The sequence below is a fragment of the Camelus bactrianus genome, chromosome 11 (genome assembly GCF_048773025.1).
Source record: "Camelus bactrianus isolate YW-2024 breed Bactrian camel chromosome 11, ASM4877302v1, whole genome shotgun sequence".
In the NCBI taxonomy this organism is placed as follows: Eukaryota; Metazoa; Chordata; class Mammalia; order Artiodactyla; family Camelidae; genus Camelus; species Camelus bactrianus.
The window spans coordinates 61,840,180-61,912,268 of record NC_133549.1 but is presented as its reverse complement, the minus strand read 5'-3'; the positions used below and the strand labels follow the sequence as shown (position 1 = coordinate 61,912,268).

General features: G+C 38.8%; 1 pseudogene; it reads left to right on the top strand.

The window, feature by feature from the left end:
• Nucleotides 1-21,096: 21,096 nt before the first annotated feature.
• LOC141579142 (serine/arginine repetitive matrix protein 1 pseudogene) lies at nt 21,097-30,454 on the top strand (annotated as a pseudogene).
• The last annotated feature ends 41,635 nt before the right edge of the window (nt 30,455-72,089 follow it).

Genomic DNA, 72,089 nt, shown 5'->3' with positions numbered 1-72,089 from the left:
GCAAATAACCAAAAAATGACCATTTAGTAACATAACCTGAAAGGGATTTCTGCCCTAGCTTCCCTTGAAAGAGCAAAGGAAGGCCACTTGATAAAATGCTTGCCCAGGAATTGACATTCATACGAGCAGACTTCGGAAATGGAATTTTTTTCTGAGGTCCAGTAGTCTAGTCCAAAAATTAAACAGGCAAAAAAAAATTTGGAAATTGAAGCTTGAAGGAAACACTCAAAAAACACTAATACAGGATCTCCTGCCAAAAGAGTGGCCTGCAAGTTAATTCCTGGAAGTTTAGCTCCTGTCAAGTTTTGGGATATGAATCCCTCAAACTGATAATAATACTTATCAGAAAAGCATTTTTACAGTAGACTTATCAATCCAGGCAATTCAGACTGAGGACACTGTTTCTGATTTGGAATGGGCTAAAAATGGACAAATGTCTGTTCAATCCTGCATAGGATCGGGCCTATTGATATAATTTTAACAGAGAATGGTCACAGACAGTATCTTATAAAATACATTGTAATAATCTCTCTAATGAATTATTTTAATAATTCTCTTTTCATTTGGCCCATTGCTAACTAAAAAGAAAAATCTATAATGTCTCTTTTACCTTCCTTTTTTTAAGGTTTGATAATGCTATTATAGTTATGCATTTTTTTTTCCTGGGGACACCATTTAATGTCTTGAAGCAACAACAACAACAAAAAAAAAAAACAGGTAAAACTTATGCTTTTTTAAAGAAGAGTATTTTTTTGAGCAGTTTTAGGTTTACAATAAAATTGAGGGTAAGATACAAAAATGACCCATATGGTCCTTATGCACACACATGCATAGCCTCCTCCATTATAAACATCACTCACCAGAGTGGTACATTTTTCACCAAGGATGAACCTACAGTGACATAATCATCATCACCCAAAGTCCATACTTTACCTTAGAGTTCACTTTTGGTGTTGTACATTCTATGGGTTTAGACAAATGTATAATGACATGTATCCATCATTATAATATATGGATTATTTTCACTGCCCTCAAAATTCTCTACGACCTGACTATTCACCTCCCTACCACCTGACTCACCCCTGGCAACCACCAATCTTATTATTCTCTCTATAGTTTTGCTTTTTCCAGAATGTCATATAGTTGGACTCATACAATATGTAGCCTTCTCATATTGGCTTCTTTCACTTAATAACATGCATTTAAATTACCTCCATGTTTTTTATGGCTTGATTGCGTGTTACTTTTTAGTACTGAATAACGTTCCATTGTCTAGATGTACCACAGTTTGTTTATTCATTTACCTAGTAAAAAACCATCTAAAGTATCCATGAGCAGATTTTTGTGTGGACATAAGTTTTTAACTCCTCTGGGTAAATACCAAGGAGTCTGATTGCTGGATCATATGGTAGTATGTTTACTTGTTTTATTTTTTGGAGGGTGTTGATTATGTTTATTTATTTTTTAATGGAGGTACTGAGGATTGAACCAGGGCCTCATGCATGCTAAGCCAGCACTCTACTAAATAAGCTGTACCCTCCCCACTAAGAGTGTGTTTGGTTTTGTCTTCTTTTCTTCAGCTTTTCCAATTTTTTTTTTATTATTAAGGAGGCATGATATCTTTGATGCTGGTTTTAGATAGCTCCAAAGAACAAATATATTACACTAATAAAGTAAGAGTAAATTTAATTTTCCCTAGTAATTACTTTTCCGTTTTAAGAGCAGCAATAAATGCCAGCAATTGAAGTATGTAGTAAGCACTGATTTAGATTAGAAAATAATAAAGAATTAGGTTAGTATTCCCACTTTTCTCCATATCACCTCTTTCTACTCATCCCACCTCTCAACCCTGGCCAAAATCCTAACTGTTTTCAAGAACCCAATGTGTTTACTGCAAGCATTGTTACAAAGGAAATGGAAAAGGGAGAAGATGACTATTGTATTTCCTTGAAGCTGTGTAACTGGGAGGATCCAAAGTTCTGTCCCTACTTTAAAACCCATGGGACTAAGGAATGGATCTCCCATTGCTACTGACTTGAAACACAGCAAATAAAATAAAGTACATTTTATTTTATGACATTTTATCTTTGAATTTATAGTCACATCCACTTTCTAAGTAGGGAGACATTAAATTGAAGGTCCTTTTCTTCTGTAGCACACTGAGTTGAGTTTAGGTGAAACTGCCCAGGAGCAGACGTTAGGAATAGGAGTAAAGGAGAACTGAAAAGATCTTGGAGTGCCTGGGAGTGATCCATGAACAGGAGCTGACAGGGCTGAGGCAGATGAGAAGAATACAGATGAGATCTCAACTAAGCAGAGTGAGAAACCAGGAGAAGTGTATTCTTGGGGACAGTCAAAAGCACTTAAAAATCTGAGTGGCTAAGGTTTACTTTGAAATCACTCTTTTTCTGTCTCACAAACACAACCTTCATGAGTACCACCACACTTTTGCTAAAGCACACCGCCTCCATGCATAGGGGTGTGTGTGTGTGTGTGTACATGCATGTGATGAAGAAGGGGCTAAGTTTCACGTCTGGGAATACAGAGGGCAGATAAATGCAAACAATTGAGAAGTAAAAGCCCAGAAGTAGAGGGGACATGGGGATATAAGCAGCTAGGCAGTTTACAAAATCTTGGAGAGTACTTTGAACTTTGAAACAAGGATCGAGATTCTTGGACAGCTCACACCAAAAAAGAAAAAAAAAAAAGTTCATTTAATGAAACAGGTTAAATGCAATTTCTAGTCTGACATACTGAGCTTTTATCACCCCAAAGCACCAGACTCCTTTTTATTTTTGGAGGACAATAGATGGAGCAGGAAACTGTCACAAAACTAGGTAGCTCGTATTGTTCTCCTTTTGCACCACTTGAAGCACAATTACTTCCTTTCCTTAAAAACTTGGCATCTTTAAGAAACTTATTTTTCTTGCAGCTGGGTATTTTAAAGGAGTTCTTAACAGAACTTACGAAAATTTTAATTAAAAGTGTCTTATACTTTTTTGTTTTGCATCTTGTTCATACTCTCCTGTATTTGAAAAAAATTAAACAATTCAAGTATTTATTTCTGTTTTGTTTTATCCATGCAGATAATTCTTTTTCCTTGGAAATGCTTTACATATTTCCTCTATCTCAATGGAACTGAAGTTCCATCTTTCTTCCCTTTTGATTTTTGAAAATTTGTCTTTAAAAGATAGATTACCGTTCCCCCTGAACTGAAGGAAAAAAATAGTTCTTTTCATTAGGTTATTATTCACCCTTTATGTTTGCCTTTTCTTCTCTCCTGTCAGTACATTCCATTAAAAAATCTTGTTCAATAACTAGCTGGCTGTGTTCATTTTCACGTAAATTTATTCATATCACAGCAGCTACTTGGCAAAGAAGTCTACAACATTCACTGACCTTGAAAGCCAGATAGTTGTGAGGGATGCTCTAACTCTATATACCAAATGGAGGAATATTTACAACGTGACGGTTCTTAGATATTGGAAGTTTCGGTCTGCAAAACAGTACCATAACTGTTCATTAAGAGCACCAACTGTATTCCCTTTCGACCATGGACTTATTATCATGATGACAACATGCCAGTATACTCATTTGTTGTAAGACTGGTATATGTTGCCCGGTAACATGGGCAGAGGTTACTGAACAGACTGCCTCAGTCATTATGATCCATATGGCCAAACACAAATAAATGGGTGAAGAAGGAGTGGATCTTATTCTACATCACAGAGTCACTCAGCCTGTCCAAATGAAAGAGACCAGGAGAGTGCCTTATCATGTGACGTTTTAAGAGCATTTCCATTTTCTTCACCTGATGATTCTTTCAATGCCACTTTTTCAGATCTCTTCTAAGCACTTATCCTGTGTATCGCACTTCTAATCTTCAAGATGATTTTAAAGAAAAAGAAATATATAAATCAGAAACAAAGTGGAGGAGATTCAGAAACCTTGTGGTCAAGCTAATTCATGAATCCAACATAAAAGAAACAATACTATCTTTATCATTTCTGTGCTCCTCATGGGAGCCGCCACTATCATGAGAAAAACAGTAACTACTCTTTATCCTGCAGAAATGTAGATGAAAAAAGTTCACCTGAAATTTTATGACCCTGCAATTATCACTATATTTTAGTGATTATCTTTATATACACCTCCGTGGGTATAAACCCATAATTTTACTTTTTTAAATCAATGTTCTAAGATATAATTTTATTTTTAATTGACAGGTAGTCAGTTTACAATGCTGTGTCAATTTCTGGTGTACAGCATAATGTTTGATTCATACATATATATATATTCCTTTTCATATTCTTTTCATCATAGGTTACTATAAGAAATCATATATGGTTCCCTACAGTATAAATTTGCTGTTTATTTATTTTATATATAGTAGTTAGTATCTGCAAATCTCGAACTCCCTATTTATCCCTTTCCACCTCCTTTCCCCTCTGGTAACCATAAGTTTATTTTCTATGACTGTGAGTCTGTCTGTTTTGTAAATAAGTTCATTTTTGTCCTTTTTTTTTAGGACATTCCACATAAGAGTGATTTTATATGGTATTTTTCTTTCTCTTTCTGGCTTACTCCACTTTAAATGATGATCTCCAGATCCATCCATGTTGCTGCAAATGACATTATTTTATTCTTTTTTTTATCACTGAGTAGTATTTCACTGTGTGTGTGTGTGTGTGTGTGTGTGTGTGTGTGTGTGTGTGTGTGCGCGCGCGCGCACACACATCCTCTTTATCCAGTCATTTGTCAATGGACATTTAGGTTGTTTCCATGTCTTGGCTATTGTATACAGTACCGCTATGAACATTGGCGTGCATGTATCTTTTCAAATTAGAATTCCCTCCAGATATATGCGCAGGAGTGGGACTGCTGGATCGTATGGTAAGTCTATTTTTAGTTTTTTGAGGAATCTCCATACTGTTTTCCAAATGGCTGCACTAAACTACATTACCACCAGCAGTGTAGGAGGGCTCCCTTTTCTCCACACCCTCTCCAGCATTTATCCAAACCCATAATTTTAACTAAACATGCTGACACCCAACAAAGAGTTCTCATCATGGATAGCTAGGTTTTCTTGTCTCTCTCTCACATACCTCTCTAATCCAACAACCTGATGTGTGTTTTTCTCCATGTACACACGCGCATGATTGACATACACATATGTGGCCCAGTTATAGCTCAGTGAACATGGTGAGGAGAAATTAAGAGTTTAATGGGAGCCAGTACTCATATTCATCCTTGTTAGACACCCTCTCCCCACTGATTCACGTCCAGATTCTTGGGAGTGAGCTCTGGAATTAAAATCCTAAAGTGCCTCCCTAAAAACTCTACCAAGCCCAGGGCTCAGGCAGTGCTACTTCAGAAAGCTGACAAGAGAGTAGGATACAGCACCATGGGAGGCTTTGTCCGCAGCCCACAGTGCAGCTCTGGGCAAGTCAAGGCCACAGTGCCCTATGGGAGACTACAGAGGAAAGGATGTGTGCAGTGCTGCCTGGCAAAGTCAGTTGGAAGAATGTGAAAAGCTCTTAAGAAAAGAAGGTCCTTAACCAGAAAAAAGACAAAAGGCAATTGAGTAAAATGGGTAAAAGCACAGATACCATAGTCAGAGTGCATGGGTTTGAATCACTTACCAGCTGGTTTAATCTCTTAATTCCTCTGTGCGTCAGTTTCCTCAACTGCAAAATGGTAACAATAATACCTCCCTCAGAGTGTATTAATTTGCTAAGGTTGTCATAACAAAGTACCAAAAACTGGATAATGTAAACAACAGGAATGTATTGTCTTGTAGTTCTGGAGGCTGGCAGTCCAAAATAAAGGTGTTGGCAGTGTTGGTTCTTTCTGGGAGCTGTGACAGAGAATCTGTTCTATGCCCCTCCTGGTTTCTGGTGGTTTGCTGGCCATCTTTGACTCAAAGATATGTCCCTCCAATCTTTCCCTTTGTGTTCACAACATCTTCCCTCGGTGTATATCTGTCTCTGTCCAAATCTCCCCCCTTTTATGGAGACACCAGTCATATTGGATTAAAGTCCATTCTAGTGGCCTCATTTTACTTGTTTACTTCTGTAAAAATCCTATTTCCAAATAAGGTCACTGTCTGATGTACTAGGGTTGGGATTTCCACCTACTTTTTTGGAAGGACACAATTCAACCCATAAAACAGTATTTTTGTGAGAAGTGAATAAGCTGATGTGCATAAGTGAGTAACATTTTGCCTGCTATATAATAATCACTACACAACCATTAGCTAGCATGAACAGCAATAGGATGTTTTGTATAAATTAAGAGCCAGTATATTTAGTGAATGTACCTGACAGGAGAAGCTGCTTGGTATATGCCATGCTGTAATGGACTGGATGATTTATAAATTACTTTGACACAGCTAGAAATTTCCTGAAGCCTTAGAGGAAGAAAAGTAGGGGGACTAAAGTCCTGGGTGAGCAAGTGGGAACAAAAGCCAGTGGAGGTCAGTCTAAAGACACACACACAAAATATAAACCATTTATAATTCCCTGAACTGAACTTTACTCACACAAGAAATCAATTCAGCAGCCACTCTAGTGTTTTCTCCACCAGGTACTCCATAAGAATCCCTGTAGAGGCTCCTGGCTCTCTTCCAAATCACAACTTACCCCAGAAAGTCAAGGATCGGCAGGAAATCAAGAATGTGAAATACAGGACTGCCCATGGAGCTTGTAATGTATATAAAGTAGAAAGCCAATGTATTCATTTTAAATTAGAACTATATCCATTGGTTAGCAGCATGTAAATCAATGAAGTTAGAACACTCCCTTACATTACACACAAAAATAAACTCAAAATGGCTTAAAGACTTAAATATAAGACAAGACATGATAAATCTCCTAGAAGAAAACATAGGCAAAACATTCTCTGATATAATTCTTAGCCAATGTTCTCCTAGGGCAGTCTACCCAGGCAATAGAAACAAAAGCAAAAATTAACAAATGGGACCTAATTAAACTTATAAGCTTTTGCATAGCAAAGGAAACCATAAGCAAAACAAAATGACAACCTATAGAATGGGAGAAAATATTTGCAAATGATGCAACGGACAAAGGTTTAATTTTCAGAATATATAAACAGCTCATACAACTTAGTAACAACAAAAACCCAACCCAAAAATGGGCAGAACACCTAAACAAGCAATTCTCCAATGAAGACATACAAATAGCCAATATGCACATGAAAAAATGCTCAATATCACTCATTATCAGAGAAATGCAAATCAAAACTACAATGAAGTTATGACCTCATACCAGTCAGAATGGTCATCATTCAAAAGTCCACAAGTGATAAATGCTGGAGAGGGTGTGGAGGAAGGGGAACCCTCCTACACTGCTGGTGGGAATGTAGTTTGGTGCAGCCATTATGGGAAATGGTATGAAGATATCTCAGAAGATTAAAATAGATTTACCAGATGATCCAGCAAAGCCACTTGTGGGTATATATCTGGAGGGAACTCTAATTTGAAAAGATACATGCACCCCAATGTTCATAGCAGTACTGTATACAATAGCCAAGACATGGAAACAACCTAAATGTCCATTGACAGATGACTGGACAAAGAAGCTGTGGTGTATTTATACAATGGAGTACTACTCAGCCACAAAAAGAATAAAATAATGCTATTTGCATCAACATGGATGGACCCAGAGAACGTCATTCTAAGTAAGCCAGAAAGAGAAAGAAAAATACCATATAATATCACTCATATGTGGAATCTTAAAAGAAAAAAAAAAAAGGAAAGAAAGAAAGAACAAAAAGGACACTATGAACTCATCTACAAAACAGAAAGACTTGCAGACACAGTAAACAATCTTATGGCTACTGAGAAAAGAGGGTGGGAAGGGATACACTTGGGAGTTTGAGATTTTCAAATGTTAGCCACTATATATAAAAATAGATTTAAAAAAACGTTTCTTCTGTATAGCACAGGAAACTATATTCAGTATCTTGTAATAACTTTTAATGAAAAAGAATATACATATGTACATGCATGACTGAGACATTGTGCTGTACACCAGAAATTGACACATTGTAACTGACTGTACTTCAATTTAAAAAAAATTTTTTAAAAGAACCATATCTTTGGTGATGCAAATATTTACACATTTCTGACTGGCTCACTGTCTCCCCGAAAACCAGGCTTGTGGAAAGTGAAGTTGTCTGAAGGTTACCTGTAACAGTAAAAGCAAAATAGGGGGAGTTAGTTCTGTGATTTAAATGGTTATGGGCAGTAGGTTCAGACAGAATGTTGCATCTGTCTCTGTAATGAAGATACAGCTGCTCAGGGACCAGATCATCTTATGGGAGTCCTTCAGATCTTTGTCTTTCTCCTTTGTAGCCCCTCCACAGCCAATACAGACGCTCTCCCTGCCATTTCCACACTGCCCTCCTAGCAACCCACTGACCCACTGTTTACACAAGTGGCAAGACAGTATTTTGGAATGTTAGTATGTGAATTTTCCCCAACATTCTCTGGTATCCCATACTCAAGAACTTAGGTATTCTGCAGTCACTGCCTCTGGGGATGGGAGGACACAGCAGAATACCAAAGGAAAAAGTTTTCTTGATTTTTGAGTTTCAATGGTTCAGGCTCTGTGGGGAGAGAGAAGAATCCTGCCAAGACGATAGATTCGGAAGAATACAGTGCTGTAAGAGCAGGACATCTGTCCCAGACTCCTAGCCTGGCCTGGGGCTAAGAGAGGAGTTAGAACACTAATCCACAAGATATTAGATGCCGGTCTGTCCCCAAAGGTGCCCTGTGCCTGTCCCCATCTCCTTGGCTAACAAGAGGGAGGTAGCTATCTGAACAAATTGAAATTAAGTTTCTACCATTTGGGAGAAATGGGAGCTCAAATCAGAATGCAAACAGACTTACAGGAAAACGATGCCTTGTATCAGCTGCAAACATAAGTTTATAAACAGTCTCTCATGAAACGTTAATAATGTCAATCAAATAATCAGTATCCCTCTGGCCAGAAGCCATTGCACCTCTGTGAGGGGAAGGCATCTCTCTGCTCTGATCCATTAGGTTTCATTTGCAGTTGAAAGCTCAGAAGACAAATTTATTTCCCTTACTTTTTTTCTTAATTTGCAATTGACCACAATATGTTGCCTATGCCATAATCTAGTAAATACTAGTTTGCCTATTGAGACAACTAACCAGAATAGCTGAAACTGGAATAATGTCATATAATACATTGTTTTTCATATTCCATACAAATACAAAACATGACAGAACAACTATTACTTGAATATACACATTTTTAAATTCAGAAATTTGCTCATGGTATTTTGTATATCAATTCATAAATATGTATCTGTAGAGCATTTGTATAACTTTTGTTTGTGATTGTAAATTAACAACCAAAATATTGAATTCCCAGAAGTGTTACATTTAGATGTTTCTAACTTGGCTTCAATGAGGCATCCATTCCGGAAAAAAAAGACTCCTGAGCAATGCATTATCTGGCAGAAAGCTCTCAAAATGAAGGGAGAATATTTAGCATTTATATTCAGTCCCAATTTTGAAATTTTAATCATTTAGTTTAAGCAGGCCACATTTTTTACTAGGTCTCCCCCTCCTGAAATTTTTAGTTCGCTCAGTCATCTTCAACAACCTAAAAATAATTGAGAGGAAAATGCATATTATCTTCCCAGCTGTTACCCCCCACTACTGTCAAACACACACACACACACACACACACACACACACCCCAATTAAGTATGCATCATACAAAAATAAGTCAAGACTGAAAGGTTAAAAAATGTGCTATTGATCAAAAGTCAGATTTTTTAGCTGAGAAGAGATTTGCAGAATGTGACAGAAGATTTTAAAAATAGTAAATTTATTTCACATGCTGGGCTGTAGCACAGGCCCATGTTACAGGGAGTTCTCATAGTACACTCATAAAACTAACCAAAAAGTTTCAAATTGTCACCCAAGAAGTAAGAACGTAGGTCTCATAGCCAAGCAGTGTGATCTAATGATTTGAAATCACAGCAAAAATCCTCTTAGTATACACAGTTCATTTTCCTTTAAGTATTTTGGAAAAGACTACAACACTGGCTTCCCTTTTGCCTCAACATGTGAAATGTATTTCTTTAAACAGAGGAGGTGGAGGCGGGCCTTAAGGATATAGGATTGTTTGTGGTTTAAGGAAAAGTCCCTGTTGAGTTCAAAGAGAAGCTGAGACAAAAAAACAGGAGGGGGTCAGAAAAAGAGGGAAAATAACACCTTTCTATTCTTTCTAATGCATTATTCTCCCTCCAGGGAGACAGATATAGATCTTTTTTTCCTCTAAAAATCAGATTTTTCTTCACTTTGGCAGGAGATAGAACTGGTTTGTGAACACTTTGTGCTGTAAAACTTTGCCTGGAGCTGAGTTTCTGTAGTACAGAAGGGTCATGACAAATCTAGATACAAAGAGAATAAAAAAAGAAAAAGAAGGAACCGTGTGTCTGATACTGATAAAACAACAAAAATGTTCTCCCATTTGAATGGGGTCTCACTTAAATGGCTGGAATCTCAAACTAGCACATCCCTTCCAAACTGGAGGTCTTAGAGAATTTTAATAAATATAAATACCTCCCACATCTAAACAATACATTCATTCTGTAGAACACACTAGTAAATATTCTGTTCTTCAGTTAAGCTGCTCTGATAGGCTTCTCTAAATGCACCTTTAAAAATGTTGACAGTTTTAACTATCTAGTGCTCTCTTGCATTGATTATTTTCCTTTCTTTCTCCATTTATGGTAACCAGAATGGTCCCTAAATCAGGATTAAGGCAGTGATATCATATATTTAAGAGACATTTCCCAAAAAGAAAAAAAAAAAAAATCATAGTCTTTATTTTAGTAAGACTGAAACAATAACAGCTCACATTTTAATCATCATCTCATTTGCTCCTCACACTGAGCCTATAAGCTAGGGAGAATAGATACTTGCAACAGGAAAAAACCCTGAGCTGTTAACCTAGGACTGACTCCCCCTCTACAAACACACTCTCATCATTTCTTTGTATAGTACCAGGTAACTCTTTTTGTGTATTAAGGATATAAAAATCATTTGAATTTCTAAATAGACAAAGTTTTAATTTATAAGAAGTTGGGCTCCTTGGCTTTAACAATGCAAAGCTTGGCATACATCATTTGTCATCAAAGAAATGCAAATTAAAATCACTGAGATATGACTACATACCCTATACAATAGCTAAAATTAAAAAGACTGCCAAGATCAAAAGTTAAAGAAGATGTAGAGCAACTGAGTATAAAATTGTACAACCACTATGGAAGAAATTCTAGAAGTTTCTTATAAAACTAAACTGAACTTGCCCATCAATTTCCCTCCTGGATATTTACCCAAGAAAATGAGAACATATGTTCACAAAAAGACCTGTACAAAAATGTTCATATCAGCCATATTCATAATAACCAAAATGTGGAAACAGCCTAGGTGTCCACTTACTGGGGAATGGATAAATAAAAGTGGTATATTCATCTAATGAAATAATACCAAGCAATAGAAAGTAACAAACTACTGACAGAAGCAACAACATGATGAACTTCAAAAACATTATGCTGAGAGAAGGAAGCCTTACACAAAGGAGTGCATAATACATAGCTCCATTTATGTAAAGTTCTGGAAGAGGCAAAAATTAAGAACAATAGTTACCTAAGTGGGGAGGGAGGGTTTATTGTGAAGAAATAGACAAAACTTCCTGGAGTGATGGTTATATGTCCCCTATCACCACTGGGGTTTGGATTGCACAGATTTAAGCATTTCTTGGACCTCATGAAAAAAATTTTGTTCATTTCATTGTGTGGTAATTTTACCTCAAAAGAAAAAATATTTAACAATTAACAAATATTGAACTCTTGGTGGTGGCAGTCATGCGAAAGTATTAGGAAAGGAAATGTACTGGTGTCTGCAATTTACTTTCAAATGAATAAAAGGTTTAAAAAGATGGATTGATGGATAAATGGAGGGATGGATGATGTACTGGTTTCTGATTGCTGCTGTAAAGAAAAGTTAATGGTTTAAAACAGTACAAAATTTGTTATCTAACTAGGGATCAGAAGTCTGAAATGAATTTCACTGGGGTAAAATCAAGGTGTAGGCAGGGCTGTGCTCCATCTTGAAGCTCTGAGAGAGAATCCATTCTCTTGCCTTTCCCACCTTCTAAATTCTGCCCACATTCCTTGACTCCTGGCTCCTTCATCTTCAAAGCCAGCAGCATAGCATCTTCAAATCTCTGACTCTGCTTTCACTGTCACTTTGCCTTCTCTGACTCTTCTAAGGATCCTTATGATCACAAGGAGCACAACTGGATAATACAGGATAATCTCCCATCTCAAGTTCCTTAACAAAATCACATCTGTAAAGTTCCTTTTGCCATGTAAGGTAACATATTCCCAGCTTCCAGGGACTAGACCATGACATCTTTGGGCTGGCCAGCACTCTGCCTATCACAGAGGGATACAGAAATGGAGAGATATTTGACCAAGCAAGTATAGTAAAATGTCAATTATAGAATCTGAGTAGTAAGTACATGAGTGTTCAGTGTGAAATTCTTCTAATTATTTTTTATTTGTTAGAAATTTTCCATAGTAAAATATTGAAGGTAAAAGTCAATGTTTATATTCTAATTATCAACAGTAGCTTAGCAAAACCCTTCGATGTCCACAGAAGGTGCCAAAAGAGTGAGTGGATCCAAAGAGACTTCATGGTCAAGACGAGCAGGAAGTGGGCACAGACGCCGGAGTGGACTAAGAATCAGAGTGGAGGCCATGGGAATCTGATTGAGAGTTGTCTGGATGCCAGCAACTAAGGACAGACAGGATGAGCTAACACCTCACTCAAAGCCAACAGCTATATTCTCCCCTGCAAGCTTCATAATGCCTAAGTGCACATAAGCAATACCTACCCCACCACCAGTTCTGGGAAGAGGAAGAAGAGACCAAAACCTTAAATTCATTACTTATAAGCATAAAATGACAGACACAATACCAAAGTACTTAAGTGGCGGGATTAAATTTTCTCAACCAAGTGGTACTGAACCTAAAATGGAAAGTAATTTTTTAATAGAAAAATGAAATGATAGTCTATGCAAACCTGAATCTATGGTCTATAAAATCCCAAGCTAGAACATCCACGTCCATTCTACAGAGGAAGAAACTGAAGCCCAGAGAGGCAAACTTTCTCCTTTTCAAGTTCAGGGTCCTTCTCTCTAGAAAGGAATGAAGAAAGCTGGTGAAAAAGGAGCAGAAGGGAGATTGAAAGAATAAAGATAGAGGTCTTACAGACAAAGCAGAATAAATCAACCTGGTCTGACTAAGAAAAAAGTCTTGCAGAAGATTTTCCAATTTATTTTTTTTCAATGTGAGATTTAATATTTCTTCTGAATATTCAAAAAGTATGGCTGTCCTACATTCTTCTAAATTGCCATTAAAAGGAAATATCCTGAAATAAAACATGACTTCCTTATATTAACATTGGCCCAAGAGCCTTCCGCATCACTCTTACACTTTTCCTGATCCAAGATAATGATTCACAGTCAGGGATGATATTCAATATATGTAACATTCACTGTGGCAGGAGAATGCACCAATCAAAACAGACACAACCGAACTATCCACATAACTATACAAGTGCCAACCAGCCAAACATCAGTCCTGTAACCAGAGTACTTCATCCTCTACCATTAGGAGTCAGATACATAAACTGATTTATAATCAGTAAGAAAACATTCAAAAAAATATGGTAATATCATGTAATAATTAGACATTAATCATAATGCTTACACAGTTTAATCTAGTCTTCCATGTAAACACTCTCTTAATCATAAGACAATGCACATAGTTGCAAAGGAAATTTTTTGTTAAACTATGTTTTGGTATAAAATACCCTTGTTTTAATGCTATAGTGCACTTAGCACATGATCAGGAGTTCAACACATACTGTTCAATGAATGAAAAAAAAAAATGAATGAACCAAAATTTTATTTTAGTACCTCAAATGAATTTACTTAATTCACTGAATACATTCACCTTGAGAAAAAACTTTTCCTGGCAGCAAGGCTGCATCTTTCATACAGGTCCAAATGTGAGGTAGACAGGAAACAGAGTTTTTCCTGGAATGGAATCAGCTTAAACGTCAGAAGATTAAGTCCATTCATGCAGAGAAAGTCGATTAGCCTTCTGAGACTACTGACAATCTCTCCAGCACGAAAAAAGAAAACTTAAAAAAATAAAAATAAGATGTTACCACACTGGAATATTTTCTGAGATGGAGTGTTTAGAAGATAATCACAAATTTGCATCCTGGGAAAAAGAACAGCTATGCCATTACTTACAAAGCTAAGTAGGATTTTGATGCTTCCGTGTTTAGTGCTTAACAAAACACAAAAGCTGCCAAAAACATTCATCTACTTCATTAGGTATTAAGTTAATGAAGTTATAAGACTGAATGACCTTTGTTACCATGATGTCAAGGTTCTGGTACAGTAGAATAATGAATACCCAGGGGCAGCTTAGGTTTCAAAAGAAAAGCCTATTCACCTATTATCATCCCCAAACTGCTCTGCTTTTGTTTTGAGAGGAGTGAAAAAAAGCAAGAGTGAAATAAAGCGTATGGCCCTGCATTACTTTCCCACAATTTTAATACAGTACTCCCCTCCCAATATGGGACAGGATTTGTCCCAATGATATGCAATGAAGAGTTTTCATTCATATTTTTTCAAGTGCAGAGGAATCAGGTTATTATACAAAGCAAGAATCCAGTTCACACTGAAAATTTTGTTAGTATTTTGAATTTTTTAACATCTAGATGAAAATTACCCTGATTGATATGGGGGGGCAATTTTCAGTTGTTTTTTTTTTTTTAAGAGATCTTTGTTTTCATTTCCTTCACTTTATTTTCAAAAATTTAGACATAAGATATACACACAAATTTCAAGGCTCAATCAATACCCTGACATTTCCTACCTGAGTTTCCTTTGGTTTTTAATATGTCAGGTTTTAACTGCTACTCAGCCTTTGGCTCTTTCTGGTAAACACGTCTCAGGAGAACTTGACCAGCTCGTGAAAAGGAAGATATAAAACTGGAATCTAAGTAGTGTTTTGATGTCACCAGAAATGTCATCCAGGGTGTTCCAGACACATTTTTAACACTCTGGGCAGAGGTGGGAGCAAAAAGAAGAAAAACAAGTAATCTCTCCAGACTACAGGAAAGGAAGCTCCCCTTAGCCAATAGATAGTTGAATCACTCATATTTATGATGTAGTTTTTAAAATGTTCCGCCCTAGACATTAGGGATTCCATGAAGCACTCCACTGCAAGAACAGAAAGGTAAGGGGACTGTGGAAGTGCGGCTACCAGACCTTCAATCACACTCCAACCAGAGTATATATTAGAACAGAGGAGGCTTCATTAAAAAAAAAAAAAAAAAAAAAAAAAGGTAGGGGTACTGGGAGTTAAATAAAAATAAGTTTGAAAACCACAGTATCAGAATAAGAATATACAGGGGGAAAAAAAGTAAGAATATTTGATTAAACAGAGTGAAGACTTTCTTAGGTAGTGAGACCAAAAAAGAATTCAGAATGTCCTTCTGTGATATAATAAGATATATATTTGACCTCTGACCCTGGTTCCTGACACAGAGCTCCTAGATAACTTGGAATTTCCTGGGTGAGAGGAGCATCTTTTGTTCTAATGAGGGGACTCTTAGTGGGCTCCTAGACAGCTTCAAGATGGGGCTGGTTACCAGAAAAACTAAGCCATGATTAGAAGCTTGTAACTTAAAGCCCAATCCATTCCCATCCTCCAGTGAGGGGAGAAGGGCTGGAGATTAAGTTAATAATCAATCATGCCTTGTGATGAAACTTCCATGAAAAATCCTGTACTATGGGGTTCAGAGAGCTTCCAGGTTAATGAACACATCCACATGCTGGGAGGGTGGTGCATTCCAACTACACAGAAAGAGAAGCTCCTGTGCTCAGGACCATTGCAGACTTCAGCCTAGTACCCCTTCATATGACTGTTCATCTGTATCCTTTGTCATATTCATTATAATAAACTGGTAAACATAAGTATTTCCCTGGTTCTGTGAGCCACTACAGCACATTGCTGAACCTGAGGAGGGAGTTGTGGAAACCCCCAGTTTGTAGCCAAGTCAGACAAAAATGAAGGTAACCTGGGGACCCACTACTTGTAGTTGGTGTCTGAAGTAGGAGGCAATCTTCTAGTAATGAGCCCTCAACCTACGGGTTTTAATACTAAGTCCAGGTAGTTAGTGTCCAAATTGAACTAAATTATAGGACTCTCAGTTGGTGTCTGCACAAACTTAGAAATTTTCTTGGTGTGGAAAACCCAAACATTTGGTGTCCTAAGTTGTTAGTAGAGGAACAATTCTCCTTTATTTGCTCTGATAATATTGTCAAATGGTTGAAGCACTGCCTGGCTTTAAATAGGTCCTACATCTTTAAGATTTCCTATAATAAGGCACAGAAGTTGACTGGGACTCCTTTATATGCTGTTTTCCAAGGAATATTTTTATTCTGAGAGTACAGCATTTGAGCTCTGGCTTTTTCCTTTTTTTTTCTTTCCTGAACTGATATCAGATTCTCTCCACCCCCTGGTGAAATAGAGACTGTGATCGATTGGGTTGGGTGCTATAGTTTCTCTTCAAGGAAGCCCATTATGTGTCAATCAAGTGGCCAAGTCAATTCATGAAATGTTATGTAGACGATGCAAGTAATGTATTATTGACCATTTTCTTGCTTAGAAAACAGAGGGAGTCTGAGCAGTTGCTTATTACAGTTTGTCTCACCCTCCTCACAGTTTCAGTTTTCAATTTAAGTTCTCTAGTTTATACGTTAGGTGAGGGTTCTAAAATTATTGCACTCAACCTAAGCAAAGGCATTTGAGTTTATATTTACTGGTGTAAATAGCAATTTAGCAGGGTGACAGTATTTGTTACACACAAGTAATTTGAATTCAGTCAATTTTCTTTGCAAAATTCAGATTATAGCCGGTATTAAATTCTCCACAAGAAATCAAACAAACAGAAGCAATATGTGCTATGAAATGAAAGAACCCAAACAAGCTTATAGGCGGTTTGGCTCTGCCAGGTGATGTTATTGAATCTGGCATTGTGAGAAAAGGGTTCAAAGACTACAGCCATCCAGCACTATTGAATTTCAACAGAGTAAAGTTGGAAGGATTAAGGGATCCAGCCAACAAGACAAAGGAGGGCAGCCCACAGCTATTCTTCAACACCAGTAGTAAGTGCTCTTCCCAGCAGGCTGTGTAGGGCCCCCTGAGTAAAATTTCTTTGGATTGGAATTTCTTTAAAAGGAACACAAATTTTTGGATGGATTCACATAAGGAGGTGTTATTCAAAGACCCAGGCAGAATACTGTGCTAGCTAGAGAGGGAAATAAAGGGTGGAAAGAGAGAGGGAGATGGAAGAGTTACAGTGAGGAAACAGGCAGGCAGCCTAGGGCTGAATACACCCTGGGAAGCCAGCCAAGGAAAGTGTGTGCACGTAGGTTCTTACAGCTTTACTAGGGAAATGGGGAAGGTGAATACAGGATGCAGGAGGAGGAAGCCCAAGAAATGAGTAAGGAGGTGAGGAAAATATCCAAATGAATCAAACACTAAAACCAGCCTGTATGTATCCTTCTTTTCCCTGTGTTTCCTATATTCTATTCCTACTGGTCTTTACTCCATTCCTGAATGTGACATAAAGTTTCTCAGCTTGTGGCTGGACCTTTACTGTTTTCTCAGCCCACAGAATTCTCCCATTCCTATTTGTGAGACTAGCTAATATTCTTATTCATTGTATTTCTGTTTAAATATCATTTCCTCCAGAAAGCATTCTTGATCTCCAAGCCTACATTATCCAACAACACTTTCATTTTTGATACACTTAACATTACTTGTAATTGATTACTGAAAAGCCAAGTTTTCTAAGAGAAAATCTGTGAGAGCAAGGACTATGTCTACCTTATTGACCATGATGTCCTCAGTACCTAGAAAGAGCCTTTGGAATGATGTTTAATATATTCTGGGTGAACACAAAGGAGAATTCATTGGACAGCTGTAGCATACTCAAGTATGTGGTAGCTAGGCTCACAGCAATGTCATGGTAGTCCCATCTCTGCTATGCATTCCTTCATCCCCTACTTCACTCTAACACATGCTCTAATTAATTAATGATCCACCTTTGGCAGACACTGTAAGTCAGCTCATACATTATGTATTTCCAAACCTCTTTTCCTTTCCCTTGCTTTCTCTGTTAGGATAGTCTGGTCATGTTGTGATAACAAATGACCTCAAATTTCAGTGATTTAAATAAGAAAGCCTTATTTCCTACCTATGCAAGTCTTCTCTGCAACCAAGCAACCCGCTGAGGCATCTGTCACCCATGCTAGGGCTCAGTGATCCAGGGCTGCTTTGGTGCTGTGGCAACCCCAGAATAACCTGTGTTGTGGAAAGGAGCGTAGGGATTCACACAATAGCTCTTGAATGCTTTGTCCTGAAAATGATACATGTTGTATATGCCTTGTTGGGAAAAACTATCAATATGACCACACTTAACTTCATGAGGAAGGGAAGTGTTCCTGGAGGTAGAAGAGAACTGGGTAATAGTGGACACTGGTAATGCCTACAACATCTTCTACCCTAAAGGCTGGAGAGCTAAATACTCATTTCTCAACCTCTCTTGCAGCTAAGTGTAGCCATGTGACATGGAGGAAATTGTTTTTCTTTACAGCTCGCTTTCAAAAGTTCCTGGAGGGCTCTGTTTATCCTGACTTGGGTCAAGTGCCCACGCCTGGACCAATAACTATAGTCCTTCAGTTGATCAGCTTGAGCCAGGTGCAACATCATTTCAGCTCCAAGTAACAGAAAAACTACTATCAGCTTAAACAAATTCAGGAGTGAATCGTTGAAATGCTTTCCTTGGCATCCTAGAGCTACTGAGTCAATTCTAGGAGTTGCCTGTAGCTGTAGTTCCTGTCATGTGAGACAACTAAGCCTCTAAATTCGTTTAAGCCAATTCTTCTGTGCAGAAAGTTGAGAAGACATGAGCCTACATGAGCTGCTGTAGTGCCCGTCTCACAGAGATAATTGGTCTGAAAGAAAGAGAAAAGCCCACAGAGAGAAGCAAATTCTAATGATGGAGAGAAAAAAGAGAGAAAGAGACCTAAGAGCTTTCAAGCTCAGGATTCTAAATGATATTATACAGCACATTACACCTTTCAAATCACTTTCCTAGCCATTGTCTGATTTCAAACAATAATTCAATGAAATGGGGGGGGGCAGATATCATTATCAGAGTCTATGGAAGCCTTGAAGCATGGGGGCTAGTACCAGATTTGTCATCCATTCACTTGTTCAGCCTGAAGTATGTCTGTAAAATAAGGAGTTTGAACTAGACTGGTATGGCAAATATGAACTCAGCCTTTGATCTCAGAAACAACTTTTAAAGCCTAGTTCATCCATTCATAAGCTGTATAACCCCATTCAATTTAATTAACCTACCTAAGGTTTCCATTACTTCATCTGAAAAATTGGGATGATAACATGTGCTGCAGTTTGTTTAACAATTAAACAAAGTAATTAAAGATAAAGCATTTATCACAAAGCTTAACCCACGGTAGATCCTCAATAAACATTATTTCCCTGCCACTACATTTTCTTCTCCCAAAGTTTCCTTTCAACCATGAAATTACATTCCCACTTTACAAATGATTTTACTGAGTCACCAATGGGTTACGGACTTGCTCAAATCAATCTAGCTAGCCAAGGTTTAAAAATGGGACCCAGTTCTGAAATGGAATCAGAATCTATACTTCTAGACTAACAGCCTGGTGTTATTTCCAAAATGCCAAAATCCCCAGTCCTTTTAATTCATCTAGCATTTATCAAGGATGTACTGCACAAAAGCAGGCTGCTCACCATCCTTTGAGGCACTGTGATTCTCCCATTGCCATATTCTCCCTACAGACATGGGCTGTTTACAGCATCATATAATTTGAGAATCGAGAGACCTTAACAGTAATTTACTCTAACTTCTTACTCAGAGCTAGAATTCCCTTTATAACATCCCTGATCTGTGACCAAGCTCCTGTTAGAACATTCCAAAACAGATGCCACTGATGATGAAAATGCAGTGGCTCTGGTGGCACAGTTTTAGAAGTCAGTCCTCTTTTGGTTGCTGGTAACAGAAATTTAACTCAAACTACCCATGCCAAAAAGAATCTATATTCCCATCTATTAATTTCTGGATTTAGACCAGGCTTCAGGCATTTCTCAATTAAGGGGCTTGACTACTGCCATCAGGATCTGCTCTCACTCTGTTTCTTGGTCCTATCTCTGAACCAGTCACAATGTCACTGATATGCAAAAGTGATCTGCCAAACCCAACACTCATATTTGATCCTGTTGTTAGGGTGGGGTCAGTGCCACTAAACCCTAAGGTTCGAGAGTGAGAGGAAGAGCAGCAACTCAGGAGAAATCAGGATAACATCACCAGAAGAAGGAGAAATGGAAATCGAGCAGGCAAAAACAACAAATTTCACCACAATGCCACCTTATTCCATATCCTGTACCAGAAAAAGAAGGTAAGGACATTTTCTCTAAAAACATAAAGGTTAAAATAAAGCCAACAGTTGAAACATGCCTTGAATTATACTGTATCTGTTAGGAATTCTTTTGACTGCAAGTATCAAATAACCAAATACTGGCTTAACATAAGATTCATTTTACTTACTGAGAAGGTAGGCAATTTTTGGCCTTGATTCAGAAGTTTAGCAGTGTCACCTTTCTGGGTTGGTGACTCTGAGGTTCTCTTAGTTTTCCTGATGGCAGCAAGAAACTCTAAGTAATATCCTCGAAGTCAAGAAGCAGGAGGTGGTGCAGAGCAATTTGTGAAGTTCTCTCTGATCTGTAAGAGAACCCTCTTTCCCAGAAACCTTCAAAAAAAATCTCTCTTTACCTCTCATTGTCCAGAACTGGGTCACACGGCCATGTCCAGCAGCAGGAGATATCTCTTCTCCAGGGTCTAGAGTGGGAGGCAGACAAAACAGGGTCATGGCTTTGAGTATCCACACTGTCTGTCATAACTATGTTAGCAAATGTGTTTTTGATCCCTCTTACTTCCACTCAGACCAAATAAGGTAACTTGACCTATTCTATCTGAAGAAAATAGGTCTTGACCCTATAACCTCAGCACCTCCATAATATTCCAGAAGTGTCATTAGACCTTCTTAAAACAGCACTTAAATTATAAACTCTACAAAAGGAAAAATCAAAGCTTATGTTTATATTTCACAGAAACTAGCAAAGTGCCTGGCAAATTGTAGGCAATAAATATTCAACTAAACCAAAATATCCTGTTCAGAGATAGTCATTTTTCTTTAATAGTCAATAGTAACCACAAATCAAAATGTATCTATTTGTTCTGCTAGTGCTTTCCCTTTTAGTAGTAGTTGTGTTAGTTCAGAAATAGGGAACTATTTTACTGGGTTTTGGTATACTGGTTTGCTTGCTAATTCTCTATTCATCAATGAAGTGGTCTTTCAGCAGAGAAATCTCTTTAGCCACATGCTCTTCTCCAGTGGCTCCCAAGCCTTCCATGGAGATACTATGTCAAAATCACCCAGGAAGATTTACAAACAGATTCCAACTCCCTAGCCTCAGAATCTCTGATGCCAGCAATCCCAGGTAGAGCTGCAGTGAATGTATTTTTAAAAAGTCCCTGGTTTCAGCTGAATTTCGAACTACTGGTTAAACCAACCAAACTAACCAGCTCAAATAAAACAAAGGTTTCTTGTCAGTCACATTTTGTAGCCTAGTAGGCATTCTGTTGTCAAAAGAACCCAGTGATAACTGGGTTGTGAGCCAGGAACACAGTGACTTTAAGAGACCTCAAAGAGTTAAAATTCAGCTAAGAAGACAGGGAATGTCTTATTAATGGGGCCTTCTAGAGAAGGTAATTTTAATGCCTGTCCTGTATACATTAAAACTGGCCAAGTTTTGGGTCTCCCCAAAGGCAATTTACAAACCAATGTCATCAACTGCTTCTATTTCCCCACAGTAATCTCTCATTTCCACTCCCTATAGACACATGATCCATATCAATGACAAACATTAAAACATCACCTTGCTTATATTTATGCTCAGTCAGATACATGAACATTTCTTTCTGTTCTTACCTACTTAGATTTAATGTTTTGTCCAATTTTGCTAGTTCAATGGTCTGAAAAATCTTCACAATTATCCATCCCTCGCAACTCACACTACCTTAAACTGAATGCCTAGTGACCCAGGACGGCAAAGTGGGCCCAGGATCATAATTTCACTCATTTATCCAGCTAACAGAAAAGATGATCTACCTCAGGGTACATTATTTTTCCCACCTGCTCAATAAATATAGCAATGTACAGCCAAAAAAAAAAAAAAACAAAAAACAAAAACAAAAAAAAACCAGAGCAAATATTACAACCTACCTCTAAACCCCTGAGTATTAAGACATATTTCTTGTCCATTTGAAAAAGGTTGTTTAATCACAGAATTGTCTGCATCTAATATCTATCTCACTGAAAAGTCAGTATATGACTCTTTCTATGAAACACACAAGGGATCTACAAAGAGGAGCCTTCTCCCAAGCAAGATAAGCAAACCCCCAGGTTGTCAGAGGAATCGTGTTTCCAGCCTTTGATACTTCCTCTTGAACAGGGAACAAAAAGCAGATTGACTTCCCCACTGAACAAATGGTAGGCCTCCCAGGGGCCCCCAGTCCTGGGGAGAAGGCAGTTGTCAACAAGGAGGTAAATTCTGGTTCTTGAACACTGTTTATCTGTCCTCTCCCCCTCCCTCCCACTTTCAGTAACCGGAACATCAAAAAATAGTAATTCAGCAACACAATATGGCTAGCAAAATCTGATGTAAACACGTATCAACCTCAGAGCAAGAAAACAATCTCCCCACTGTGCTTAATATTTCTCATATCTTCCTGGGTATGTTATATATTCCTTTGGACCACTTGTTCAAAGAATGAAGAATCTGAAGGTAAGTGAATATAATAATTAAGGAAAACAGGCTAATGGCTCCATGGTTTGAAGAACCTGAGAATTGAGGGGAGGGGGTTGTAGGGGTAGGGTGACAAAACAATGCTTTCTAAATATGTGAAAAGCTACCAAAATGACCCTGGTACTGAGCACAAGGAAATAAGCTAAATTATAATAAGAGATGTGGGAATTAGATACTAGGAAAAGTATTACAATGTCAATTAATGCTAGTCATTGAGCAGTTATGATTATCTGAGAAAATAGGATCAGAGATTTGTTTGAGTTCTCACAGGTCAGAATGTGGTAAAGTCAGGATTTGAGCCCAGGTCTGGTGGACTTCAGTGTACAGATCCTGTACATTATATGTCCATGGAGGGCTGGGTTGGTTTACAGACAGACATGGAAAGAAACAGTAAAAGATGACCTCAGCTCACTCTTTTATTCTCTTTAGTGAAATTTATTTACCATGCCTTTATTTTAGTCCCTGCCCTCCCCAATCAGGACAGCCATGACTTTGCCACCACTTAAAATAAACCTTTAAACAAGAATACCTAGGCCTGCTACACCCAGGCAATGGGAGGTATGATAGATTGTATTATCATGAAAAAAAAAATAAGTTTCTGCCCCTGATGTCTACCTCCCTGAGAGAGGACTATGTATCTTGCTCTACAGACATGAGGTTTGGTCATGTAGGGGGTTTGTATATCCACCCCTTGTTGAACTCAGGAGTGTCAATGTGACTTGCTTTGGCCAGTCAAATGTGGGCAAAAATGATCCATGTCAATTCCAGGTAAGAACTTTGAGAGCTAGCTCATATTTACCATGTCTCGTTTCTATCTACCCCAGCCTGTCAAAGACCCAAATAGAAGCTGTTCTGTCAGCCTGAGTAGAGGGATGATGATAACATCAAGTGGAGTCAGAGCCAACCCACAAGGGACATTCAGTGCAAACACAAAATAAACCTTTCTTGTTGTAACTACTAAGACTTTACGTCATTTGTTAACTGTGGCATAATTTAGCATCATCTGACCATTAAGAAAAAAAAAAATCCTGATTTATGTATTCCAAGGATTCCTAAAGGACAGTCCAAAGACAAGACTTTATGAAGTCAATACAGGATGGTTGACTACTTCATCATGACTTCCTCATTCAAACTCCTCTATCTAAACTACTTCGTCCAAACCCCTTCCTTTCAGCACCACAAATTGCAGTCTGGAATGAAAAACTTAATTTTTTAATACACATACAGAATAACTCCATAGGTTCTGTTTAAAAAAAAAAAAAACTGATGAAAGTGCTACCTAGAATTGGACATAGTCCTTAAAAACAAGCAAAATTAATTAATCTGTAATTAATCAAACATGTATTCTAATCTACCAGTTACCAGATTTGAGATTTGGGGCATGTTGTTTCCTGTCACGTATTATTTTCTGCTTCTTCAAACCATAGTTTGCTTATTAGTAAAACAACGATAGTAACAGTATTGTGGGGAGAGGTACTGTGGCAACATCACTCATCATTAGAGAAATGCAAATCAAAACAACAATGAGATATCACTTCACACCAGCTAGGACGTTTATTACCAAGAGACAAGAAATAACAGATGTTAGTGAGGTTGCAGAGAAAAGGAAACCCTTACACATTGCTGATAGGAATGTAAATTGGTGCAGCCACTATGAAAAACAGTATAGAAGTTTCTCAAAAAGTTAAAAATAGAACTACCATATGATCCAGCAATTCCATTTCTGGGTAATTATTCAAGGAAAACTATTTCTAAGAGATATCTGCACCCCCATGTTCATTGAAGCATTATATGTAATAGCCGTGACATGGAAATAACCTAAGTATCCATCGATGGAACAATGGATAAAGACAATGTGATATACATGATACACATGTTATATATATGATATACGTGTGTATACATATATATACACACACACGCACAATTGGATATTATTCAACTATGAAAAAGGAAATTCTACCGTTGGCAACAACACGGAAAGATCTTGAGAGCATTTTGCTAAGTGAAATAAGTCAGAGAAAGACAAATACTTTATGATCTCACTTATATGTGATATCTAAAAAAATCTGAACTCAAAGAAACAGAAAACAGATTTGTATTTGCCATTGGCGGGGGGTGGTGAGTGGGTGAAGGGGGTCAAAGACACAAACTTTATTTCTAACATAAAGACATTCTGGAGATACAACGTACAGCATAGTGACTATAGTTAACAATGCTATATTATATATTTGAAAGCTGCTAAAGGAGTAGATCTTAAAAGTTCTCATTGTAAGAAAAAAATTCTGGGGGCGCCTGCCCTGGCCTTGGCGGTGCACGGGGCAAAAGAGTGGATGCTTGCAGATGCGCTGCTTGCGCAGAGCCGGGACCCCCAGGCTCTGCTTGGGGCACTGTGCAGGGGAGGCATCCACGGAGCGCATGGAGACACTGCGCTTTCTTCCGCAGCGACTGGAGGACCAGGAGGCCCGCAGGAGCGGCAGCACATGCGAGGTCACTGCCAGAAAGCCCGAAAAACCTGGGGAACCTCATCTCAACGTTGTTCTTCGAAGTGACACAAATCACTGCAGCAGTCTGCATTTCCTCATCTTTCTGACCTACAGCAGGCCCAAGTCTGTTTTGCTGGTCTGAGAGGAAAAAAGATGAGGTTCTAAAGTTTTGGGAAAACTGTATTTTAATTATGGAAACTCTTGAAGGAAATCAGATACATGTTACAAAGCCAGTTTTACCAAAGCTAAAGAATCTGTTTGAATCTGCAGTGTCAGAGGGAAACGGATGCTGGCTCTGTCACCCATCCTGGCACCTGTGTATCCGTAAAAGAATGTTTGAAAGTGGAAACAAAATCCTGACCAAAAAAGGCGTTACCCATTTTTTGGAGTTGTGTGAAACAAGAGTTCTCCCATTTTCACCAGAATTTTCTGTTTACTGTTGGTCCGTTGATGGATGCACTTTCAGAGAGCTCTCTGTATACCAGGTAGTTTCCTATTAAAGTTTATTCAGAGAATGACAAGTAGACATTGGTGTGCTGTTCCCATTCTGTTTCTGTCTAAGGCTTTGGCAAACGTCACAAGATGTAAAGCTCTGGGTATAGAAGGACTTCTTGCCCTCAGTGTCAGGGATGTCCTTCAGTGCACCATGATCGCACATCAGATTCTGCTGAGAGGGGCGGCCCAGTGCTGTCTCCTACTGCCGGGGGTGGATCTGGTGTATGTGAAGAAAGTGTCACTGTTGGACGTCTCAACTTTCTTCATGTCTGTGAGGCAAGAGGAGTCCTTAGGACAACGAACTTCACTATGGACAGAGAGATTTTTAAAAATCGTTTACTTGTGTTGAGTGGACCTAACTAATAATGCTAAGATTCTGGTGGACAAGTGGGAGACAGGAACTGTATGGGACAGAGAGAGAGAGACCTGTTTAGAGGAGAAGGTGGTGTTAGTGCTTAGATCTCACTTCTGGGTAAGGATCAACACAGGATCAACCCAAAGAGGAACACAGCAAGGCACACAGTCATCAAATTGACAAAAACAAAGGATAAGGAGAAAATATTAAAATTAGCAGTAGAAAAGCAACAAAAAACATACAAGGGAACTCCCATAAGGCCATCAGTTGATTTTTCAGCAGAAACTCTACAGGCCAGAAGGGAGTGGCACAACATAGATAAAGTGATGAAAGGGGGAAACTTACAACCAATAATACTCTATCCAGCAAGGCTCTCGTTCAGACTTGATGGAGAAATCAAAAGCTTCACAGATAAACAAAAGCTAAAAGATTTCAGCACCACCAAACCAGCTTTACAAAAAATGTTAAAGGACCTTCTCTAGTCACCAAACCATAAGAAAAGAGAACAAAAAGAAGAAAGGGGAAAAAAAAGACAGACCACCTACAAAAGATTTCTTTGGCTGTTTGGGGTCTTTTGTGGTTCCTTATAAATTTTGGGATTGTTTGTTCTAGTTCTGTGAAGAATGTCATGAATATTTTGATGGGATTGTGTTGGATCTGTGGATTGCTTTAGGCAGTGTGGCCATTTTGATAGTGTTGATTATTCTAATCCAAGAGCACAAGAAATCTTTCCATTTCTTTGTGTCATTTCAGTTTTGGAGTATAGGTAACCTCCTTGGTAAAGTTTATTTCTAGGTATTTTGTTGTTTTTGATGTAATAGAACTGTCTTAGCCAGTTAAAAATTTCTGGTTTTTGAAGTAAAAAAAAAAAAAAGTGAATGAAGGGCTGCAAATGGCAAAATATCCTTCTTTTTATGGGTGAGTTGTATTCCATTTTATGTGTGTGTGTGTGTGTATAAAATATATACACACATACACACACTGCATCTTTATTATCTATTCAACTATTGATGTGCACATCTTAGAATGCTTTGTTATCTTGGCAATAACAAATAATATTGCTGTTAATAGCAGGGTGTATGTATCTTTCTGAATTAATTCTTATTCTGTGGTTGCCTTTATTCCTTTGATAACTATGGAAGTTTAAAAAGCTAAAGCTCTAAATGTTCTTAGAAACAATGAACAGTACATATAGGTAAATTTTCAAAATATATGTGCAATAAAAAAAAAGATCTATCAAGCCATGAGAGACAAGGAAGAAACTTAAAAGACATATTACTAAATGAAAAAAGCCAGTCTGAGGATAGGGACTGATTTCCGAGCAAAGCAGCAAGATGGAAGCGGGATTCTTCCACTGAACAAGTGCAGAATAGGATAATTGGTTCAGCAACAAATAGAAGCTCCTGAAGCAGCTGAAATTTGCAGAATGCCTAGAAAAAAAGGTAGATATGAGCAAAATAAATTTGGAGGTTATAAAGCCTTGGATAACAAAACGAGTAACAGAAATCCTTGGGTTCGAAGGTGATGTTGTGATTGAGTTTATATTCAACCAGCTGGAAGTGAAGAATCCAGACTCCAAAACGATGCAAATCAACCTGACTGGGTTTCTGAATGGAAAAAATGCCAGAGAATTTATGGGAGATCTGTGGCCCTTGCTCTTAAGCGCACAAGAAAACATCACTGGAATCCCTTCTGCTTTCCTAGAACTGAAGAAAGAACAAATAAAGCAGAGACATATTGAACAAGAAAAGTTGGCATCTATGAAAAAGCAAGATGTGGACAAGGATAAGAGGAATAAAGAAGAGAAAGAAAGCAGCAGAGAAAAAAGGGAGCGGTCTCAGAATCCAAGAAGACACAAATCCAGATCTCCTTCCCCTAGAAGACGATCTTCCCCTGTCACGAGAGAGAGAAAGCACAGTCATTCTCGATCTCCTCATCACAGAACCAAGAGCTGGAGTCTATCCCCTCCTCCAAAGAAAAAGGAAAAAAACTCCAGAGCTCCCAGAACCATCAGTGAAAGTAAAAGAAACTTCAGTACAAGAGGCCACTTCTACTAGTGACATTCTGAAAGTTCCCAAGCCTGAATCTGTACCACAGCCTAAAGAACCTTCTCCAGAGAAAAATTCCAAAAAAGAAAAGGAAAAGGAGAAGACCAGGCCAAGATCTCAGTCACGTTCCAAGTCAAGATCCCGGACACGTTCTCGTTCTCCTTCTCATACTCGACCTAGATGGCGCCATAGATTCCGATCAAGATCACATTCACCTAGAAGGAGGCCAAGCCCAAGAAGCCGGCAATTTCCTCAAAGAACTCCACCAAAACGAATGCCTCCTCCACCAAGGCATAGAAGGAGTAGGTCTCCAGTGAGACAAAGGCAACATTCATCAGCATCCTTGCCTGGGAGTAGCGCATCTTCATCTTCATCGTGTTCCCGGTCACCGCCAAAGCCTCCAAAAAGGACATCCAGCCCCCCTCGAAAAACTCGTAGGTTATCTCCTTCAGCAAGTCCTCCGAGGCGAAGGCATAGGCCATCACCTCCAGCAGCTCCACCGCCAAAAGCTTGTCATTCCCCAACACCCCAGCAGTCCAACCATACAAGGAAAAGTCGTGTTTCTGTTTCTCCAGGAAGAACTTCAGGTAAAGTGGCAAAACATGAAGGTACTGAGAAAAGAGCCCCCTTCACCAGCACCCAAGCCTAGAAAAGTAGAGTTATCTGAATCAGAAGATAAAAGTGGCAAAATGGCTGCAGCCGATTCTGTGCAGCACAGATGCCAGAACCAGCAGTCTTCATCTGATTCTGGCTCCCCCTCTTCCTCAGAAGGTGAGTGACCCAAAAGGTCCCATGTGAAGAACGGTGAGGTAGGCAGGCAGCGGAGACATTCCCCTTTCCAGAGTGCCTCTCCATCACCTGAAAAACGCCAGAAAGAGACTTCTCCTTGTGGTAGACAGAGAAGTCCCTCCCCACCACCCGTCAGAAGGCGACGTTCTCCTTCTCCTGCTCCTCCTCCTTGACAACACAGGTCGCCCACACCACCACCGCGACGAAGGACTCCTTCACCTCCCCCCACGTCGGCGCTCACCTTCCCCAAGAAGATACTCTCCTCCAAAGCAGAGGAGATACTCTCCTTCTCCACCTCCAAAGAGAAGAACGGCTTCACCCTCTCCTCCTCAATGAAGGGCATCACTGTCTCCACCACCAAAGCGTCGGGTCTCCCACTCGACATCTCCCAAACAAAGGAGCTCCCCAGTCACCAAGAGACGTTCACCTTCATTGTCTTCAAAGCATAGGAAGGGGTCTTACCCAAGCCCGTCTACCCAGCAGGCCCGGTCGCCACAACCAAACAAATGCCATTCACCCTCACCACAGCCTCGAGCACCTCAGACCTCCTCAAGTCCTCCACCTGTTCGAAGAGGAGCATCGTCATTACCCCAAAGAAGGCAGTCCCCATCTCCAAGTTCTAGGCCCATTAGGAGAGTCTGCAGGACTCCAGAACCCAAAAAGATAGAAAAAGCTGCCTCACCAAGCCTTCAGTCAGTAGGGAGGGTCTCATCTTCCCTATCTGACTCAGGATTTCCTGAGCCAGCAGCTAAAAACCCCTAGCACTTCCATCCCCTATCCAGTCTCAGTCACCCTCTACCAACTGGTCACCAGCGGTACCGGTCAAAAAGGTTAAAAGCCCAACACCAAGTCCATCACCGGCAAGGAATTCAGACCCAGAAGGACGTGAAAAGAAAAAGAAGGACAAGAAATACAAAAAGGATAAGAAGCACAAGAAGTACAAAAAACACAAGAAGGAGAAAGCTGTGGCCCCTGCAGCCACCGCTGCTCCCACAACCGCGTTGGCACAGGAGGAACCGGAGGCAGAGCCGGAGCCCAAGAAGAAGACTGAAAGTGAGGCTGAAGGTAACCTTGAAGGCTTAGAAAAACACCTGTGGGAAAAGGCCCTGAGATCAATGTGGAAGGCTCAAGTGTCCCCACAGTCCTAGGTGGAAATGTTTGTTATGATGTAAATTTTATTTGGTTTGTATGCAATTCAATTTCAAAATTGCTAAAATGTGTTTGAGCTTCAGACTAGAACATTTGTCGTAATAATTGCTACGTTGAAGTTCACCATGTAAAAAAAGGGCATGGATTTACATTGCAAAAGGTGTCCACAGTGTATTAGTGACATTCTTTCATTGACAGCTGACATAAATTCATTTAGCGTGAACTATATTAAGTCCCCCCCCAAAATCTCCTTTTAAAAAAGGGGGTTTAAATATTGTTGTCATTCATATAGCTCCTTTAAATGCCCCTGGCTATTCCCAGAGGTTTTTCTATCTTCCTTCTTTTTACCTTTTCTTTCTTTTTTTTTTTTCTCTCATTTGAGTCCTAGCACCCGCTTAAGTTATGATGCTTCCAACCTTGTATGGTTTGCAAGCTTGCCCAGAAATAAGACCACTATTGAACTACCACAAAAGTATAAATGAATATTTTAATGCCACAATCTTTCCTGTTGCCTGTGGAGTCTCTGCTGAAATGTATCAGGATTCGAGCTCTAGGATGAAACAGAAAATGAAAGCATGTTGTTTGCCAGGATGCTGTGGGTTATATTCATGTGTAACAACTTGATTTGGAACACTGGAATTTCATTCTTTTCTGTTGTGTTTTTTGTTTAAGGCAATTAACTAGTCCCAGGAAAGATCCTTCAATTATATAAAATTTTGTTTAATGTAATGTCATGGCTCCATTCATAATTTTGTCTTGTTCTTCCAACTGGTATACACAGCTTTCAGAGCTCTTGTATTTGGAAGGCTGGAAGGGCCCAGACTTGAAATAGTGTCTTGTTTTCACTGTTTTATTTTTGATTTTTTTAAACTAAAGCTATATAAAGCTTGTGGATTAAACAGAATAAATTTCTAAATTAAAAAAAAAAAAGCCAGTCTGAAAAGGCTACAAACTGTACGATTCCAACCAAATGACATTCTGGAAAAGGCACAGCTACAGAAACAATAAAAAGATCGTGGGAAGAGGGAGGGAGGAATAGATGGAGCACAAGGGATTTTTAGGGCAATGAAATTATTCTGTGTGATACTATAGTGGCTACATGTCATTATGCATTTGTCAAAGCTCACAGAATGTACAACATAAAGAGTGAACCATAATGTAAACTATGAACTTTGGTTGATAATAATGTGCCCATGTTGGTTTATCGATTGTACCAAATATGCCACACTGATGAAGGATGTTGAGGGTAGGGGAGTATGTATGTGTGGGTGGGGAGGGCTGTGTGTGAACAGTCTGTATTGTCTGCTCAATTCTGCTGTGAACCTGAAACTGCTCTGAAAGATAAAAGTCTATTTGAAAAAAAAAGAAGAAAATGGATTAATTTGTGATATAATCTTACAAGAACGAATTATTCAGCCCTACAAACAGAATGAATGGCATATCTAATTAAAAACATGTATCTTTAAAAATATTACTTAGAGCAAAAGAGACAGACATCAAAGTGTACAGTGTAATTTATTTCATTTTTATCAAGCTCAGCCACTATCAAACTGATGGATGCATGTTGTCAGAGTGTGCATTTCAGTTGAAATGTGACAGAGGTGTATATTCTGTGTTAATGGATATGATTCAAATATATGGTTCATACATTGACTTTTTGGATACTGTTGAGGGTTAGGAATTTGAAAAATTTGTGAAATCAATAACTTAACATTGATACATTTCACTATATTTTTTACTGTATATAGATATAAACACAAAAAGAAAGAGATAAGAAAAATTACCATTGGACAGTAATGGAGAGAATGACATTTTGGTTACAACCCTGCCCTCTGACACAGCCCCTCCCCCACACACAGGGTAACTGACCAATTCGGGATGTTAGTTGCTGGCTGGATTCCAGGTGAAATGTTGGGGTGTCCCCTGCGGCTTCTTGTGGCTGGTGGCTCCATGGTAACTGGGCAGAGCCCTGGGTGGGTCAGTGCCACAGAGGGGCTGCTGTCCTCCATGGAGCTTGGCTTTGTGCTGATCCTGAAGGAGCTGAGTGCGGTCCTGGTGTCGCTGCTCCCCTATAGCCTGTCTTCTCAGTTCATGTTCCAGAGCTTCCAGTGGGAGGCAGTGTTGAGTCTCCCTGTCCTCACCTCATTGGTGGGTATCTTATTTACCTGCAGACTTACTCAGTCTGTTAGAAGTCACCTTTATCAAAGATATGAAAAGCAGCTGGCAGAAAGACTGGCTGCCCAGGTCGAAAAGAAGTGCCACCTCATCGACCAGCTTCATGTGGCTAAACAGAAGTATGCCAGGATGGAGACAACTTTAAAGAATGCCAGGTTAGCGAAGGAGCCAGTAAATAAACCCAGCCTTGCTAACGCTTACAGAAGGTTGATGACGGTCAACCTGAGTTCAAGGAAGGAAATCAATTTTCTCATTCAAGAACTGAAGAAAGAGAGATCCCTGCAGTCTATTCAAGAAGAGATGGCGGAGATGCTGAAAGTGCTCAAGTTCCCAGAGGAGGTCATGAGAATCAGCACATCACAAGGGGCTTTTACAAACGAGCCAGGGGACCAAGCACCAAATCCTGATGGTCCCTTTCCCAGGAGTGGGCCCTCATGTTAAAGCCGTGCTGTTCCCTTCCCTCCACTCAGGCCTCCCAAGCTGCCAGGATGCACTCACTCACTCGGTCAGATCTCCAGCTGAGCTGCACTCAGGCCAGTGGATGGAGCGCAGTCTCCTCCTTTGGACCAGAGCTCCTCCCAACTTTACCACTTTACCAACGAGCACAGCAGTGAACTTCATGGTCAACTTCTCTATCTAAAATGTATTGGAATTCCCAGAAAACACCTTGTGGGACTTTCTCAATATTCACAGAATGCTTGGATTCTCTCTAATTAGCAGGGAAAGAAATGTATTTAAGAGACTGATCTTTTACTCAGTTTGAACCTTCATTAAACCATATTTCTCAAGACAGTAACTATTATACATCAATCATATAAGAGAACTGTATATATAGTTTACTGTATACAAATATTGCATTATAATTTGATAATATATGTAGTTTATCAGTATAGACTTTTAGTTGGCCATAGCATTTTTTCTAGAGTTAAAATCTTAAAAGTCATAAGTTTAAGCTAAACAAATGTTTATGCCTGAGTTTTGTATTTTAAAAAAAGGCAATGTCTTTTGAGATGGTAATAGAGTATACTTGTAAAAAGTTTTTATTGAATAGCTATATTCTGTTGTAACAATAGATATATTTAAAAATAAATTTGATAAATTTCAAAAAACTATGTGAGGTAATGGGTGTTAACTAAATTTACTGTTATAAACATTTCAAAATATATCAAATCATTATGTTGTATATCTTAAACTTATTCAATTTGGTATGTCAATTATATCTCAATAAAAATAGAATAAATAAAAGCTCTAAAATGAAAAGAATAGAAGTTGGATATTGTGGAGATAAAATGAGACAAAGTACCTAAAAGCTATGGCTGTACCTGCCACATAGTAAGAAATACTCAACAAATGTTAGTTACTTTTTGAACAAAGGTGGTGCTGAGGACAACAGAATAAATCACTGCTTAACAGGGATGAAAAAATATAATCATAAACAATATTAAAGGCAAAATATTATCAATGTTTTAAAACCACCATAAATTAAGTACCAAAGAAAAAGTAATTGTAACTGGAAAGGGAGGGGAGATAAATCAAAGAAGACTTCCTGGTAAAGGTGGCATTTGAATTGGGTCACTTATTCAAGATCCTTTAAATGTGGATCAAGACTACAACTTTTCCTAGATTGAAAGGCAAAACAAAACTCCCTTTCATGAAAATTTGCAATCCTTCTCTTCAATAGACAGTGAACATCTGTCATGCTTCCTTGTTTCCAAGTATCAGAAAGATTCGGATAAATATAAAGTCTGATTTGGGAAATCATCTTAGACTTTCTTCTTTCCTTTCTTCCTTGCGGTTTCTGATTTTGCTCCTGCTCATTTTTTACTACCTTGTGTAAATTTTACGCTTGTATTTTTATTATAATAAGCTGCTGCTGGTATATGTTTTAAAGAAATAAAATATATCTTTTATCTTTCTCCTAGTCTTCCTTTAGTCTTTTATTTTAGTAACTTGCTCAAGAATAGAGAAAGATATTACTCATTATTTTGTGGCTTATACAGAACTTGATAGAAAGGGCAGTGAGAATGATCCCATCAGGTCAGTACCCTACACTGTGGCTTCAGTAATTAAAAGTACTAGGTGCTAATTTTCAGGTTAGATTCAATTAGCAACATTTTTCACTTTAACAAAAAAGAAACTCAGCATAACTGAAAGGCAGGTCACCCTTACTCAGCTGAACAGCAATTTTAAATTAAATGGCATGTTTTTAGGTTGGGGGAGGTACCAGCAGTTCTCTAAAAGAAAGATTTTTTTCAAGTCAAGCCAATGAAGTGATCTCACATATTCTAACCACAAAACAACCTGGTCTCTTCAAATAAGGGAAAACTCTAGCTCTCTTTTCTATAGGAAAGTAGGGGAGAAATCAAGGACTTACAGAAGACTGGGTGATAAGTGAGAACTCAAATGTTTTGGTTAAAATATCCAGAACAAATACCAATTTCAGAATTCTTCTAAGGGGCATAATTAAATTAATTTTACATCATCTAAGTAAAATAAGTAAGCCTGTAACATATAGATACTAAACCAGTTGTCAGTTGATAGAAAAGCAGTTCACATAAAAACATTATCAGCAAAACAAGAACCCAAGAGACTTATTTGTATGAATTGGCCATTTCAGCTCTGAATTATTAATTTCATTATTGTCACTGATGTAATGCCCTTTCATGAAACCTAAAGGAAAATGTCTAAGAGGTTTTCTAAAACTAAAGTGGCCAACCTGCTAATTATATCCATTAATAATTGTTAAAAGAGTGGCAAAATAATACATCCTTGTCAAAACTAAACTGTCATTCAGAACAAGAAGTGAAGAACCGCAGAGAAAGCTTCCTGTTTATTAAAACACAACATGTTTACTGCATGACACGAAATTGTTCTCTGGTAAAAAGAAAAAGATTGGAAAACAGTTCACTGGTGACTTGTGGCTTAATTTTTCAGAACTTTTGGTAAAAAGTCACACATCTTTCTAACATAACTTGAGATTTACAGTAATATAGTATCGTGTCCATTTCATAGTTCACTTTTACTAATACTTGTTTATACACATAAATACAAAATAATGGGAGAAATCATGAATATGACTATTTCCCAAAGATAATCACTCTTCATCTTTGGTTTATCATCCCTGGTTTATTATCATCATCAGACTTTACTGTTTCACAAGCTATTTAAACTATGTTCACTAAAAAAGTGTTTTATGAACTGTTTCAGTATCAATATATCATAATTTTCCACTACTACATGAAAATCTATTGTTTAAATTTAACATAATATATTTAATAAATCTTTTTTAAAATATATTTTGGACACTTCACTGGCTGCTAGGAATATCATAGTGCAATTATATTTACATATATAACTGCTTCCTTTTGATAATTTCCCCTAAGCCAAATTTTCTATGTCAAAGAGAAAGCACCTTTTTTAAGGGCTTTTGATACAATTTTCCAATTGTCCTAAAAAGGCTATAGATGTATACACCCTACTAGTAATATAAGAAATTACTGACATTCCCTCATGCTCTTCAGAATCAGATACTATTACTCCTTTTTACATCTTGGTTCTTCTAACATTTATGTTTTAATTTCTGAGTAAGTCTTTTTTACTTAAAGTTTAGGATGGATCCCTATATAGAAGAGGTTCATAAAAATTCTCTCAGACCTAGTAGCTTACAGTGCAGTCATAACCATATGTTTTCTCCAAGAGTAAGCATATATAGTACCAGTCTATGTCCTTCATCATGAGCTTATCAACCTGACATTACTGCAAAGTAGTCTAACCCATTTCCGGGATATCTCACTACCCAGCACTTCACTTGCAGTTTAGATAGACCAGTAGTCAGACTTATGTTCTTCCAGGCCCCGAGGGTAAATTGCTGCTTCACTGAACTAAATGACACCTAGGTATCTGTAATTTACTTAATGGTATCCTGGTATGTCAGGAGGGCTGAAGCACTCTCCAACAGAAACTGCTGTAAAGGAAGATCTTAATCACACCTGAGATTTAGAAGAGAAGAACTTAACCTTTATGCTTAAGTATTTCTGATGTATAAATTAAACGGAAACTGGTTGCAATTATAAATGAGCATTGTGAAATATAAATTGTGAATGTCAGGGCTGAATACTACTTAAATCAACCATGAATATTTCCATACCTCTAAAGGGTCTGTATTAGCAAAAATCTTTCTCTTCCCATGATTAGTGGTTATCAGGCAAAGGTATTTACCTTGATTCTGTAACTCTACAATAACAAAAAGCCCTGCCAGATTTTTGTGATAAAGAAAATAGGAAATGGAAAGCATGCCCTTTAAATACCAACTCCTAATTGCAAAGATGTGAATATGTAAACCTAATTACGTACCTTTAAGGATTAGCTATTAATTGAATCTGCCTTGATATAAATTGCACAATCAATTCTTTTATTAGAAGTCATCATCACTTTCCATTTTGGCATTTGGTAATAAATGACAAAATATCACAGCTTCTCCCTTGCTCTGAGATTTGCCAAGATGACATTACAGCTCGCACAGATTAAATATCTTTGTCCTGAACTCTAGAGCCATCAGAATATGTGCTAGTACTTTACTTGAAAAGAATGAAAGTGATCATATTAATATGACCTCTTAATCACTGAGCATTTAAATAGACTCAGGACCACACATCCTAACTGGTTGGCAGGCAGTAAGAAATAATCCGATAGCAGGGGACAGACAGGTTCTTTCACACACAATTTACAGAATGCTTTTGGAGACCGGCACATCTTTGCTTCTGCCTCACTGATACCACACAAGCATGTGAGACTTCTTGGCATCCTTCTACGTTCTCCTATACCTGCTCTTATAGTGATTTGTTGATACCAACTGTGATGGTTAATTTTATGTGTCACCTTGACTGGGCTAAGCAATGCTCAGGTAGCTGGTAAAATACTATTTGTGGGTGGGTCTTTAAAAGTGTTTCTGAAAGAGATAAGCAGTTGAATTGGTGAACTGAAGAAAGCAGATGGCCCTCCTCAATGTGAGTGGGCATCATCCAAGCTATCGAGGACCCAAAGAGAATAAAAAAGGAGGAGGAAGAACAAATTCACTTTCTCTTTTTTTGAGCTAGAACATCCATCTCCTCCTGCCCTCAGACATTGGCACTCCTGATTCTCAGTCCCTGGGACTTACTTATAGCACCAGCTTTCCTGTTTCTCCAGTTTGCAAACAGCAGGTTGTGGGACTTCTTGGCTTCCATAATCACATGAGCCAAATTCCTATAAAAATTTGCTCTCTAAGATAAATAGATTAATAGACATAGAGATATAGATATACTATTGATATACAGATAGAGAGAGGATAGATATAGATATACATCCTATGGTTCTGTTTTTCTGGAAAACCCTATCCTAATACACCAACTTCCAGTTCAACATAATATACTCTACCTTTCAGATAGAAGAGAACACTTATCATACATAGTCATTCTGTGGTGGAAGGTGTAGCAGAAGATGCAAAAATGAACAAGAATACCTGGGTCTTGACAGATCTGAATTTGAACTGTAGTGTTGAAATCTACTAGCTGTGTGACCCAGAAAGCTACTTCGCCCCTCTAGCTTTCTGTTCTGCTCTATGAAGTCAGATAACAACCACACCACACAATGGGATGGTTAAATAAGATAGTTTATGTAAAATGTTTCAGGAACAGAAAAAGTGTGCTAGGGACACCTCCACCTTTGTTATCTTCATAGAACTTTGATCTGAGGGAGGTGGGATGCTGGAGGAAAAAGCTAGGAAATAAGACACATTCTTAAGTACAATATGATTGCAATTTAACTCAAATTACACTCCGATGTGCAAAAGAAAATAAAGATTCTTTGTTTTCTCTAACTGATGATCCCCACAAGTCTCCCACCCATCAGGGTCATGGAAAAATGGAATATTAAAAGCTAAACTTGATAATTGAGAGTGTACCAATTCCTTCACGTTTAATTTGTCTCTTTGGATGACTTAGTCTCTTTCAAGTAGATGCTCCAACTTTACATGCACTTCATCGCCTCACTGTGGTATTGGGGTGGGGCTCACATGACTTCATGGTGGTGGAGAGGAGGTGGTTGCCTCAGATCCTTCCCTGTCCTTCATCACAGCTGGTTGCTGTTTCAGAGTACTGGTCTACCCTGCCTCCGAGATCACTGAGACACAATTAGACCCTTCTGGCCATCTGAGCATTGTGGTGGCACCTACTCACTTTTAGAGTCCTTATTCCTATCATTTACCCCAGCCATGAAATGTCCTTACCATAGCCTCTGTTCTGACTCCAGGTCTCTGCTGGTTCAGCAAGCATTTCTTGGTCCACTAGCTCTCTCAATTGAGTGTGTGGCCTTTTTGTCCCCTTGCACTCTCTTCATATGCTGTGGGGATCCAGAAGCCTCAACTCAGGCTCACTCCCTCCACCAGTGGTGTTCTGCCCCCTCTAAGGCATGTTGTACATGTCCAATATAAAGCTTCCCCTTGAAGCTGGGAAAGAATGCCAACACCCTATTCCCACTGACTCAGCATTCACAAGCTCCTCAGGCATCTTCCTAAACCTGTTTTGGACATTATTACCCTCACCCCACCTGTGCCCCTTACCCTCCCAGGGTTCCAACCTGAGAAGGAGAAAACAAGGTGACCTAAGTCTGACCTCACTGCCCTACCCCTACTCTGTCTTTTCTCCTTCCAAAATGAGGCTAGAGGAAGCTAGCTTTTCTTGCACCATCTTGTCTGGTAGGATCTTTTTTACATCATATTCTCCTTCTTCCCTTTCTTTGGGAACTTAATGGTAGATTGGGTAAAGAGAAGAGAAGCTGATTTGCCAATAAGGGGAATTAAGTCAGAAGGTATTTAAAAAATAGTTTGCTGTACTAGTAATAATGATAAAAAAGTAAAGTGTGATAAGTGTGGTATGATAAATAGAAATGCAGTGTTCAGAAATCAGTGGTAATAGATACACTGCAAACACTACAAATACAATATCATAGGTAACTAGACATATAGAGGCCATCTCTGTCCAGCTTGGAAGATAGTATGTCCTATTTAGAAACTCCTGAGCTCTAGATGCTTATTTCCTATGCCCCTAAGCTCAAACATGCCCTAGCCCAGATCCACTTCTTCTGGTTGTATAATTTTATTGTGCTTTGGTTTACTGTGCTTCCAAGATACTGCATTTCTTAGGTTTGTGAAGGTTTGTGGCAATCTGTATTGAGCAACACTATAGGTGCCATTTTTCCAACAGCATTATTTTTTTTCCCACTTTTTTTTTTTATTGAGTTATGGTCATTTTACAATGTTGTGTAAAATTCCAGCATAGAGCACAAATTTTCAGTTATACATGAACATACATACATTCATTGTCACATTTTTTTTCACTGTGAGCTACCACAAGATCTTGTATATATTGCCCTGTGCTATACAGTATAATCTCGTTTATCTACTCTACATTTTGAAATCCCAGTCTGTCCCTTCCCACCCCACAAGTTTGTATTCTATGTCTAAGAGTTTGTTTCTGTTTCATATTTATGTCTTTGTTGTTGTTGTTGTTTGGTTTCCACATATGAGTGAACTCATATGGTATTTTTTCCTTCTCTTTCTGGCTTACTTCACTTAGAATGACATTCTCCAGGTCCATCCATGTTGCTGCAAATGGCATTATGTTGTCGGTTTTTATGGCTGAATAGTATTCCACTGTATAAATATACCACATATTCTTTATCCAGTCATCGGTTGATGGACATTTAGGCTGTCTCCATGTCTTGGCTATTGTAAATAGTGCTGCTATGAACATTGGGGTGCAGGTGTATTTTTGGAGTAGGGTTCCTTCTGGATATACGTCCAGGAGCGAGATTCCTGGGTCATATGGTAAATCTATTCCCAGTCTTTTGAGGAATCTCCATACTGTTTTCCACAGTGGCTGCTCCAACCTGCATTCCCACCAGCAGTGTAGGAGGATTCCCTTCTCTCCACAGCCTCTCCAGCATTTGTCATTTGTGGACTTTTGAATGATGGCCATTCTGACTGGTGTGAGGGGATACCTCATTGTAGTTTTGCTTTGCGTTTCTCTGATAATTAGTGATATTGAGCATTTTTTCATATGCCTATTGATCATTTGTATTTCTTCCTTGGAGAACTGCTTGTTGAGGTCTTTTGCCCATTTTTGGATTGGGTTGTTTGGTTGTTTCTTATTAAGTCGTATGAGCTGCTTATATATTCTGGAGATCAAGCCTTTGTCAATTTCATTTGCAAAAATGTTCTCCCATTCTGCAGGTTGTCGTTTTGTTTTACTTATGGTTTCCTTTGCTGTGCAGAAGCTTGTAAGTTTAATTAGGTCCTATTTGTTTATTCTTGCTTTTATTTCTATTGCTTGGGTAGACTGCCCTAGGAGAACATTTTTGAGATGTATGTGAAATAATGTTTTGCCTATATTTTCTTCTAGGAGGTTTATTTGTATCTTGTCTTATGTTTAAGTCTTTGATCCATTTTGAGTTTATTTTTGTGTGTGGTGTAAGGGAGTGCTTTAGCTTCACTGATTTACATGCTGCCAACAGCATTATTTTTTTAATTAGGATATGTACATTTTTTAGAAATGCTATCACACACTTAATAGACTACAGTATAGTGTAGACATAACTTTTATATGCACTGGGAAATCAAAAAATTTGTGACTCGCTCTATTGTGACATTCATATTATTGCAATGGTCTGGAACCAAACCCCTCAATATCTCTGAGGTATGCCTGTAGTTGTAAACAATCTTATCCTGTCCCAATCTGCTTCTACTTCCAGTCAGGGTCTCCATTCCCTAGAGTTGCCCTGCAATTCCACTTCAGGAAAGAGTATCTCTTGTATGCAAACTCAGATCTTACAGTAGGTAACAACCAAGTATCTGATTACAGACATCAACAGCTTTTTTTCTGTCCATAACATTCTTGACTCTGTCCCCTTTTCTCTTTATCCAGCTATCTTCCACTTCCAATAGATGTCTGTGTTCCCCTTTACATCTATTAAAATTGAATTTGTAATCATTTTCTCTACAATTAGATAAAGGTTGATATTGCTTTGATAAGGCAAAACCAACAACAGCTACAATAATTTACCACCTACTCCTTCATTCAACAAATATTTATTAGGAGCCTACTCTATGCCAGGCACTGTTTTAGGCAGTTAACAATATCCTAACCCTCCTGGAACTTACTTTCTAGTGAAGCAGATCAATGACTGACTGACTGACTGATAAATGATTAGACAGTGGTAAGCACCATAATAAAAAAAAAAAAAAAAGGTCGAGAAGAAAGAGTGACAGGGTCAAGGTGGAGGTGTTGTCTGGTTTTGTACAGAGTGGTCTTCGAAGACCTTTCTGATAGGGTACATTGAGTAGACACCTGTAAAAGGTAAGAGAACAAGTCATGTGGTTATCCTAGGGTACTATATGCCAGAGAATAAGAAGTTGCCAAGACCCTGAGGAAGAACAGGTTTTGTATATTCTAGAAATAGAGAGGATATCAATATATCTAGAGCAAGTGGAAGAAGCAGGAAGAGTAGAAGGAAATACAGTCAGAGAGGCAACTAGAGGGAAATCATGTAGGTTCTCATAGGCTATGGTAAGGATGTTATTTCAAGTTATACGTCCATTTGGAAAGTTTTAAGCAGATTTAACTTAGATTTTTTAAAAAACTATTCTAGTTTTTGAGTTAAAAATAGACAACCAAGAAGCTAACAGTGTAAACAAAAAGACAAATAAGAGGCAGAGCTGGAACTGTCCAGCAAGAGATAATGGTTGGGACTTACGCAGAAGCAGAGGACAGAGGTAACAGTATCGATCTGGAATGTGAAAGAGAAATCAAGATGACTTCTAAGTTTTCAGTCTGAGCTCCTAGACGAGTAAGTTGTCATTTACTAAGAGAGAAGGCTAAAAGAGAAGCAGGTTGGGAAATTCATTTTTGCAGACATATTAGTTTAAGATAACTATTTAATATCAAATGGAGATACTGAATGGGCAGGTGGCTGATGTGCAAAGTTTAGAGGTAAAGTCAGGCCAGGATATAACTATTTGGGAGTCACACATGGCTTTTCAAGCATAAGAGTACATGAGATCATCAAAGGAATGAGTTAGATATTTAGGAGTAGAGATCAGAAGTCTATGCCCAGAGGCACTGCAGTATTTAGAGATCTGAAAGATGAGAAGTTAGAAGAGAACATTGAGAAATAGTATGCAGTTAGGTATAAATAAGAGAGTCTCTTACTATAAATAAAGAAGGTAGCATTATACCAAAATTTAGTAATGGTTTTCTATCATGGGTAATTTACTCTCCCTGGGCTCTGTGACAACATGCAAATGAATTAGACAATGTTACTGCTCCCCAAGTCAGTAGCACTGAAGAGATATATCAATAAGCCTTTCAAATGGTTACCCATGAGTCTTTCCTTTTAATATTTACATCCTTTGTAATCCCCCTCTCCTTGAGTATGGACTGGACCTAGTGAGTTGTTTTTAATGAATAAAATATGACAAAAGCAGTGAGATGTCACTTCTGAGATTAAGTTATAAAAGAATGCGACTTTTATCTTGCTAACTTTCTCTCTTTAGCTCTTACATGCTTTCCCTGATGAAGAGGGCCACTTGGCAAAGAACTGAAGGTGACCTCTAGCCAACTAGCCAGTGAGGAAATAAGACCCTCAGTCCAACAGCCCTTGAGTAAACAATTCTTTCAACAACTATGTGAGTGAACTTGAAAGGAGATCCTTTCCCAGCTGAACTTTCAGATGAGACCACAGATTCTAGGTCAACACTTGATTGCAGTCTATGAGAGACTATGAAGCAGAGGCCCCAACTAAGCCATAACTAGATTCCTGATCCACAGAAACTATGAAATAATAAATGTTTTAAGCACCAAATTTTGGTAATTTGTTACTCAGCAACAGATGACAAACACATTATGGAAAATAAGATAGTACAGAAATCACTACAGTACAAATCAGCATTTATCGAGACTTCCTTCCTCCATCCCTATTTCAGGTATCTAAGAAAAACAGTCATAGTAATCTTAGTATGAATTATATTGCCATTGAGTCAACTTTTCTCTGGTATAGCTGCAGTATGAGTCTTATCTAAAATTGAATACTGTATAAGTGAAAAATTGTGCTCTACACTGGAATTTGACACAACATTGTAAAATGACTATAACTCAATTAAAAATGTTTAAAAAAATAAAATAAAATTGAATACTGAAAACAATCAGTGAATAAGTAAGAAAAAAAATTTTTAGATAAAAAGACTTTCCTGACACCTCTGAATTAACATTGCAGAAGATAGCCAAAGACTCTGGCCCTAGTTTAAACACTTTAAATCATCTCATTTGTTTTGAAACTCCTCTCTTCTCTCTTGCAGACTTCTCAGCTATTTCATCCCCACCTTGGTGACATAACTGTAATTTAAGCTTCTTTCAAAACCCATTATGATTTCCACTTCACTGCCCTTGAATGCTGTTGAATTAAGATACCAGCATAATTAATGGGCCATCTTGCTAACACTATTTCTTCTTCACATCACAGAGGAAATGTCAAGTCACATTTCTTTTGGGAATCAAGACTACTAATAGAATCCACTGTCATTTATAAATTAGTTAAGGAATAACAAAGAGGCAGACATACAGAAATAGTTAAAATTATTTGTTCACATAATAGTCTTCTAAATAGTTTCCTTTAAATAAATATTTTAGGGGACTGTAATGGTTAATTTTATGTGTCAACTTGACTGGGCTAAGGGGTGCCTAAATAGCTGGGCAGGTATCTCCAGAAGAGATTAGCATTCTAATTAGTAGATTGGGCACCATTCAATCTGCTGAGGACCTGAATAGGACAAAAAAGTGGAAGAAGGGTGAATCTGGTTTTTCGCTTGAGCTGGGACATTCACCATCTCCTGCCCTTGGACACTGGCACTCCAGATTCTCAGGTCCTCAGACTCAGACTAAGACTTATACCATGGGCTGCCCTGGCTCCCAGGCCTTCAGACTTGAACTGAATTATATCACTGGCTTTCCTCTTTCTCCAATCTGCAGATGGCAGATCATGGGACTTCTTGGAAGACTGTGGTTATGTTTCTATGGAGAACACTGGCTAATATTTCTTGTTCCCCTAAAACAGTAGACTGCTTAAATGAAAATCAATCACTCACTAGAAATGACCACCGAAATTCTGGATAAAATATAACCAAAAATTATCTTAAGCACATAGCTGAATGCATGACAAACTCCCTCTCCCACACCCTTGGTTAAAACAAGAGGGAATGTAAATCCAGAGTGGAAGGGTAGCAGGTTGTTCAGTTTCAGGGAAATTTTATTCTAGGCAAGTGTTACTCCTGGAATTACACTGAGAGATGAGGGCAGAAGTGATACTGTGCCTGAATATAGGCCCCAGAGACTGGGGGCTGAGGTTTTAAAGCTCTGGAGGGAGCAAGCCATATATACTAGTTTCCTGTGGCTGTTGTGACAAATAACCACAAACTTGGTAGCTTACAACAACAGAAATTTATTCTCTCACAATTCTGAAGGCTAGAAGCCTGAAATCAAGGTGTCAGCAGGGCCACACTGCATTCCCTTAGGAAGCTTTAGGGAGAATCTGTTTTTTGCTTCTTCCAAATTCTAGCGACTGCAGCCTTTCCTTAACGTACAGACACATCATTCCAATCTCTGCCTCCATCTTCACATCGCCTTCTCCTTTGCGTGTCAAAGTCTTCTACTTTTCTGTCTGCCTCAAATCTCCCTCTGCTTCTTTATTATAAGGACACCTGTCAATCGATTTAGAGCCTACCCAGTAATCCAGGATGCTCACCTCATCTCAAGATTCTTAACTTAACCACATCTGTGAAGACATTTTTGTCAAATAAGGTAATATTTACAAGTTCCAGGGATTAGGAATTAGATATATCTCTGTAGTCATAGTTCAGCTCCTTATACTATTGTCTTAACCTACCTGAGACAGAGATATCTGGAAAGGTATCTCTGCTTACAGAGGTCCCTCAAAGCATGAACACCTCCCCCCCAAAAAAGGATTAGAAAAATTTCAACCAATAGGCCAAAAAATGACAAGAAAGTTGACTGTCTACTCCAGGCTATCAGTGGGAAAGAAATAAATGCCTTCTAAGATAAATATGAAAAATAGAAATGCCAACGGTACACCACATGTGGGTGTGATATCCAAATGTATGCTTAGCAGATGGTATGAATTTCAAGCCTAGAAGCTGACATAATTTTTCCAGAACCTATGAAAACCTTGGGTCACCACCGAAGCAAGTGTAAAATCACTCTATAAGAGCACATCTATAATTCAGAGAACACAGAAATTATTTTACTTCAGGGAAACTGGAAGAGCTAGGTTCCAGTTGCAAATGTATACCTGATCTGAGACATTATGGGCCATAGTCTCCTACTTTTATAATAAAGCCTCTACCATTTCCCCAGGAAAGGGATTCCAGGAGTACCATGATAAATTGGAAGGCTATGAGTAGAAAGATACAATTTATATACATATGTGTATGTATACACATATATACATATATATGTATCTGTGTGTATACACACACACACAAATACATAATGCATATAATAAACAAATATCCCTGCACATGTTCCCTTTAGTCCAATATATACAACTATAAAAGTTGAAATATTCTTCTGAATAACTTATCTGGTTTGGACACATTCAGACGAGATTGTTTTGTGCCACAGGAAGCAAGAAGAGCAATATAAATGTGAGCACTTGTCACCTTTAAACACCAAATGAAAAGATTTTTAATATTTAGAAACTCACTGACATTCCCCCTAGAAAGTCATCTCAAAATACCCTTTAAAAAGTGAATGTGTAATGGGAATTCTGAGCTTCCTATTCACAGCTTCATGTTCATGTTTCCTTACTTTTGAAAAATCAGTAGAGGTTATGAATCATTTCTCTCAATACCCAGGAGCTTCAGATGCTTTAAAGGTGAACTGCAAAAGTTTGGGAGGGGTATTCAAGGAAGAATGTTCTTGCCATTGTGGGAAAAAAAAAAAAACAAAACTACCCCATGAGTTAGATAATCACAGGCATTGTTAATTATTAAATTATTATGACCATGTTTCTTGGGACTCCACGCAGAGACCTCAGCCTTCAGAGGTGTCACAATAAACCAGTATAACTTTCAAGTAAGAGATAATGAAATAATTGTAAGCAAGGCTCTTAAACAAGGACTTTGCCCCCTTGGGCAGGAATATTTTAGAGTTTATGACTGCTACCCTTAATGTCTTCCTCTTTCTTGCTTTGTTCTCATCTTATAGTTAATGTGGCAGTGTCATAGTTAGGAAGCAAGGAAAAGTGTCGCCAACAGAAGAGTACTGAGTCACGAGAGGCACTCTGGGATGTCTCCTCCCAGAGTGAGAGGATCAGGAAGAGCATCCAAGAGAGTTTTTGCAAGATAGTACCACTTTGTTTTAGAGAGATCCCTGTCTTTCACATATTTATATTGCAATGTATTTAGAAGCATCAAACAAAGAAAGATCATATGCAGCTGATGAACTGTTTTAGGGCAGAGGTTCTTAAACTTATGTAGTATGGATCAGAATCCTCTGGAGGACTTGATAAGACACAGATTGTTGGACCCATACCCAGAATGTCTTAAGTCTGTCTGGTGCAGGGCTTGATAATTTGCATTTCCAACAAGTCCCCAGAGTTTCTGATTCAGTAGGTCTGGGGTAGGGTAATAATTTGCAGTTCTTTCAAGTTCCCAAATGATGCTGATGTTGCTGATCCAAGGATCACACTCTGAGAACCACTGATTTAAAAACAAGAGACTTTTGACTAGCAGTAACTAAAACGTTAGGCTAAATATTCCATTTTCTTGGTCTCAAAAAAACCACCATTTGAATGAAGACTTCAGTGGGCTCAGGTACCAGGATACTGAAGAATAAATGTAGATATGGATTATAAAGACAATGATAATGGCAATGATGACAACAAACACTGTTATTTTATACAAGACATTTTCTCTAATCCTCACAGCAACATTTGAGGTATGTTTTTTCAGGTAAAGAAACTGAAACTCAATCTTCCTGAGCACATGACCTATATTTTTTCTATTCCATTTGACTGATAAGAAATAACAAGATTATGATCAGTGGCCCTAGCTAAACATTTTAAAAGTCAGTTTCCTACTGACAAGGTATTGATGGTTTCCCCTAGAACAACACAAAAAGAAACACCAGTATACTATACTTAATATTGACTGTTGACAGACTAAAGCAGTTTGGTACACCTGTATAAAGTTATCCTCCAATGTTGGTGGGGTTTTTTCCCCCAACTCTTCTAATTCTTTTGATTTTTATACTTCTAAAACCCCAAGCTAAGGAAGCTTCCAGATAATACTAAAGACCCAAACAATATCACAGGCTCAGTCCTGTGGCTCTGTGAAGGATTAGTCTTGTTGGGACAGAACTGATAATTAGGTCTTTATAAAATCTGTGCCCTGCTGTGTGTACTTCTGTCTGAGTCAGTTATAAGTGCCATGCTTGTCTCTACTGGAAGCAGCATCTGCACGTTTGGGAAGTGAGGTGAAGTCAGCTCTTAAAAAAAAAAAAGTTCTCAAAGCCTAAAGTTTTTTCTTTCTTCTCATTTATGCTCATGGGCAAGAACAATCAGAATTACTGAACTCAGCCCAATTATGGTTGACTTAAGACAGATGTCTTTCTGCAGTGCTAATCAATAGAGATAGATGCACTGTCAGCCCAGGATGGGGCAGTTGGACACATTCTGAAGAAAATACCTTGGCATAACTCACACAAGGTGCAGTGCGGGGAAGGTAGGAAGGAACAAAGAAAGTGCAAGAGATACATGTAATAGAGCCCCTGTTTGATTGGAAATGCTCTTACTAGCCTGGGTTAACGTTTTGGGGTATTCTTTAAGAAGTGGCCAGTACTATAATGAAGCACCATCTTTTGGTAAATGAAAGAAAACAACATGAGAGCAGAAACACTCTCCATTGTGAATTAACGTATTCAACTGAGGGGGAAACATCACCTCCAACTAGGGCAACTTCAAACTGTAAGTAAGAGTAGCTCTCCATGCTGTAGGCTGAGTGACATCTGGTGCCTGTCCTGGAATCCAAACAAGTTATCAGTAAGACACTTTGCGCACACACTCCACACTCTGTGAGAATATCGCCTGATACCCAGAGTAGAGCAAGAGGCCAGATTTTGATGCTTGCCCCTTACTCAAACTTAAAGAGGATGCTATTCCTCCTCCAAAAAAAGGTGTAGTATGCCCTTTTCTCTTTAAGTAGCACACCAAATAAAGGCCTTCACATTTCAAATAGTTATTGATCCAGCTGATTTATGAATAAAAGGAGATAAAGGCAAATTATTAGATAGGTCTTCCTCCTGCTGCTTATGATTTGATAGAAAATGCTCTTTCATTCTAAGCCAAAACAGCTCAAGCCTGCCCTCTAGGGCCACACTCTTCCTCCACGAGAAAAACATACCAGTTCCCTCTGAGCCCCCATCACACTAGAGCTCCAGTCAGAAAATGGAGACTGCTCCCTATGCACCCCCCTTCCTCCCTGGTGAACAAGTCAAGGGCAAAGGGACACTTTTTAGATGAAGCTGAGTCCCGTTTCCTAGGGAAATTTTCAGACTTGCAACTTAAGGGACACTGTTAACCTGCTGAGGAAAATTACACAGGACTAGGAGTCACTAGGGCACTTGGGTTCTAGGGGCAGCTCTGCCACACGCTATTTACTGTAAACTAATTTATACTAAGCCTGCTTTGAAAAGGATTTGAGGCAGCAGCCAGTAACTCATGTGTCTCAGGCAATGCTTTTCAGCTCTCTGGACCTCAGGCTCCTTATCAGCCCATGTGACCAGCTGGAGCACACTATGCTGTAAGGCATTTCCAATATTAAATATCTCTGATCATTTATCAGCATCACCAATGGTGATTTTTTAGATACTCAGCAATTTATAATTTAATTTTCACACACATTGTACCTCTGATGACACTTACAACAATTCTAGGTAGCAGGCAGGACAGGAGAGAAAAAAGATCATCAAAAAGGTCAATAACAAGGTATTATTATTTGTTCTGGTCTAAAATGTTTTAGTGTCTCATCCAGGTTTACCACTGTATGAATCCATGAAACACAGAGGAAGTTATTCAGCGTTAAGTCAACCTCTGACCCAGTCCTTGCCTTGGTAACTCACCTCGTACAAAACTCCCAATTTCTACAGACCTGAGGACCACTCTTTGCTATCACCAAGACAACAGCCATTATTACATCTCTCCGGGACAGACCTCCCATTGAGTCTGTGACTTATCCCTGTCATCATAATCTCCTGATAACCAATTTGTGCCTTTTAGGAAAGGATTCTTCCAGTTATCTACCTCTCTGAATTCCCCTCCAAGTATCTATGCTATACTTTCTAAGTACCTGCCCCTCCACACCTGATCTCCAGGCTACCATTCAAAGCCAGTTGTTCCTCTTTTCTACTCCTTTTCCACCACTGAAGTATCATTTTCCTTTCTTTTATAGCCTGTGAGCTTGGCAGAGTTGGCAAAGGTCTGCCATGCTGTCTCCATGGCAAATATGAAACCAGCAAGTCTACATATGAGCTGGCCCATGGAACCCATGTAACAAAGGGTAGAATTGACATTAAAAAATGTTCCTATCTGGTGACTAAACCTTCAGAGACTTCAGAGTGTTCCAGAGAGATCCGAGGCCTCTTCCTTCACCAATTTCTCCATTTTTCCAACAAAAGAATGTGAGTAAGGTATCTAGAGGTAAGTCAGACTGTTCTAGCATAGGTAAAAGAGGAAAGAAAAAAACAGGGTAACCAAGCCTTAGGCCCTTCCCCTATCACAATGTTGTCCCAAAATCCTGGAGTTTTGGACCCACTGACTCCCACCCCAGGAGTTTTCTGATGTTTATAAAAATAAGGCAAACGTTGGGACTCTGGGTTATTGAAATATTCTTTGCCAGCATTTTAGACCTCTGAGGAAGCTCCAAATTTACAAACAGGCCCACTCTTGGATTTCCTTTACTTACCTACACACACACACACACACCACTGACAGCTTTTAATCAACCCCACAATACAAACCACCATCATATGGCTTGTGCATCTGCAGCCATATCCAGCCACATCCTGCAAGAAGACTGGGAATTGCTGGGATGTCAGAGTCTAACTCGTTCTGGCCAGACCAGCTCTTTCTCACCTCCAGCATCTCAGGTATTCTTTGAACATCTCCCAACCAAGGACTTAAGTTGATACCAAGGCCTCAGAGTTCATTTACAACCTGAGAATAAAACCTTGTACTAACATTTCCATGGTCTAACTCTGCTTACATTCTGAGTGCCCAGCCACATGGTTACAACGACCCTTTTCATTCCTACCTCCCTAACAACTGCCTCTTCTCAGAAAACCTAGTCAAAGCCAAATCACAGTTTTCGTGGTCTATGGGAGCACTTTGGAACCAGATACTAGTTCTTCACCCCACATGACCCACACATACATTTCCACACTGTTGGCATATTTCTAAAACTCGTTCTAACTTGCTACTTCCTGCCTCAAACACTGTCAGAATCCTGTACGATAAGCCCAGCCACCTCAACCTGCTATCTAAGTCTGTGATCTTCCCAAACCAATCTCATCTACCACCCAGTGCTCTGCTGCTTCCCAAACTCTTGAGCCTTGGTTATCACAGTTTCCTGGGAATAAGCTACCCTTTCCTCAGTTCTACTTGTCAAAGCTTCCTACTGTGAAGTCTCAGCTCAAGTGCCTTGTCCTCTAGGAAACTTCCCATAACTGCCTTCCCTGTCATCTACCACTCAGTTTCTACAGAATTAATACCCTCCTCTGTTGTTTACCCACACCACTTTACCTGTATCACTTCTAAATCTCTTATCACCTGCTGCCACACTGTAATTACTTGAGAACCTGCTGTGTCACTGGATTTGATGATGGAAGGGTTGAAGTTTGCATTTTCGATGGGTTCTAGGACCATGCCTTACACATGGTCCACGTTAATATACATCTGCTGTTAATCTATTCTGTCCTGGATCCTATTTCCACATGATGAGCCTTACTTTTCCTCACATTAATGAGTTCTTGAAGAAATGGGCAACATTATTTCAAAAACAGAGGGGAGTTGGGTGCTCTTTTCATTTTATTAGATCTTGCCAAGAAACCATTGTCATGAATGGCTTCAAAGAAAGCATTGATGGAGATAGCTTAGCATCCAAATATTATTAATTTTCTAGTCCAACCTCTAATACAGAAATTTCATTTCATTACCCCTTGATATTCTCAATGATTGGACACACTACCTTATGCTGCTACTTTAGAAAGTGAAACTGTGAGTGACCTGAACAATTTTCCTTCAATGGAGGCAAAGGGTAAAAGTGGTTCCTCTCTGAACAGTTAGCCTGAGAATAATTTATGGCAGTTAATTAAATCCAAGCCTGATATTTTCTATTTTTAAAGGGGCAACCAATTATTTACTCATTTATTTCTCCTGATGTGCTTAGGAGCAATTTTAAGTACACTATCAAATGTCAAGCAGAGGTGAGTGGCAGTCTGGAATTAAAGCAGCCACTCTGTGCCTTGGGCTCAGCTTCTCTTGGTCGGCTGAGCACCATGACTTAGAAATGAAACTCTGTTACGCTTTAATGCTCTACACTTTTTTTAGATTTCATTTTAATAATTTTATTGACATGTCAAGGTAGACAAAGTTGTCAAAGGTGGTATCAAATGGCCAAATAAATCAAAGCTTGATATACCCTCATTTCCCATTACTTTACTGTCTATTTCTAACACAGCCAGGATGCATTTACAAATCCCTGATGCTTTGCAAATGTCAGATGGACTTTCAGTTTCTCCTTGAAGATTCTTTCTATCAAATTATGGAGTATACACCTATGTTATTTTATATCTAGGAGTCTGGTCTTTCAACATTAGCCTGTAATGAAATTCATTCAGTAGTTTGTCTTAGTTTTTCATGCAGTTGTGTATGGAAATTTTATAATGTTTAAAAATGTGGCTGACCTGGAAATGGAAAATTTCCACTCCTACCATCATGGCAGACATTGCTAATTAATTACAGTCCTTTTATTAGACAGTGTTCTCCAGAGGAACCAACAAGAGATATGTATGTATAAAGAGATGTATTATAAGGAATTGGCTCACACAATTATGGCGGCAAGAAGTCCCAAGATCACAGGGTGAGACCCAGGAGAGCCAATGGTTTAGTCCCGTCCAAGCCCAAAGGCCTGAGAATTAGGAGAGGTGATGGTGTAGTTCCAGTACTAATCTCCAGGCCCAGTTTTTGTTTGAGTCTAAAGCCAATGTTTCGTTTGAGTCTAAAAGCAGGAAAAAGCTGATGTTCCAGTTCAAAGGCAATCAGGCAGGTGGAATTCTCTCTTACCCAGGGGATGGTCAGCCTTTTTGTTCTATTCAGGCCTTCAACTAATTGGATGGAGCCCACTCACATTAGGGAAGACAATTTACTTTACTCAGTCTGCCAGTTTAAATATTAATCTCATTCAAAAACACCCTCACAGAAACATCCAGAATTATATTTGCCCAAATATCCAGAAACCCAACTATCCAGTCAAGTTGACATATAAAATTAACCTTCACTGTCCTCTTTCCCAATAAGCCCAGACAGGATTCAGCATTCATTAGGACAGTGCCCCAGTCAGTCACTGCCAATCAACCAGAGTTGGAACAAGAGCTAAAACCTATTTGCTATCTCAGAGTCTAGTAAAAAGTCACACTAAGTCACTGTAAAGAATCACAGGAATGCTAGAGCTGGTCAGATCTACGGTTCATTAAGCTCAATATCTTATTATAGAGGCAACTACACAGGAAGGACTGAGGGAGGGATCAGTGTCCTCTTTGACATCAACCTTAAAAGCTATCTCCTCTTAGTACCTCTAATGGATCTGCAGGTCATAAAATTTACCCAAGGCCATTTTGAATTCTAGTTTGCAAATGAGCAATAACTAAGCCAGCAAAAGTCTTCAGGCATGTGAGAGGGTGAGGCTGGCTCTTGGCAACTGATTGATAGACATTTCAATGAGATTTCTTAACACTCTCAGTGTTACAAGTTTGAGGTGAATGGTGCTTTCATTTGGTTTGCTTTGCATTTTTATTTACGAAACCATTCTTTCTGAATTCATAATTCCCCCTTGCAACCTACAGACACATAATATTTTTGTTCTTTTATAGTTAACAAATAGGTATTAAGTACCTGCTATGAGTGATAGATTTCATTTGTGATTCTCCGGTACACACCACACTCACACACGAAACACATGAGGAAGGCTTTTTATCTCAGGATAGCCTCATGACTCCCTGTCTTGGTTATTTTGGTCTTTAGTCTTCACTAAATTGTCACTTTCCAGCAGTGACTTCTGAGTCTAAAAATGCAAATCATTCCTCCCATCCCTAATAATTTTTTTCCCTTTCCTGCTTTATTTTTCTCTTTAGTAGCATCTAAGATGGTCTCTATTCTACTTATTTTTCTTATTTATTGTTTTTATTCATCAGTAGAATATAAGCAGTAAAGATTTGTGTCTGTTTTGTTCACTGCTGCATTCCCAGCATCTAAAACAATGGCAAGCACATAGTAGACATTTAGCATATCTGTGGAATAAATGAATGGATAAACTCTGAGGTAGGTATCATTATTACCACTTTACTGATAAAGACAGGCAAGTGCAGAGAGAGCAAGTAACTTGCTGCAGGTCATAAATACTTTCCTCCAAAAAATGAAATGACAGGGGAAAAAAGGAGAAGAAATTACCCTAAATATACTTCCATTAATTTGGAAACAGTTTCAGTTAGTGGATCATAGATGCATTGTACTTTTCATGCATGTAACAAGCATGTGGACTCTCTGTCCCTGTGCTTAGCGTGTGTTCCTGGGTCTGCTCCTTCAGGAATATATCTCTAATAGTGTGCCTTAACCAAACAGCAGCAGCAAATGTATTCCAGGCAAGTAAGATCATGTTAATTTCATTCAATTCCATAACAATGACTTGCATTTGTAAAGCTCTTAACTCTTTTTCATTGCACTTTCGTACAGATTTAATTTAACATCACTCTTGTGAAGTGGACTTGACTGGTAGTATTATTTCCATTTTACAATAGAGAAAACAGAGAATCAAAGCAACCATGTGATTTGCTCACAATCATACAGCAAATGACAGACAGCACTGAAGCTGGAATTGGGCAAAGCATGGACTCGAATCAGACAGGCTTGGTATAAAACCCACATCTTACCTTTTCTAGCTGTGTGACTGAGAGAGGTTAACTAACCTTTCTGAATCTCTATTTGTTTATCTACAAAATAGGGACACTAAACAGTCACAAGGTGGTTGTGGGAAGTAAATGATGTGTTGTCTGTAACACAGTGAGCCCAGTGACAGGGACATTAAAAAACGCCTCAAATGTTAACTCTCATTCCTGTGCCTGCCCTGATTCCTGCTTTCCTCCCTGCCTCCTAGCCCAGTACTCTTCCAACCAGAACAATTATATAACTCTGGATGGAGACACATTTTTTATGGACTTATTTTAAAGGCTGGTACGCATTTCAGTGAATTTATTAGTAACTCAGTCAGAGAATTCAAGACCCAGTAGGGTATTTCACAGTCTAAATGCCAGATGTACTTACAGGAGGCTGAAGCATGTGTGATTAGAGTTGGGAACAGCTACTGACTCTCCCAAATAAAATCTAAGATACTATGGTTTCTTTGAAGGCCTCCTGTGAGAAGTATTTTTCACTATAAAAACATGCTTCTTTGGTAGCAGGTTATAGTACACTTAACGTGCTCCAAAAGAGCTGTCATTGAACAGATTTTTTTTTAATATTAATTGATGTTTTCTCATCTTTCGCCTACAGTATTTATATGGACAGTATACCCCTCAATAAAACATGCTTAACAACAGAGACCTGGTACTACTGCTTTGGTGACAATGTTTAGTTAAAGGCATGGAGTTTGTTACAAGCACATAACATTACTGGGTGGTAAAAACTGAGGCCATTTTGAATAGCTAAAGGACTCCCCTGATGGTTTCCAGACTCCAGTTCCACTACCGAATTCCAGGGAATGCCTTTTGTTATCACTATGCACACCACTAGCCACACAGTGTACACTTGACATCTTCCAACACCATTTAAAGGGACTTTGTTATGGTTGGTAACATTGTGGTCAATAGATATAATAGCTAAACTAGTATTTTTACTGCTTCTGGTCACCTTAATGCATCACTCTTAATACAGCAGCAATATATAACCCCCAAAGGGAACAAGTATATTAAAAAAGTAAACATAAGCCATCAATTGCTTTATGGTTAAATCTTAACTTTTGCTTATGAACAGTGACAAGGCTAATCAAGCTTGTGACTGACATGACTTCAGGCTGGTTTGCCAAGCACAGCCAGGCCCAGAACTCCCACTCTGTCACTCCTGTGCTCATCTCAGACCCACAAAATATCCCATATGCCTGATCGCAACATTTCCTGCCATGACTTTCCCGTTCTGATATCTGAGCAGTTTGTTAAATTTTAAGACCCTCCCTGGCAGTTTTTAGCACCACCCTCCTTCCTCTTTTCATAGTCACCTTCCCCTAGTCTCTGCACATGAAAACTTAACTCACCTACCCCTTCCCTGGGACTTATCTGGCTGGGGCTTTGAGTTTCTTCTTATTGTAACAGTCCCCTTTAATAGTCTTCCCTTACTAACGTCCAGACTTTTTTTTTTTTTTCTTTTTTTGCTTTGACAACAATAATACCTGACTAGTGTCTTGGAAATCTTAGATTGACAGTCTCCTCAAATATGAGCACAATAGTGAGCAGGAGCACCCACGGCTCTGGTGTTTGGGTTAATGTCTCTGATTCACCACCAGGCTCTAAGTTGCCAGAGAGCTGAGCCATATCTGACTTACCATACTTAACTGAGTACCTCGCACTAGTGGTGGGACTAGCCAAGTCCAGAGTAGATATTCGATTAATGCCTGTTGAATGAATTAACAAATTCTTTTCAATCAATAATATTTATGTATTGCTTGTCATATACCAGGCATTACTCTCTCTGCTTGAGATACACCATAAACCAAATAAACAAAAATGCCTGCCCTGACGGAGCTCATACTATAAGATAACAAATGTAATAAATAAAATCTTGTAGTATGTTAAGTGATACATACTATGGTAACGGGTAGAAAACAGGATGAGAAGGATCAGGAACTGGCGTATGGGGATGGAATGAGTTGCCATTTTAAATAGAATAGCCTGGAGGAAAAAGTGACCATTAAAGACTGGGGGAAAAGTATGGAAGTTACCTATTAAAAAATCTGGTGAAAGACTCCTCCAGACAAGAGGAACTGCTGGCACAAAGGCCCTAAGGTGAGTGTCTCTAATGTATCTTAAGAACAGGAAGGAGACTGACTCCATGGTGAAGCAGAGTGGGTGGGAGGGCAGCAGGGGGTGAGATATGACAAAAGGGTGGATCCCTGAAGGCATCTTAGATCACTGTAATTATGACTTTTACTCTGAAATGAGGAGCCAGTGTAGGTTTTGTGCAAAGGAGTGACAGGATCTGACTTCCATTTTCAAAGGATCACCCTGGCTGCTATATTGAGAATGAACTGGAGGTGAAAAAGGGAGTAGCAGCAGGAAGATTACTTCCAAGGTTCTTGCAATAACCCAAGTGAGATATGGTGGCAGGCCTGACCAAGGTGATAGCTGCAGAGGTGGAGAAACATGTTTAGATTCTGGAAAGAGTTTGAAGATATAACCAACATATTTTTGGATGCTCACATCACGTATTAATATTTACATATAGGAATAGATTCATGGTTATCACTGTAATAATGTGCCTTCCCTTTGTATTCCAACTTGAGAAGAGAAAGAGATAATATTAACTGTAAATTGCCATAAGATCATGGCTATGCCTATGGAATGTATTGAGCATGTAAGTATCACATAAGATACATGTCAGCGTGGAAGGAAACTTTTTGCAAAGGTTGAGAACTTCACTACTCAACAATGTACTAAAGGATCTAGGCTTTAGGACTGAGCCCGCTTCTGTTCTAGTAGCCAAGTTAGTTGAGTTCCCTAGGATACTTCCCCCTTTGTATAGGGGTCTCAGCAGTATCCACATTTTAACTAATCAGAAGTTTAACTGCTCCTCTTTTGTCTCCTACTTGGTTGCCTCCACTTCATTGAGGCCCATAATACTCTGAGCATTTATAATCCCTTATTTGGAATTCATGTGTTGGCTTCATTTTCAGTGTTCTGTTATGAAGGAAGCTTCTCTTTGGAAAATCAAGCCACACATGTTTTAATAATTTAATAAATATCACAGGCACCTAGAGCACATTTGGAGAAAGGAGAGTTCAATGGAATGGCCAGGTGAGAGTGAGGTGTAGGAGGTTAGTACAGTAGGGAAAATGATTTGTGTGGTATCTCTTCAAAAGGCCCCTGCACCTGGGCTACTCTGGGTTAGGCTCTATTTTCATCCATGCTTGGACCCTTCTGAGCTGGGAGGGCTACTGGAGAACAGCCTCATGGAGTCTATTCATTCATAGTCTCTCCTTTAAGAAATGAGCTGACAAACGATCTCCAGTTATGAGATTTATGCTAGTGGGAAATAATAATGCATTTCAATGAGGAATGATATATCCCCAAAACACCACTTTTTTCATTACACTGAGATACAAAGTTACTATATTAGATTTCTTAAAAGTCATAAACCATTTACAGCCATTATCTTACAGACATTTTTACAAATGCCATACAAGGCTGCCCAATGAGAATTAAAGTCGTATTTTAATAGAACACTACGTAGATTTCAAACTGTCTTAGTTTTTGCTCACTAGAATTGTAATTTTTCACCTAGAATAAAGCATAATTCTTTGAGAATAGAGGGGCAGCAAGCATAGTCCCTCTACATACTCTTTTATAATGTAAGTATACAGTATGGCCACCTGGAATAAAAATGAAATTGTATGAACTACAACATATTTATACCATTTTATGATTTACAAAATATTTTCACTTACATTGCTTCACTTAATCTTTGTGACAACTCTGTGATATAGGTGTCTTTACCCCCATTTTACAAGTGAAGACACTTAGAGAATTTGTGACTTGCTCAAGAGCACATAAGAGATAATAAGGCATGTTGGTGGAGCCAGAGAAGAACCCTGATCTGTCTGCCTCTAAATCAGTGTCATGATGTTCTGTAAGGTGGCTCATGATTCAATACATCTATTTTTGTAACGACTATCTTGCATAGCTTTCAATACATCACATGAAATACCTCAACGCACTTACTATAGCTATACTTGGAGCTGAGAGCCTCTAAGAGAGGGAGCAGGGTATCTTTGTCTCTCCAGATATATTCTCCACCCTTCTCTGTGCCCTGGGACACTGACCTGTGTAGACTCAACCATTGGGCTCCCTTGACTATAGCTTTCCACTGGATGTGGCCAAGGCAGAGCACAAGAAACCGGAGAGAGGAAAGAGGATGTGGCTGGACTACCTGCTCCCTTCGGCTCCTTCCCTCCAAGGTTGCCACAGATGGTCTTAGTCTTCCAGAAACCATAGCTCCTGCCAGGAAGCTCTCAGTCTCTAGTTACTGATTACCTTTTCAAACGATAACCTTTTCTAGGTTAGGGTGAGGAGAGTACTGGCAGTTACTAGCCCCAGGTTCGGCATTACCCCTAGTACTGTCTCAACATCCTGGCCCCACTTTTCTAAATAATTCCTTTATTAAACTCTCCACAAATTATCCAATTTGAGTGTACCATCTGTTGCCTGCTGAGACCCTAACTGACACAGGGGGCTTCTTAGTGATTTCGCTATCATAAAAGGGATTAGTGGCTAAATTCCTCTGGAAACTAATTCCTAAGCAAATGCCCCATTAATGAGAAAATAATGCTGGTGTTGATACAGAGGAAATGAAGACAAACTGAGTGAGGTAACAGAAGCTTCACAAATGTGACGGATCCTGCCAGGGTTTGACAGATGGGGCATCGTAGTCATGAGATAACCAACTTAAGAAGAACAGAGTGAACTGTAAATCCTTGTATTTCTCTCAGGCTGGCCTCACCCATGTGCCCAGGCCAACTGGTCAATGTCTCCAATTAGGAGAGGCAGAAAACCACATGGTAATAATATTGATATGAATAATAATTATGCCAGCATCTCTCATGCACCTCATAACTAACATAATTTACAGATAGGGAATTTGAGGATCAGAGAGGTTGAGTAATTCAATCATAGTCACACAGCTAGCAAGAAGAAGAATGAGGGTGTGGACCTAGCTTTTTCCTACCATGAAGTTCATTAGATTGCTGACTGAGTTCTAGCATATCCCAGAACTCTGATTTCACAGCTTGGCTCCTGTTTAATGGTTGCTTCTAACACTGCTTCCTACTTTTGGCTGGGTTCCTGGCCTGTGTTTGCTACCCCCTTTACTCTTATCTCACAATGTGACTTCAGTCCCTCTCCATTTCCATCATTAGATCAATGATTAATCCATTAATCCACTATTTCCATCATTGGATGCACTCCTGTCACTATGCTCAGTTCTCCAATGGCTCTGAAGTACAGTACCTGCTCCTACAGGTTTTGTTTTGGGTTCTGTTTGGTTTTTACGAAGTCAATATTATTAAAACTAAAATCTCAGTCAGGCTCAAATCATTCTGAAAATTCATTTTGTTTCCAAGAAATTGTCCAGGAAAAAAATTACACCAAGGAAGAGTCACAGATAACACCTTTCAATAGGAAAGGCTGAAGTTGGTAAATAGCCTAACTTAGTAGCCAAAAATTTAGTCAAACTCCTTAAAAAACACCAGCCCTGAAAGTGACCTATAATTGTTAAATCCCAGAATTAACAGAGTGCTGAAGATTTAGGGAAGGGTTTACATAAAAAATAAGGAAATTCCAAAATCATCTAAATCCAAATGATTACTTCTCTCATTAGCCTGCTCATCTCCGAGAAAGTACCACTGCAATTTTGTTTTGTATTTTTTCTTTACTAGTTATTTATTAATTTATTTATAATATACATGTAATAAAACATACAATCTCAAGTATACAGATCTGCAAATGACAACTCAACTTTTGACTCTGTAACAGAGCACCATTAATTCCATTTTATTTTATTGGTGGAATGCCTCAGTGCAGCTCCTGCAAACTCAGTTTTTTATGGAAGTATATTTTTTAATTCATCAAGTTTATATAAAATATTTTCCCGGGAAGCACTTGAACCTATTGATCCCTGTCTTAAGGAGTTTACAACATAGATGGATAATTAAGATTTATACACAAAGGGTGAGGTTTTTGGAACTCACTCTATCTTATGGATTACATTACCCAGGTGCTAACTTTCTACCTTGGAGAGGCAGGAATACATAGTGGAAAAAAGCAAAGGCTCAGAGTTAAACAAATCTTGGATTTTGTCTTATGCCTAGAATTTCAAATTGTTTCTAGGGCAAGACACTTAAACCTCAGCAGCCCTCATTTTTCCATTTTACAAACTGAATGATATCTAAATTGTAGGATCAGTGTAAGGATGAGATAATGTATATGAGACCATCACAGTGTCTGCCATATGTTAGTGATGTATTAATATTAGTCACTCAGCATTTTTTCACCAGCTGATATCTATTCCCTTGCTTCCTTCCTCTTATTTTAATTTTTGTTTTGCATTCATTTTTAAAGACCTTTCAAATAACCACTAAAAGTTCCAAAGTTGGCAAATAATTTTCTGATATTTGTCAAATAGGTTGCAAGCTCCTTACCAAAAATCACTGAGACCTAGAAATTTGTATGTGGGTTATTTTATATATTTATTCACTTATAAATAATTTATATTTATTATATTATTATATTTTATTATTACTAAATTTATATTTATATTAAGTTTATGTTTATTTAAATACAATATATGGTAAAATAAAATAAATGAATAGATAAAATAATTAATAAAAATAAATTAAATAAATAATAAATTTATGTTTATTTAAATATAATAAATGGCAAAATAAACTTACTATTCTCTTGGGCTTTGGGATAAATCATTGGAAAAGATACTGTCTTTCTGTATCTGGCTTATTTCACTTAGCAAATGCCCTCAAGGTCCAGAGAGTACAAAAGTGGTTGCCAGAGGCTGGGGAGCTGGGGAGCTGGGGAGAGGTTGGTAAAAGGGTACAAATGTTGAGCTATAAAATAAGATCTGAGGATCTAATGTACAATATGGTGATTGTAATTGATAATACTATATTGTATAGTTGAAAACTGCTAAGAAAGTAAAACTTAAATGTTCTCACCAAAATAAAAGGATAAATATGTGAGGTGATGGATGTGCTAATTAACTAGGTAAGAGGAATCCTTCTGTGATGTATCCATGTATACATGTATCACATCATCACGATGTACTCTTTGAATAAATTACAACTTTATTTGTCAATTATGCCTCAGTAAAACTGAAAAAAGACAGACATTCCTGCACTAGAATTGGAATGGAACATCAACACTAAAAGAGAAAGTAATTCTCAGAATTTCATACAAGGACTGTATTTTCTTCTTTTGATGTTCATTTAAGCACACACACACACTCATATATTTCCAGGCTCCATTCCAGGCCCTTAATCAGAATCCTATACAGGTTACTGTAATCCCAGTCCTATAACAACAGAGACATGACCACCTGAAGGCAAGGTGGCTATTCTCCCTAAAGATCTCCCGTAATCCTTTTCATTGCGGATTCTGATGGTCTTGGGTGGCAAATCAAACCCTAGAAAGTAGACACAAATCATTCCACCTTAATCCATACACCCAGTGTCTCAAAGAAGTTATAATCAAGAAATCATTATTAACAGCATCTTGTATTTATCTTCAGCTTTAACGTTCTCATAGCTCTTTCATACCTATTATCTCAGCTGATCCTTACAATACCCCTGGCAGCCTGGGAGACGTTTACACTAGAGTTTTCTTCTGGGGATTTAGATGCTAAGCTAAAATCAGAGGAGAAGACAAAGTCACCCATAGTCAAAATTACCTTCGAAGACACACTTGAAGAAGACACTTTGCTGAAGACCAGCACACCATCTTTCAGTAAGTGTAACCCAGCATTATGTTCACTGAGTAAGGATGTCAGTGGAAGTAGGGGATTTTCTTCCCTACTTTTCCTCCCTCTTTCTCTCTACTAAGTTATACTAAATATGACACAACTCCACTATGCTTCCACTTTACACGTGAGGAAATGAGACAATTACTGACAAATATTTAGCAATTGACCTCTTACCACCAAAGAAGAAGGGTGACCAATGGTACCAGGACCCCTTCTTTACTGATCTTAAAAGGACTTAGCATGGAAGAGCATTTCTACGGTAAGTCATGTTGACAAGAATTAGTATGTTATTTCTTCCTCATAGCAGCCATGTGAGAACAGTATTATTACTATCATTTCAAAGAGGAGGAAAATGGGGTTGTAGAAACATGAATGGTAAAATTAGGAATGGAGTCCATGTCTCTTTAAGCTCCTCTGCCATGGCTGTGAATTATTGAGCCAGGATGGTCTCCTAGAAATATACTACAGTCTATCTAACATCCAGGCCACTACCTGACAAGAGTGAGGATGCTTCTGGAACTATCATTCAGCCATCTAGAAAGACTTCCACCACTACTCACTGATACAAGTCCCTTACTAAATGCTAGGAGAGCCTCAGCCCAACAATAGCCATGCTCTCCATAGTTACATAGTTACCCCTACTTTGGGAAATTTAAAAATCATGATCCAGTCTTCCCACCTATAAAAAAAGAAAAGCTAAATTGCCACATCCCTCATTTTGAGGAGTTTCCATAGATGTGTACTCACGGAAGTTCGTAAACAAACTCATAAGTAAACCAGACAGTTTTAAACAAAGTGTACTGTATGCACGGCAATCTATAAATGGCATTTTGACAAAGTGCCAACTTTCCAGTGTTTCTCATTTTATTCTTGTGACAAAACTAAGCCATGCTCAGTTCCCTCTGATGTATTATTCTCATGAATAAAAGATGTTCCCTGACACTAATTCACCCTGCTTCTTTGACTGCCCACCATGCCCTCCGCATTTGTCTAGAGAGTGGGTGAGTTTGGGAGGAGATATGGTGCCCCACCCCGAACTCTCTATTGATCACACTGTACAAGGGGACCTCATTAAGCAGTTGGTATTGCCTGCTAATGCAGCATCCCACGTTCCAGCTAACAGCTATAGATTTTCTTTTTCTTTTTTTTTTTTTTTTTTTTTTGAGAGTTTGGCAGCAGGGAATTCTGGCTCTCCCTCAAGCACAAAGCACCAAAACACAAACTCTAAGAACATTGATGCTACTGAATTAAGAACACCCATGTGAGTGAAAGAAATACATGTTTTCTTTAAAGTAGTTATTTCCCAAAGCTTACTAATGAACCTGATAACTAAGGAAAGTTGTCATCACCTTGATTGCTCTGTTTTCTCTACCAAGGGTTAAAGTTCAAAAGAAGTGGAAAGAGAACTGGACTGAGAGTTAGGATACCTGGATTTCTCCCCATAGCTCCCCCTCTAGCTGTTATGTCTGGGCCAAGACATTTCATGTCTCTGGTCCTCAGTTTCCCATTTATAAAAATAGATGGGATAATTTTCAAGTAGTCACACAATTCTGTGATTTATATACTCTAATAGGCTTCATCTTTATGCTGTGCTTTAAAGTATCCTTTTTAAGATGGTGCTAGAAGTCAAATGATACTATATCAAAATCCTCTAGGCTCAAGACATATTATCTGTTCAACAAAATAGTTCAAGTTGTGTAATTTCCAGTTGCCTTTAAAATGCACCAAAAAAGCCTTCCCATTGTTAGAGCAGACAGATAGCTAGATATGAGCAGAGAAAGGGGGACGCAGGACAAATGGCAGGAATTGGGCAGAAAGGAGGGGCACTGGTCAAATATAGGAAACGATACATCGTGTAATCACCAGGGGTCCCTGGGCAGAGAAAGAAAAGCAGGAACCTCTGGGCCGATAAGCAATCACTACTTTTGAGGTGACAAGTGGCCTAAAAGCTGACAAAGAAAGGTGGGAAAAGGCAAGAATCTCATGTCCTAATGTAACCTTTTGCTCATTATGCCCTCATTTCAATAAAATTAGCCTTGCAGATTAGAAGTAGACATCATGTACAGACGCCAATGACACTTCCAATCCAGGCTAAATAAAGACAAAAATCCCTCCTCCCTTTGGGAAGGTGGATTTGGGATGAAATTCAGGGAATACGACCCCAAACCCTTCTCTCCCCAGTGAATATCCTGCCTACTCATTTTCACACTCTGTGTAACCAATTTGCCAAAGAAATTCAGGGCAGCTGCTCACCTAAGCCTGCCCTCTCTCCCCTTGAGAGTGTGCTATCTGTCCTTTAATAAATCTTCACTTTACTTTCTTAACCTCTGCATCTTGTCTCTGAATTCTTTCTGGGACGGGACAGGAACCTGGACACCGGCTCCATCTACTGGTAACATCATCATGACTGCAGCAAGCTGTGGTCACGCTTTGGGTATTTACAGAGTCATAAGAGAATTGACCGGATGAGAAAAACCTAAATACACAGAATTTTGTTAAACATCATAACTTATTTTATTATTTAGAACATTGCTATTTTTTAATTCATTACCCTGAAAACAGTCTTGGGAATAGAGTAAGAAATCTAGAGCATCATCACATTGGCAGGATACTTGTCTTCAAAAGGTGATTCTGTATTCCCTCCCATGCATCTTCTTCATACGATAATGCGTTCCTGCTTATTTCTCACAACTTATAGCAGACTCACAAGAAAATTCACTGACAAGATAATACTTTTTTCAAGATGGAAGAACCCCCAAATCACATAAGCAAGACATACAATGGGCTGACACAGTAACTAGTCCCATGCTGAATCAATAATACGCACTCAGTAAATACTAATTGGTTGGTTGATTGATCTAGTGCTGGGGATCAGCCTTTCATCCTCTGTCCCACTGTGCTGAGAAGCCATGCACTTGATGTTTCCCATTCAAATGGTTTGTGTCTCTAGCCCCTGAGCAGTAAAATCCAGGTGACAGCATCTGCCTCTAACACATTCCCCAGCATTTTGCAGGAACTGATGGGCTCTTGCCTGTGAACTGTTCTGAGCTCTTCAGAAAAAGCCGTACCACCCACAGAAGGCCATGTGACTGGGAAATGTTTATGTATGCAATGGAGGGCAGCAGTTCCCAGGGACAACCTTAAGATACTGGAGAGCCACACATGCACACGATCAAGAGTGCACCAGAGGAGGGTCATACATTATGGATTTCTGACCAGTCATGAATAATAATACATTGCTCAAATTTTTAAATGCAATAAGTAAACTGCTAGGTGCCATTAGTAGTATGTACATAAATATTTTAGAAGCTCCATGTAAATATCCCATAGTTATTCAGTTAATTGTGATCAAAGGAATACCTGTCCTCAAATCCATATTAAACCAGTGGAGGAGGTTTAGGGAAACATAGGGCTGAATGAATTGAAAAGTAATTACATGCCCTACTTGGAGTATCCCAGATCGACTGTACTATTGTAATCTAGCACTGATCTGAATGACTGCAAAAGATGCTGGCTACATTTAAGTATTTTCAAAAGGAAGGAGAGAGATTACAAAAGAGGAGCGGGCTAAATATATCAATTCAAACTCTTCAGCTTGGTCTAGACTGCTAAAGCAAGCAGGTGAAAAGGTAACTGTAGCCCTTTAAGGGGCAAGGCCAGCAATTCCCAGAGAGCAGCCATCTCTTCATAGGTCACCAAGGAGAGACATGGGATTAATGAATTCATCTCAGGCCTTGGTCTTGTCCTCAACTTCATGCTCAAAAACTTAGTTGTTAGTGTTTCAGAGAAGGTGAGACTCAAGTTATCAACTCAGGCTAACAAAGCACCCAAGAAACTGTCGGACACAACCAGAATGGAAACTTACAGTTTTACAGTAAGAAACATAGCTATCAAGCAGACGGGACATTTGCACTGACCTAGCCAGTACATTCTACCCTTGTATGAAAAGTCAAAATATTAGAAAGTTGCTTGATCATCTAGAACAGGTGCTGAAGAACTTCTGTAAAGGGCCAGAGAGTAAATATTTTAGCCTTTGTGGGTTGTGACAGTCTGCGTCACAGTTACTTAACCAGATTTGGCCTACAGACAGGGGTTGGCAACTCTTATCTAGAATAAGGAAAGCAGACTATATGATTTAATGTTACAGAAGAGTAGACTCAAATAGTTTTCTATAGGGATATTACTACTGGTTACTCTCACTCTTAAAAAAATGTTCAGATGAGTCCTGGGATATTTCCCTGTCTCTCTCCTCTGGCAACTTCCTTTTGGAATGTTTTAGTCTTTATTTAGCAATGTTAATACCTCTTATCTTGAAATTAAATTAAGGAACACATACATTTTTTTAATCTTATAAACAAAACTTTAAAACAAAGTAAGAAATAAGAAATAGCTGTGATTCTCTTCACAACCGAGATGGAATGATACCTGGAGCTGAGGTAAAGCCACGCACAAGAAAATATCAAGGACCCTGGTACCCCGGTTACAATCCAAGAGGTACTCTGCTCAAGCTTCACTCAGTTTTACTGGGGCCCAGACAACTCCTTCCTTCTCATTTCACTGTCGCCCAAGTGCCAGGGAAATCCTTCCATGGTCTTTCTTCCCCCATGTGTCAGAGCAGTACACCTGTGGTTGTAAAAAATGAACCTGGTGAAAGATAGGTACAGCAGTCTTTGTTTGGTTTGGTTCTGATTGCAGAAATGGGGTCTCTGCTTTGTCACATTTGTCCAGACTTCCCGGGTTTCAGGTTCCCCAGCACTTGTGGTCCCTGGCACCGCACTCCCTCTTGGGTCTTCTGAGCTGCCAACGTGCTTTAAGCCCTATTTCTCCACTGCTTCAGCATCTGTCATTGCTGAGACACTCCGTCTGCTCTCTGCACTCTCTCTGAGCCAAATGGAAAGCTTTCCCTCTTTTGACATGACACCACTCTCAGCCTGGGAGTCTATAAATGGGCTATGGATACCCTTAAATTATACACCAGATTTTGTTTATGTAGACACGTAAGTGCATTTTTCTCAGAAAAAGTTACACAGCTTTCCACAAATTCTCAAAGGGGTAAATGACCTCCAAAACTTGAAACAATGACCACACTGTAACTGATTAAAGGGCAAATGCATCAAATACAGATACTTGTGCAAATTCAACTTTATGCACTTAGCAGAGAGAGAAACCAAAATTTAAATAATGCAGCTAATCCTCCGCCTTTGTACTCAGTGTGCACATACCCAAGGGGCGAGCCTGAGATGCAGACCTAAATCTGCATCTCAACTAGGAATAAATAAATGCTCAATGAAACTATAATCTTTCTTCTAAGAACTACAAGAGGCGCATTAAAGAACATTATTCAAGAAGGATAATCTCTCCGAGACCATGATCGTGACAGATCTGGAAAGAGGAAAATAAAATACACTTTCTCCCAGAAGAGTTTGTATTCTTCCTGTCCCTCCCTGGCCTCTTTTACTGTGTTCTCCCTTCCCACTGCCAGGCCAACACCCTCATCTTCCACCACCCCGTTAGAAATACTAACTGTGGAATTCCATAGAAAACATCGATCACATCACTCCTGGCTGGAAAATATGCAGGGTTTCTACTTTTTATAGACACAGTATTAATTTACAAACTACAACAAGTTGGAAAGGGGACAAGAAAGGATGGAAAGATAAGTAGCCTAAATTTGAATGTCAGCTCAAGCTCCCTGTTTCTAGCTACCTGGTACTCTTAAAGGATTCCTAACCCTGCCCCACACAATAGAACCTTTCACAGAACACAAAGCATCCTGCTCAGGCAAAACCTAAGCTCTGGCAGCCCACTCAAAAATAGCACTTGAGTTCTGGGGACCTATCAATGGTGAGTTTCTGGAGGGAATGAATAACTACTCTGGAATTTCTCTTTCCAGAGTCACGTCAAGGGTTTTAGATACAAGTCACAGATACTGTTATAATTTAAGGTAGCCCGGAATCCACACCCTTCCATCCTCAAAGCCAAATCCAAGATAATCTCTTCCATATAGCCTTTCCTGAACCTTGTAGCCTAGGCTACATTTTTTCTATTCCCTGAATTCCATCAGCAGAGAAAATTTCAAGTGTACAGAAGTATTGTTCTCTGAAGAAATGGAAAACTCAAGGGCACTAGTTTAGTATAAGCCAGTGGATTCCAAAGGCAAAGCAATGTCCTCAAATACCAAATTTCTTTATAATCTTTAAGACTCACCTCCTGACCTGGGAAGCAGAGAATTAAATGAAAGGTCGGTTGGTAAAGGAACAAGCAGAGCTCCTGCCAGCTGGCCTGCTGATAATAGACACTAATAATATTCCAGAGCAAAAAAGGCCTGGACATAAATTTTTAATTTTGATTTATTAGATATATGTAATCTAATGAAAGCCTAGGAGTAAAAAGTGTGATAAGATAATGGATTTGGATGCAGGATAACAGAGGTGATCCTGTCTAGTTTGCACCTCACCCTTTAGGGGAGCAGTGTCTTCTCCAGGTGACTCACCACCTCTGTTATCCTGACCTCAGTGCCTTGGCTGCAGAGGGCAACATTAATGAGACTACGACAGAGATCTCAGAACTCTAGTCACACCCCCAGACATGGTCGGTCAGCGGAGCTCCAGGCAGAGTCTTTTATCTCCAGGATCTAGTACAGTGTCTAGTTCATAGTAAGTTCTTAATAAATATTTGAGAAATAAAGGAAGGGAGGGAGATAAGGAAGAAGAGAAGGAGTTTGTCTCACAGGAGTTCAAAATTTGCAAGGTCATGATGGTTTCCCATGAGCTCCTATTTGCCCTTGCCATGACTGCTTCAGACCTAGCAATGCCTATTATACTTCCATGGAATCATAGGATCAAAAGCATTACATCTGGAGAAACAAACAGCAAAATGATAGATAAATACCTTATCATGTGTAATCATTAAGGACAGCTAACCAGAAAATTTAGGCATAATGGATAGCAAGGGAATTGAAGGTCTTTGAATCAGCCCACAATGACTCACTTGATTTTTAGGAAAAATTTATCTTCATCCAGGACATCGTGTCAGCCTGTTCTTAAGTTCTTAGACTAGGAAGGGAAGCATGCATCATATTACGTCACATGAGTCACCTGAGTTTTGTTTTGTTTTTTTTTAGTGTGAGGCTTTCAAATGATAGAACTAATCCATAGTGTTTACAAGGTGAGACTATACAAAGTTCCATAAAGAGCTAATCATGTTCCCAGCACCTCCATCTAATTATCACCCCTTGTTCCAAAGAGCATAGTATTAACACGAATGTGTATCTGTTCAGACCTTTATCTTCATCTAAACGCATCTGAGCATGTGTATATATGGCTGTAGTCATTTGATTTTCCCTAAATAGACTCATACCCTTAACATGCAATCTGCTTCTTTGACCAAACAGATCATAAGCAACCTTACAGCTTAATTCTTTATCGTTTCTTCTAATTTCTTTGTGTATATGTCGCATACAGAGACACAATTTTACATTAATGGTAATGGTATATAATCTCTTCTCTTCTGTTTTTTCTTTTTTTCTCAACCCTTGCCTCTTCCTTCTTCCCTCTTCTCCCTCACCCCACCACCGTTCATGAAGAAATTCCCTACTCTCACACGGCTCAGGGAGGAACACTTAGTGGGTAGAAAGTGGGCTTTCATGTCCAGTTTGCCTATTTCATGTCAGTCCTGGAACTGGAGGCCAAGTCAAAGGCCAATCAATGCACCTGTCCTTCTCTGGTGGGGACCAAGTCACGTGAGTTCTCTGATCCTACGGGCTATGAAGACTCGGGTCACTGCCTGCATCGGGGGGGACACCTGTGCACAAAGTACCCAAGGTCTAGGTCAAGTTCAGTACACAAGTTCATTAGCTTTAGGACACACTGTGAGGTTCCAAAGGAAGCTGAAAGCCACCCTGGTCAGATGTAAGAAATAAGGCATCATCAAAAGAAAAGGGGTTCCATGGGGGAAGGGAGGTTGGTCTCCAATAAAAGAAAACGTTATTGACCCAAAATAATCAAAGTGAGATTCCCAGACTACAGCCCTCTTTCAACCAGTTTTGGCCACAAGAATGAGATAAGAAATGACAAAGTAATGATAATCATAGTTCAAAATGAAGATCCAATTTATTTAGTACTTATTGCAGTCATTCAATCACTTCCTTGTCATTAATATACCTCAAAAAGTCATTTGAATTGCACAGAAGGTATTTCCCAAGTCTTTGCTGCCACCCACAGTTTGAGGTGGAAACAGTGGGATAAAATCCTCAGCAGTATGTACGAAAATTATGCTCTAAATTGACCTACGTAAGTACTGTTGTACTATATTTGCATAGCTTTCAATGTATGCGTATTTATCCTCATATACACACATGCATGCACACGTGGCCATTTGGTAGGTGATGAATAAACAAGGTAAGACTTGAATTCAATTACATTTACTCCAAGTTTGGCACTTTTCCCACAGCAAGTAAATCAGTATTGTCAAAATTGGACTTGTCATTTAATTAAGACTTGTCATTAATAGTCCCGTGGCCTTCAGAGACATCTTTGTGTCTAACTAAACCAGTTTGGATTGTCAGGGTAAAGAGACAGTACTTAAGAGGATGGAGATGTTGCAAATGAGACCCAATTACAAAGGCTTCTGTCTAGAATTAAAATGTTGCAATATTCTTCTAATTGTGGATGAAAATTCTTTTCAGTTGGAGATCAGACTGAAATTGAACACTCCCAATAATTCATGAGGGGGATATTATCACCACCATTTCACAGGTAGGAAATAGAAGTTCTAAGAAATTATTCACTTTTTGAAATGCTTCCCTCAACTAGCATCAACAGGCAATCCTTCAGAGCTTTACAACCATGTTTATTTTTTTGAATAATAATAATGCTGTAAAATTTGTCAAATGATAAGATAATACCAAGAAATGATTCCTCTTAGAGAATGTATTTTTATGTAGAAAATCCTTTTTGTTGCAGGAATCTTCTTAAAATAAGACCCTTAATTCTCTGACAGCAGATTTCATGCAAAATAAATTATAGCAATACCTACAATGGTCAGTGAGTTCCAACTCAGTGCCTGAAAAAGCTAAGGCCAGTCACCCTATCCATCTACTTCTGCCAGTCCCATATCACTCAGGTCAAAGACCTGTGTATCCTGCACGTCCAGTTAGGGAAATAAACAGTGTCACCCTTAAATCAATAGAAAATATTCTGGGATCCCAGTTTCTAAATTAGCAGTAAGTCCAATTCTCCCCCTGGGCCTTCCACCCTTAATAGGTTCAGGAATCCCTAAGGATGTTCACTA